Consider the following 72,089-nt stretch of genomic DNA (forward strand, 5'->3'; position numbering starts at 1 on the left):
AAGACTTTTATCATGAAGGGGTGCTAGACATTGTCAAAGGCTTTTTCAGCATCTAGTGAAATGATCATGTGGTTTTTCATTTCAGTTTGTTTATAGATGGATTGCATTGACATATTTTCATATGTTGAATCATCACTGCATCTCTGGAAAGAAGCCCACTTGATCATGAGATTCTATTTCTCTCTCACTCTAGTCTCTCTCTCTCTCTCTCTCTCTCTCTCTCTCTCTCTCTCTCCCTGTTTTTCTCTCTTTCTCTCTCTAGATATATATCCATCTCACCTCTAGTTATACAAGTTATATTGAAACAAGAACTTTGCTTTGAACATTACTCTGCTTTGTTATGGGTCTGGGGTCATCCACCAATTCACCAGTCTGACTCAAGTTTTAATTTTAGTAACATAGAGGGTTTTCACCAGAGAGTTCTCTAGGTAAGGCCTCAGCTATTGTTAGTCCAAGTATTTTAAAGGCAAAATCCACAACATTATAATTTTGGGGAAGCAAGTTAATACATATCCTGTCTAAGGGCAGAGAAAGCTTGATTTTATAACAGATGTCTAGCAGATGCCTCAGCCATCCAAAGCAAGCAAGAGAATGTTTCAAACAAAAGCTGAACTTAGCTTTTAGCATGTTAATCTTGTAACCTATTACCTTGTAAGAAAAGCTGAGGCAGTGAAAGATTTTGCAACAATCAGCAGTTTTTAAGAATAGCCCAACTGCAGCAAAAAGTCATCCATCTTGGCTAAGTTAGCTGACAGGATACATTCAAGATAAGAGCAACCTCCTCGTGGCTTACAGGCTAAAAACAATTTTGTTTTTACAAGTCTTTTCAACACAGTAAATTATAATATTCACCATCACACTTTTAGCATTATTCACACTGACACACCCAATAAATGTTGAAAGATTCCATTGGTGTGTGCATGCTGAGAAGCAGAGCCTAAAGCCAAATTTCCTCAGCCAGTGTTTCAGAATTTAAAATATTCAACATTTATGCTATAAAGTACTTCGCATTATTTCAGAAAACTTGTTATAATACAGTTTTTTCACAAAGCAAAATTATTATCATCCATAAAAGAATTCTATTGACCAAAGTATCCCTCCACAGTCCTCCTCAGAGGGATCTTCAGTAGTCAACAGGTCCAGCTGATTTGAAGAAGATGGCAGCTGTTTTTCTAGGGGCTTGCCTTCTACAACACTGAACATGTAGACATTTCTGCTCTTTTATGAAGACTGCAGAGTATTTGAGCTTAACAGTTTTCAAATATATTTTAAATCTGATTTGTGCTACTTATTTCTACATGTCTGGCCAGGACTAGACATAGAATGCTGGCTTCAAGTTACTGTAGGTGACAGTTTACTTATTACATTACAACTCCAACTTGCAAAGACATAGAATCGGGGTACAGAGAGTCTAGTGTTACAAGATAGGGGTTTCCTGTGTTACTCCTTCACCTGCTTTAACAGGGTGACTTTGGTGGCTTTCAATGTAGCGTTCTCTTCTTACAGATACTACCACAATTCTCCTTCCCCAGTTTCATGGCTTTGTAACTGTGTACCCTGGGAACATCTCTTTTATCCTTTGGAAAGCTCAGGATAACTTCTGGTCATCTTTTTCCTCTCAGAGAACTGAAACCATTGGGCACAAAAAGGAATTTCTGCAGTTTCCTCTTCAGGCTTCTGCACCATGGAGCATGCATTCACTTATTTGTCATTGCAGCAATAGGATAAATATAATCTAATATTTAGTAGATTTCAATAGCAGCAATATCACAAACCATATATATGTGTGTGTATCAGATAAATTAAACAAATATTTGTCATAGTGTGGGCATATAGCATAGAAAAATCACTTTACATGTGATATATAAAATGAACTTATCCCAAATGATGTTACAAGCTAAGAATAAAACATGTAAATGCAAATGCCTTAACAAAATTAGAACACTGCTACAGAGTCATCCTCAGCCAGGTATTCTTCAGAAAAAAGTTAAGAAACTGTCAACACTAGAAACTATTGTCATCTCCAAGGGGATTAAAAAATAATTTCATCTAGAGTCAGATGTGAGTGACCATAGCCCAGGAACACAGACATGAGTTACCCCGAATTCCATGTTCCGACATGGTAACAATTTCATAACCTTTTATGATAACAGAACAAAGAAAATGATATTCAAAACACTTTTCAAAGACATTAGTGGAAACAGCGGGTAGGCAGGTTAAAAAAAGGGGGGAACCTCAACTCCAGTCCTCTGATGCTCTCTTATCTATATTCATAGATTTCTACTGGGTATAGACTAAGGTTCTGCCTCTACATTCCCAAGGATTTACTTATAATCAGAGAGATGTTAGGTCACATACAGAGTTGGGTAATAATCCGCTATAAATTGACAGAAGATGGTCCATGGTAATTTGGCTCCGCACTTGCAAAATTACAGGCTTGTGGTCATGGCTTCTTTCCATACCATTCACTAAACAAAACCATGAGCCAAGACAATGCAAAAAAATAAGAAGGTTCATTTAGAGAGACTAGATGCCAGTCAAAAAAAATCACATTTCATCTTCTGATTCTTCTTGCTGTTCATGATTTTTCAGAAGTTGAGTTTCTGACGTACAGAGCTTGCTAAGTCTCCACTTAACCAACCTGAGTAGAAAGAAAACGATCTCTGGTTAGATGAAATCTAAAATTAAACCTTAAGGCAATGTAACTCTATAGTAAAAACAACTTCAGATTATTTGTATACCTGGAGACACAACTCTAAAAGGAAAATAATTTCTATTTAGCTTTGAGCTATTGAAAATTTATGTAGATTAAAGTAAGGTATAAGTAAACAGATAAAATATGGGTTTTCAAATTTATAACATCAGAACATAATTTTGATTATTTCTAAAACAACTTCAACACAGTAAATTATAATATTCAGCATCACACTTTTAGCATTATTCACACTGACACACCCAATAAATGTTGAAAGATTCCATTGGTGTGTGCATGCTGAGAAGCATACCTTAAAGCCAAATTTCCTCAGCCAGTGTTTCAGAATTTAAAATATTCAACATTTATGCTATAAAGTACTTGGCATTATTTCAGAAAACTTGTTATAAATAGGAAAATCTATAATCTGTGCAAGCCCAAATGAATCTGACATCAGTGGAGTTCCCACATTAGGACCACAACAGTCTGTATATTACAAAAAGATGGCTTTTTCTCCAAAGAATGTACATGGAGCCATTTACTTCCATATAGCTGATGGCCCAAGTTAACTTAAACCCCATGACAAGTCTGGGCTGGATTTCAGCTCTTCCTTGTAACTTCAAAGAAGTGCTTTTGTAAGCAGGGCACTGGCTATTAAACTATAAGTGATACTCATATACACAATAAATTAAGATGTTGATAGAGGTGGCAAGCTCCTTTCCAGTAGATGGCCAACTCTCTAATCCATGGGCACATGAAGCAATAATTAGACTCAGTGGTAATTTTTTTAAAAAAAGAAGAAGAAGAAGAGGACATGGAATTGGGAGAGGGATGTGTCTGAAGAGGTTTTGGAAGAATTAGAAGTGGAAAAATGGGGGTGGCGATGATCAAGATGTATTATATATTCATATGAAATTCGCAAAGAATCAATCTGTTTTTAAACTACACAGAAGTACTCTCCAACCTATGCCTGTTGGAATACTTTGAAACAAACTCAAATGGAGATTTAGAAGAAGTGGTGATTGCAATGACCAACTCTAGAAGGTCTAAAGCTTCTTAGTGACCAAAGCTGAGCAAGTTCTCCACTTCTATGATGTGAGAAATATTTATGTGAAGCATACACAGTTTTTTCCTATATATGATTACCATAAGAACATTGTATACTGCGACCATGTAAGTAGAACATAATTTCCATAAATTATGAGATATATGCAAACAAATTTAGTAAATGAAATTACCAAAATCATTCTCATTTTATGAGAAACTTCTCTAATGACCTGCATTTTTATTTTAACTTTCTGCCTTCCATCTTTTGGTGAAGTTTGGGCCTGTCTCAAAAGATTCCCATCAGGAAGACAGACAGGAAGAAGATCCTTTAGCGGATGAATGTACTTTTCACTTAAATATTTAAGATGAAAGACTTCCTATTTTCTCTCCTTCTACAAGACAAAGACTTGGTAGGCCTTTTACCATCAGAGGGGACTGTTCTGGGGGCCTTTCAAATCTCCTACCAGGGAGGGAGGTGCAGGTGAATGTACTGCAGGATGATGCATGTGTCAGAGGGACATCACAGACAGCTATTCTAAGTATGAACCACCATATACTGTTTTGCTGGCAGTTTCTGTGTTTCCAGATAATTTTATACTATACTACTTTGTCTTGTGGGGCAGTAGTAGAAGAAATTAATTCATGAAAAGGATTTGAACTTTAAGATTAACTCAGTTGAGTCTTAATGATCATATCTGATGAATGAAAGTCATTAACTTACCAGGTAATAAGAGCATAATTAATTCCAATGATGGCATAGGTCAATGCATAATACAAGCAAAAGCATATGGTGAGAAACATAATGTTGCTATGATCAGACAGGTCCCATGCATGGTCTCTGTTTTTGGGATACAGGACAAAAGCCATCTGTGTTTCAAAAAAAAAAAGCACATAGAATAACCAGACACATTATCAAAAACATATATTCAGAGTACTTGATAACGAGATGATTGCCAGTGTCAGAGATAGCAAACATAAATCATATTTTCTACCTATTTTAATAACATAGACAATATTTACCTAGTTGTCTTTCTAAACTATCTCAAAAGAGTGATAACCCCTAAATGTACCATTGTTATTAATACCCTCACTTGTCCCAGGCTCAAGGAACATCTCAGAAGAGAAGGCAGAAGAAATATAAGAGCCAGAGGATAGGGAGGAATGCTATGAAATGCTGTCATCTGATTATGACATGGTTGTCCCACTCATAAACTCACAAAAGATATGGTTGTTTGTCCAAAACTAGCCACAAAATCAAGCCAAGCAAAATTCTGGTATATATGGAGGAAGTGCTTTCCAGGCCCTAACATTTACTGAGGAGTTGATAGTTGTGAGAGAAGAATCATTCTCTTTAGAGGGTGTGGCCACCAGTAGGTTCCCCACATTGCAGTGGATGATCCCATGCCTGTGCATTTATGGGAAGCACTAATTTGACTCAGTAAGTTTTCAAAAAAGAGAAAATGTGAAGTTGGGAGAGAGATGGGCAGGGGAGGGATTCGGGGACTAAGAGGGATGAAATAGTATAATGATATGAATATATGATGAATTATATGATCACAATTCATTGTGTACATAAATGAAATTCTCGTGAATGAAGAAAGTTGTTTTTAATATGTAAATGATCAATACACAAATGGAAGATGAACGACATCATTGGAGAAAGGTAAATCAAAATGGCAGTGGGCTATAACTTGCTACTCACTAGAAGGGCAATCATCATAGTAAATTAAAAAATAGCAAATATTGGTGAGAGTGCAGAGGAACTGGAATCCTTAAGCCTATAAAATGAAACTGGTGAAAAAGATTGAGTTTCTCAGAAAGTAGAATTTCAAATTGCCATATGACTAGCATTCTACTCCTAGGAATGCCTCCAAGTATTCAAAAATGTGTGCATAAATGTTCATAACAGCATTATGACTACCCAAATATGAAAAAGAAATGAAATATTAATATATGTGATAACATGGATAAAACTTGAAGATATTATGTTGAGTGACAATGAGCAGAAACAATAGGCCATGTATTGTCCTATTCTCTTTCATGTAAAACATTCATAATAGATGGGGTTAGAAAACAAATTAGTAGTTGGCAGATCCTGGCACCAAAGAGAAGGAGAATAACTTAGTTGGGTGCAGGGTTTTCTGTGGTGATATTGTGTTCCCCAAAATATTGTGCACCCTAATAAACTTATCTGGGGTCAGAGAACAGAACAGCCACTAGATATAGAGGCCAGAAAATGGTGGCACACCTGCCTTTAATCCTAGCATTCCAGAGGCAGAGATCCCTCTGGATCTCTGTGAGTTCAAAGCATCACTGGAAACAGCTAGGCGTGGTAAAAGAGCCTTTAATCCCAGGAAGTGATGGTGGGAAGCAGAAAAGTATTTAAGGCGTGAGGATGAGGAACTAGATCCTGGTTAAGCTTTTAGGCTTTTGAGTAGCCATTCAGCTGAGATCGATTTGGATGAGGACAGAAGCTTCCAGTCTGAGGAAACAGGATCAGCTGAGGAATTGGCGAGATGAGGTGGCTGTGGCTTGTTCTGCTTCTCTGATCTTCCAGCATTCACCCCAGTACCTGGCTCTGGGTTGTTTTTATTAATAAGAACTTTTAAGATTCCTGCTGCAGTTTTCTTTGCATGGATGATAATGTTTGAGAGGTCATTAGAGGTAGTAATTCATGACATTATGAATAGAATAAATACTGCTGAATTTTATCCTGTAAAGTTGTGTGTTCTGTGAACTTTATCCCAATAAAATGATAGATGAGAGACCGATTGAATAATTTCAGGTCTCTAGAGTAAAATGAAATATAGGTATTTGGATAATTATACAAATGATATGGTAAGTTGGTCATGTATCCATTGCAGTGCCTACAAGTTCCTTCCAATGGCCTTTTCAGAATTCATTATCATCTTTAATCTGTTATCTTCATTTCCCAAATAATGAATTTTTTTACAGAAAAAAAAATAGGCACTTAGCTTATATTGAGTATAGCCTTAATTTCATTTCTTCCTTAAATTTCAAATAGTCTGAGTTAATCTGTAGAGACTGAGATTTTTTGCTTTAATCAGTTGTCCCATGTATAGATTCCCTGTGGTTGGAATGAGAACTACAACTTTTGTCATCTCATATATCTGATCAAGTGATATACACCATGTGCTATGCAGTTTATCCTCATTTATGCATGAGCTCTTTGCAATAATCTTTAGTCTTAAAAAAATAACTTCAATGGGGAGGTTTAATTATCTCTCCTAATATAAAGGGAAGTCTGGAGTTCAGAAACTTTCATAATTTTGACAATGATCAAAAACTTGTGAATGACAAAGGCAGTATTCCTCAGTGGGAGTGCCTGCCTTCTGTCTCTACTGCACACTCTCCATCAGTATCCATCCTCTCTATATTGGTCAATATGGAAACATGGTGGACTGAACCACCAGGTCAGTCTGAGGCATCTCAGCAGTTTGAACAATCACAGCTAAGAAGGAAGTTGGTCCCATGAAGACATGTTACTATATTACCCCTAAAACACATATTTCCTACTGTGTTGACATGATACTTGAAATACTTGAAATCGCCTCACTACCCAAATACCTGCTTTTGGTGACTAAAAATCACTAGAACACCCTAAGCAACATACTGCTTCAATCCCAGATATTGTTTAAATCTTTAAGTGCATATCAAAGTACAATTTATTAGACATCATAAAATATGTAATCATTGATTGAAATTCCACTTTCAACATAATATTGATGTTTGAGAGTTGATATCATCAAATGGAAAGAGGCTGAGTGTTGAGATCAAACAAATCCAGGCTTAGATCCTTGTTCAAGTTTTTTGTTGTTTATTTTTGGTCCTTTGTGAAACAACGTAAGCCCTAAAGCAGTAGTTCTCAACCTGTGGGTTACAACCCCTTTGGGGTCAAATGACCTTTGCACAGGGGTCACCTAAGACCATCCTGCATATCAGATATTTACATTATCATTTATAACAGCAGCAAAATTGCACTTATGAGGTCACAATGCAAATAATTTTATGGTTGGGAGTCACCACAGCCTGAGGAACTGTATTAAAGGATCATAGCATTAAGAAGGTTGAGAACCACTGCTGTAGATGAACTCGAACAGTAACACAGCATGAGGACTTGCATTAAAGTATTGCAGCATTAGGAAGATTGGGAACCACTGTCCTAGAGCCAGTAAGTGATCTTTGGTAGAGATAAGAGGCTGCTTGACTTTCCCATTAGTCTGATGGCCAAAGTCTGAGTCTAGTACAGATTTCATTCAAAACAGAAAAATGCATGTCACTGCTTTCATCTTCAGCATTTAACAGTTTTCCAGGCCCCACATCTATCAGTGGAATTGGCAAAGGGATAGGGTGAATGCTGTGGATATCACTCTATATAAATAAAACACTGATGGCCAGTGACCAGGCAGGAAGTAGGTTGCCAGGCAGGAAGTAGGTGGGACAAGGAGAGAGGAGAATTCTGGGAAGCGGAAGGCTGAGGAGGGAGACACTGCAGCCACCGCCAGGAGAAGCAGCATGTAAAGATGCCAGTAAGCCACCAGCCACGTGGCAAGGTATAGATTTATAAAAATGGGTTAAGAAGCCTGCCACGGCCATACAGTTTGTATGCAATATAAGTCTCTGTGTTTACTTGGTTGGGTCTGAATGGCTGTGGGACTGGCGGGTGACAAAGATTTGTCCTGACTGTGGGCAAGGCAGGAAAACTCTAGCTACAGGTGAAGATGTTGGTTTTGGTAGGGGGCATATGTGTTGTTTCTACCCTATGTCAAGCATATTCATCTCTTGGTCTGTACTCATCCAGGATTCCTGTTTGAATTCCCATAATGTCCTGTATGTTGTGGCATTATTTCCACTAATATGGATTCCTGCCTGTTAAGCTAAGTTTATATGGAAATACTTAGCAGAGAATTGCCTAGTTCCATTATTGTGTGAGCCTTGCAAAATAGTTTAATCTTCTAGAGTCTTCTAATTGATAAGTTAGAGATGATAATACCTAACTGTTACATTATCATAAACAAAGTGAAATACAGTGTTCATAGAAATCCAATAAAAGATAAACATGGCATACACCTATAATCACAACACTAAGGATGCTGAAGCCTTGAATTCTAGGATGTTGAGTTCAAGGCCAACCTAGGATAACTAGTTAGACACTTTCTCAAAAGTATTTTTTTTTCAGTACAATGGCAACTATACACTTATTTCTCAATAAATAAAAGGTTCCTCCCTTGCTTACTTTCCATATGTTTCTGGAGCTTACTACTGATTAGGCTATAAGCCATCTTATCAAGAACTGATGATGACTAATATCAATTCAGAGTTTCTACATAGTGGATAACCAGCTGTGATAACAGTCACATTCTAGTTCCTGCTCAGCTGCTCTACCAGTATTCCCACTAGGAAGCCTGAGGTCAATTAAAGACTTTACCTCTTAAAGACCAACAGTTTCACTATAGACAGCATGTCACAGGAACGTCTCTGGACTCATAAGAAACTACCTCATCAACAAAGGAGAGAAGCCATGGGTAGAAACAAAATAGAGCCGGAGGCTTCAACTCACCTGATAGAACCACATCCCCTGTAGCATGGTGAGGCTTGACCTCAGGAGCTCCAGAACTACATTGTTCTTTGTGAGGAATTCTATGAAGGCAACCAGACCCGCCAAAAATACATCAAAGCTCAACAGTTGGTGCCCAAAGGTGTCCACCACTGACCGGCCATGTGTGTGATTGTAGAAAATGAAAGCTAATAGGGTAGGAAAAAAAAGTTTGTTTGTTTTTTTAAAATAAAAAACAAAGATAACGAACTCATCAGTTCTCTCTCCCACCTTCTTTCCCTCTGGAGCCACAGAATTTTATACACCTATACAACTGATTAAAGGATGAGGTCCCACTGGGTCTCACGGAGTGCAGCTTTGCAGCTTTTGTCCGTTATCACCGCCTATTTAGAATGGAATCATTGAAATTCAACCTTCCTTTTCTTTCTCCAACCTTCATTGTCTCCTCTAACATGACATTTTCAACTAACTGTATTTAAAGGCATTATGATGCAGGCTGGTGAATAATAAACATGACAGGGCAGGGAGCTACAATTCACATGAATATGCAGGTGAATAAGCTGAAGCCAAAGCCTTGCCTTAAGGAATTCAGTGCCCTGAAATAAGTAAACACACCCATAATTCACACCTTGAGAAATGCACCAGTGCTATCTTCCAGAACTGATAATGACTAATATCAATTCAGAGTTTCTACATAATAGATAACCAGATGTGATAACAGTCATATTCTGTTATCTATATAGGAAACATATATAATAACTATAATGTTTCATTACATAAACATTTTCCAGTTTCACCTTAATAGTTTTCACTAAACTAAAAGAGCAGGATGCTCATTAAAGATATAAGAACCAGGCTATTAGTTGTTGCAAATGTTTTCTTTTTTTTCTGGCCCTTGCCCTTAAAAAGCAACCATCAAGCGCTCCTTTCTTTACATGGGAGTGAAGAACAGGTGCCCTTAACCACTTGTAGCTCTCAGAGCTCCATAATTAATCTACTTTTTCACGTGTATAATAAATGAAGAAGAATCATTAAAGACCTTTTTCTCACCCACCTCAGTAATCTTGGAGAAAACAAATGAACAAAACATATGATTTATTTTTCATTAATTTCTCAAAATTGGGATTTCTACTTCTAATGTGATTGAAATTTGCAGACTCAACTTTCCACATCGTGGCAAAGTTTCACTGTATCAGTGATTTAAAAGCTGGTTGTCAAGAGGCAGAATCTGTTCTGCTGTTAACAGCTAGCTATCCCAGCTGAGCACTCAGACTTCCATTACTCTGTGTTTAATTTTCGTTATTAAAAGTATAAAGAAGATAATTGCTAAGAAAACAAAGAAAGAAGGTGATTCTTCAAGACAGATGTGAAACATGAATAAATCACATTAAATTGTTGTATCTGCCCAGTCTTGAGAATGAGTCAGAGAAGAACCATCCTTGGCATCCTACAGAGAATAGCCAGGTGCCTCAGTATGCCCCAGATACTTTGCCCTGTCAACCAGGACTGCACTAAAAAAACAAAGATACTTTATTTTACAGGGCTACCCAGATGCTTATTTTGAGACAAATACAGAGAGAAAAAGAAAAGAAAACTCTACTCCACTCTACTTACCTTCCACAAAGAAGGCACTTGATAACGTTAACTTGACCAAAGAGACTGGAAGTGAACTAATGATGAAACATAAGATCTTGGTCCCACCTAGTATTGCAAAGAAGACATACATGGAAAGATGATGCCAGTGCAGAATTAGGGTCAACTTGGATTCTTTATCTGAGAACTGATGTATCTTCGAAAGTGCAATGTATAGACCAATTATTCCTGCAGAGAAGCATAACACCGTTGAGTAACACTCTACATGATTTTACCTAGCACACACATGCAGGAAGATATGACCTTTGCTTATTTCAATCTACTATGTCCTCTTACAACATTACTTCCTCTTTGGGTGGTTCCCTAACAGTTTTGTAGTGACACCTTAGACTTTCTTAGAGGTTCAAATGCTAGTTGAGATATCCAATTTTATAGTCACAACCAATGCTGATCATTTTGGTTCAAGTTTCTATTCCAACCTAATGTCCAAGGCTTATGAGAGTGTCCTCTAGAGGCTGACTCTTCATTTCCTAGCTACCAGACCTTTGGATAGCCACTAGGTAAAGGACTGGCCTTGGCTCCTGGGTTCAAAACAAAAAAATTCTTACGATTCAGCTTCCTCCAGCTAAGGATAAGCAAGAATCCCCAATGGATGCAGCATGTGGTATAGTCAGTTTAACAAGCACTTGAACTTTCATAGAGAGGTTGGCTTACTTACTAACATATAGAAGTTTGCAGAAAGATTCTTCTCTTTGGAAACAATTAATGTGAGTCCTATCAAAAACCTCTTTCCATGAATAAAGCACAAAAAAACTTAATGGAAAAGCAGAAAGCTTTATCTTTTATAAGAGGCTACAGTGAAACTAAAAACAGACCATTTTAATGGAATTCTCTAAAGCAATGGAAAGGCTTCATAAATTACTTGGCCAAACTGCTTTCTTTAATTCAGGAAATTAGAAAAAAAAGAAAGGATGAGATCATGAAGCAAGGCCTTCCTCAGCCCTGACCCTCCTCCATAACCTCCTTGCAATGAGTTATTGAAACTTTCCAACAATCACTTGATTATTTTGCATCACCTGCAAATGGTTTCTAATAGGGTTTATCCTTTCAAGGATCAGAAAAAAATTGATATGAAATTATTTCAGAAGATCCAACCAATTCCACAAAGGACATTCATCATGATTGAGTAGGTAAATTAAATACTACAATTAATTTATTAAGAAGTAGGCCTTCATATAAACCCAAAATACCATATTGCTAACAAATTATATCATATGGAAATTGTAATTAAAATATTTAATAAATATTTGAATAAAATATTCAGCTCTAGATTTTGTAAAAAAAAAAAAAAAAAGGAAGAAAAAAAGAAAAAAACTTGTCTATGCATATAAAAATACCAAATTGAGAAAATACAACACAATAAATCAACTCACCTATTGATGCCATGCCAATAATCACAATTCCCTCCAAAAGTTCTGCTCGAAAGAAGAATTCTTTGGTAATAAGGGAGGAAGACCTCTTTTGCTGTTTACAAACATGCTTCAGAATACTCTTTGTACTCCACCAAAGAGCCATGATAAGGAAAAGTGTTCCAGCAAGGAAATGACCTGGGAAATCCCCCGGGACCTACAAAGAAAAGAAAATACAGATGATAGATATTTCATTTCTGGAGCATCACCAAATCATTTCTCATCCCCAAAGAGCAGACTAGCTAGCTTCTGATGGTTTTAGCACATAGATCATATTATAGTATCAGCTATGCCGATAAAATTAAAATTTTATCTTGACACTTCATAGTGCACATTGTGTGAGATGTTTTAAATGCCATCTCTAGCCTAACCTTCACAGCATACCCATGAATAAGGGATTAATATTCCATTTTCAATTGAGGTATGTGTTTACAGGAGTTAAATGACTTCCCCAGATCTCACAACTATTAAGCAAAATTTTGTTGGTTTTTAACACAAACCTCAAAATGGTTTCTTAAGAAGACAGTATGCAGTTCATTAACCACTTGTTTTTTTAAATATAGAAGAAAGTAATATGAAACCCTGACCTGATTGTTTAAGAGTTTGAAATGATGTGAAATTGCCTATGATTTTTTTCAACATACGTGATTTCAAAGTATCAAAGATCAAATGTGTGAGAGAGATTGTTAGCATTCATTTAACATTTGTGTGTTTTTCCACACACCTTCTCACCTCTCATGCAGGTGGATGGAAACCATTGTTTAGTTCTAGCTAGCTGAATTGGCACATATCACTTCTAGGTTGAGTCACTGAAGTTTACATGATTCCCCCAGCTCTCTCTTCTGCATTGGCAACTCTGGCATGCCCTGACTGCAACACAGGAGATTGTCAACATAGTACTTCAGATTTCCAAAGAAATAACCTTTCGTTGGTCAATGCTATAGGAAAGATGGTCTTGTACAGTGTGATTTTCTTTTTATTTTGTGTGCAGCCCTTTGTTCAACTATATTGTGCCATCAATGGAACAATGATGACACAATCTAGAATCATTCTATGGGCCTAATACTAGGCTAGAGCTAAGCACAATTATGAAAGAGGATTTCAGGATATCCTCTGATCAGAAAACTAGGATTCCCCAGTTCAGGGCAGACCTTGTGGATTATTCCTCTGTGATTTAAAGGAAGCTCTGGAAGAAACTGTAAAGCTGACACAAATACTGTGAAGTATCATATCTACAAGTGCCATGGTCCACGGCATATTATAGCAAATCGCAATTAATAATTCAGACATCGACCCATCAGATGAATAACTCTTTGATGGAGGAACCTCATCAAGCAAGGCTTTTGAGGCCATAGAATCTGAAAACTGGTTGTTTCTGTCTATAATTTTTTCATGTGTTATTCTAAACATTGGTAGTGTATTTTCTTCATTAATATACTGGGTACATTTATCTGTGGATGGTCAGGAAGAATATTTCTTTTCAAGTTCCATAATTTTGATGAATAGAAATAATACAAGGATATTTGTTATGGCTCAGTCTGACATAGGAAAGCAATATTTTTTTTAAGATTTATTTATTTATTATGTATACAGTGTTCTGTCTGCATGTATCCCTGCAAGCCAGAAGAGGGTGCCAGATCTCATTACAGATGGTTGTAAACCACCATGTGGTTGCTGGTATTGAACTCAGGACCTCTGAAGAGAAGCCAGTGCCCTTAACCACTGAGCCATCTCTCCAGACCCTTAAACTTTTTTTTCTTTTTCTTTTTTTTTTTTTTTTTTTTTTTTTTTTTTTTTTTTTTTTGGTTTTTCAAGACAGGGTTTTTCTGTGTAGCTTTGTGCCTTTCCTGGAATTCACTCTGTAACTCAGGCTGGCCTCGAACTCAAAAAGATCCACCTGCCTCTGCCTCCCCAGTGCTGGGATTAAAGGTGTGTTCCACCACCGCCCCTAAAAGCAATATTTTTATTCAATTAATTGACTTAAGACCTCAGAGAAAATTCAGAGTAGACTAGTTGCCCCTACAAATGACCCTCAAAAACAGCTTTCTATTGTAATATGCCACGGACCATGGCATCTTGTTCTTTCTTTTTTACTTCATCTTGAAAATTCTCTCTTCTTTTTTTTCTTTGTCTTTACACAGTTATATACATTCCCAGCAGAAAGCTCTTTTTGAGGGTCACATTACATTTCTGGAGTAAACAATAAGTAGCAGAATCATTCTGATAACACACATAAAATCATACAGTTTCTCTCAGATTTGGAATGTTATGCTGACTGGGTAGCCAGCATGACTGAGAACGGCTGTCAGCCAAGCTCCCTGGTAAGTAGATGGAAGGCACATAGCACTTGAGTGCTCCGCACCTTCTCAGAGGACAACGACCTTGAAAGCATCCTAGGACATAAACATAAAGTTAGTTGGCTGAACCTTGAGTCTTGCATCATAAAACTGAGATTAGAAGTTTGGAATCCACAAGGATGACCCCACCTGGGAGTGCTGGCAGTGGTCTAGAGGGTGCCTGGACTGTTCTACTCTGGTGACTGGTCTAGTGAATACCCTAACTGTCATCATAGAGCCTTTGTCCAATGACTGATGGAAGCAGATGCAGAGATCCATGGCCAGGCACCAGGCTGAGCTCCAGCTCATCTCCAATCGATGAGAGAGATGAGGGATTCTGCAGGCAGGAGATGTCGAGATCATGATGGGAAGACATGCAGAGATGACCGGCCACACTGGTGGAAGCCCATGAACTGTATGTAGACTAGTGGCTGTGGAGCCCCCATGGGACTGGACTAAGCCCTCTGGATATGAAAGACAGTTGTTTGTCTCAAACTGTTTGGGGGGCACCCAGACAGGGGGATCAGGATCCATCACTGGTCTATGGGCAGGCTTTTGGGAGTCTAGTGCTGGTGGTGTGATGCCTTGTGCAGCCTTGGTGCAGTGGGGAGGGGCTTGGACCTGCCTAGGCTCAGTGTGCCTGTCTTTGCTGACTCCCCATGGGATACCTTGATTTGGGGGATGTGGGGATGTGGGGTGGCTTGGGAGAAAGGGCTGGGGGTGGGAGGAGGGAGGAGATGGGATCTGTGGGTGGTATGTAGAATGAGTAGAAAATTTCTTAAAAAAGAAAAATGAAAAAAAATTAAAAAGAAAAAGAAAAAAGTTTATGCAGAGAGTCAGTTGCTGAGAGAATCTGTGCAGGGAGTTATGTCTTTAATGTTATCAGCCAGACTTCTGCAAGTGAAGAACTGGCACTAAAGTTGCTTCATGCCTGACCTTGGTTCAACAACCAGACACCTGGGAATCTGTCCTTGTGTGATTCATTTTCAGGGGCAACTGATCTACTTTGAATTTGCTGAGGTCTTAAGTCGCTAATTAAGTAAAAAGCTATCTTTATAACTGAAAATGCTGTTATTTTCCTATGTTAGCCTGAGCTATGAAAAATATCATCACACTATTTCTATTCATCAAAATTATACAGTTTAAGAAGAAATCATCTGCCTGACTATCCACAGATAAATATGCCCAATATACCATGGCAAAAATATACTACCAATCCAGGCTGAGTTGTAATAGTACATGAAAAAATCACAGACAGAAACAACCAGTTTTCAGATTCTATGGCCTCCTAAGCCTTGCTTGATGAGGTTCTTCCATCAGAGACTTACTCATCTGATGGGTTGACATCTGAATTATTAATTGCCATCTGCTGTAATATGCCATGGACCATAGCATCCAAAAAAGACTTCAGTCTACCCTTAAAACATCCAAATCATCTAAGAGCCAGATTCAGTATATCTCACGGCAGTAAGCATAGGTTCTTGTCCGAACTCTATGGAATGGTCTGGGCCCCATCTTTTGGCTTCTCTGAGCACTAGGTCTTAATAAATAAAAAGAGAAGTTATCCCCTGATAATATAAGTAAAAATTGGCATCACCTCTTTGCCCATTAATTTGACAGTTAATAGAATAGTTGAGAGTCCACTCACTTCATAGTACAGCAATTCTGTTTGTAGCACATGCCCTAGAAATTATACAGGTCCACTTCTCTTGTGTGTATGTGAAAAAGTGGCATCGCTACGCTACATCAAGTGTGGAAAATAAAACCATAACTAACCTTAATTTAGCTCACCCATAGATAAATTAATAAATAATATGCTATAACATAGATACAATGTGATTATGGTTAAAGTATTTTTAGACAAATAAATGGCCCCTTCTAAGTTTGGCAGTTGTGAATATAACTGATATTAACACTCATGTACAAGTTATAGTATAACTATAATTTCTTAATTTATTTCAGTAAATAATTACATCTGGAAGTATACAGTGATTCTTAATTTTAAGTGTTTTATATTTTTAGTTTATTATTTGAGATTTTCATTTATGCATCTAATGCATTTTGATCATATTCACTTCCCAACTCCCCTCCAAAACCTCCCAGACACTTCTATATCCCCTTGACAACTTCATGTTCCTTTTTTTAAATAGCTCATTGAGTCCAGTTGACAAAGCCCATAAATGCGTGGGCCATCCACTAGAGCGCGGCCAACTCACCAAGGCAGCTCAGCTAAAGAAAACTGGCTCTTTTACCTAGCAGCATTAACTGTCAATAACTCTACAGGTAGGGTGGGGCTCATGTGCTTCCCTACCCTCGTGCAGAGATTTTTTTTTTAATTATTAAGGTGGAAGGAAAATTCAAGTTTCAAAATAATGCTATAGCTTGGTGTAATTTACATACCATTAAAACACCTGAAATATAATATGATTCCTTTATAATGGTTTTCCTACCAAAGCAACCTACATATTCAGTGCAATCACCATGAAAATTCTTCCCAGAAATCAAAAAGATAAAAATGGAAATATACAGGTGGTGGTAGTGTATGCCTTTAATCCCAGCACTTAGGAGGCAGAGCCAGGCGGATCTCTGTGAGTTCGAGGCCAGCCTGATCTACAGAGCGAGATCCAGGACAGGCACCAAAACTACACAGAGAAACCCTGTCTTGAACCAAAAAAAAAAAAAAAAAAGAAAGAAAGAAAGGAATGGAAATATAAGAGTCTAAGCTAAAACAATTCTGAATAACAAAAACAAAAAAATAACTGGAGGTATTACCATCCCCAATTTCAAGTCATAGCATAAAATTATAGTAATAAAAACAGCATGGTACTTGCTGGCATCACAAAAAGAGGTTCATTAATCAATTGGATATAGTCAAGGACCTAAATATAAACCCACACTCCTATTGCCACTTGATTTTTGACAAAGAAGACAACAATATACATTTGAGAAAACATCTTTAATAAATGGTACTGGCCACACTAGATATCTGCTTGTAGGAAAATGAAAATAGATCCATATCTATCCCTTCACAAAATTCAACTCCAAATGGATAAAGGACCTCCACATAAGACCTGATGCCTTGACTCCCATACAAGAGAAAGCAGGGAATAGGCTTGAACTCACTGGTATAAGAAATGATTTTCTGAACAGGACCCCATAAGACAATAAGTTAGACCCTATAAAATTAAAAAGTTTCTGTACAGCAAAGGACACCATCACTCAAGTGAAGAGACAGCACACAGAATGGAAAATAATCTTTACCAGCTTTACATCTGATAGAGACTTAGTATCTAGAATACATAAAGAATTCAAAAAATTTAAAAACAAAGAAACAAATATCCCAATTTAAAACTGTAACATAGAACTAAACAGAGAGTTCTCAAAAGAAGAACTACAAATGTCTGAGAAATATTTTTTAAATGTTCATTATCCTTAAACAGCAATGCAACACAAACTGAAACTTCCTTGAGACATTCATAAAAATAAAATATTTTACAATTGTCAATACAGGGTGAAAAATAACAAAAATGGAAGAAACACTCTAGTTTAGACTCTTAGATTCTACATTACTGTAGCAGGCAGAAGAACTGTGTTGTCTGGTCTTAAAGGCCAGCTGCTCCTTTAGGATCCCTTGAAGAGCTCACTAAAAACAACCAATATCATTGCCTACTAGCCCATACCCTGCCCATGCAACATCTAAACTCCAGGCCTAGCCAAATTGCATATACTGTCCTGAGCTTCCTGAACCCTCACATGCCTTCACCCTCCCCAATTCCCAGACCTACCTCAGGTCACATGACCTGTGAACCAGCTCAGTATAAGTCCCACCCTCAACTTTCCAACCCTCCAGGCTTGAACTCAGTCACATATCCTGTGCACCATCCCAGTCCAGTGAGTCCCAGACACTAACATACCTGACAAATACTCAACGTCCAGACCTAGCCCAGGATACACTTTTGTGTGTGTGCCTGCCCAACCTGGTGAATCCCTGGAACCAAACCTATCCAGAATATCCCCAACCCAAAGGCCTAGCCTAAGTTACACAGCCTGTACGCTGGCCTACCCTGCTGAGTGTCAAACATGCTGGCCCACCCAAGTCATCCTCACACCACTAGGTAAAGTTTGTACATTTGTCCCATTTGTATGCCTTCTGGCTTACCACTGAATTGGAATCACCCCCATCCCTCCAATCCAAAGTAAACAAAGTATCTGAAGAATTGACCTACCAACTCCTCATACTTATCTGAAATTAACTCAGCTTGGTCAATAAGATAAGCAAACTTCCACTCAATAGAGGCATCCTAGAATCTCAAATCAGACATACAACCAATGAAAGAAGTCTACATGTCCGAGTCTCATCACAAAAACACAAACAGTATGAAAGGCCAAAGCACTATGTCTCACCATCAAATCCACCATCCTATACAAATATTTTCCAGTGAGAATTAACTAGGTGAAACCTAGTGTAGTCATATCTTTTTTCTGAAAATACCTTTTACTTCCAAGTAGACCGAACTTCTACCAGACCTGACAATTAACTTAATAAACTGCTTTGAGATCATTTAAAGCTATTCACTCCAGCTTTGATCCTACTGTGTTCCCAGCCTGCTTATGTTCAACCTAGTTTGAAGGAAACAATGCAATAAATTTTCCTATGCTTTGCACTTCCCATGTAATCAGCTTTTAGAACCTACACTAAAAACATAGCTCTAGGGTGGTGGCAGTGCAACCTTCAATCCCAGCAGTCAGGAGGCAGAGACAGGAAGATCTCTCTGAGTTTGAGGCCAGCGTGATCTACAAAGTGAGAGCCAGGGCTGTTACACAGAGAAACTCTGTCTTGAAAAAAAAAACAGAAAAAGCATAACTCTGTCGTGGATATTTGTTTCATCTATGACCTAGCCCCTAGGGTATGGCCTCTTGGCTAGCTTAAGACCTGCAAAGCACATACTCAGGGCCCTTTCTCTCGTATCTTCTTGGATCTGGTGGCATGATGCAAGGCAGGACCGGTCCTCAGCCTTCCAGGACTCTGTGACGGATTAGCCTTATTCTGCATTAGTGTGTTGTTTACTCCATATAATTTCTTAATAAATAGATTCATTATTCAGTAATCCGTGGATTTCCTGCCATATAACTGTAATTTCAAACTATGTTCTCTCCCATGCCATGACCCAGAAGAGAGAGAGAGAGAGAGAGAGAGAGAGAGAGAGAGAGAGAGAGAGAGAGAGAGAGAGAGAGAGAGAATTGTGGTAACCAGGTGCTGAAAACAGCCAACAGAATGAAAGCAACCTCAAACAACGAATATCTAATAACAAACACACTTAGAAAGAGATCATGAGAACACTCCCATTCTCAGCAGCATCAAAGACAATAACATATCTGGGAATAAGCCTAACCAAGAAGGCGAAGGACCTCTACAAGAAAAACTTTAAATCTCTGAAGAAAGAAATTAAGGAATATACCAGAAGATAGAAAGACTCCCCAATGCTCAGGGATTGGTAGAACTAATATTGTGAAAATGGCCAATGTACAAAAAGCAACTTATAGATTCAACCACAACCCAAATCAAAATCACCATGATGTTGTTTACAGAAACACAAAAAAAGTCTTAAAATTCGCATAGAACCACAAGATATCTCAGAGAGTCAAACCAATCCTGAACAGAAATAACAATACTCTAGAGATTACTTGATCAGGTTTCAAGTTATATTACAGTTACAGTAGGAATAACATGATACTGGCAAAAGCAACAGACAACAGAACAAAATAGAAGACCCAGATAGGAGTACATATATCTATAGCAATCAGATATTTAACAAAGATGCCAAAACAAAGACTGGAACAAGATAACATCAAATGGTGCTGGGGAAACTGTAATATAATGAGATTAGTCCTGAAATCTATCATCATGCACAGTAATTAACTCCAAATGGATCAAAGACCTCACTATGAAACCTGCAATGCTAAAACTCATAGAAGAAAACATAGGCAATGCCTTACAAGATGTGGGTATAGGGAAGAGCTTTCTGAATAGGTCTCCATTTGTCAAAGAATTAAAGTCAGCAATTGGCAGGTGGGAGTTCATAAAACTAAAAAACTTTGTACAGCAAACGAAACAGTCAACCAAATGAAAAGGAAGCCCACGGAATAGGAGAGAATCTTTGCCAGCTATATATCTGACAGGGGATTAATATCCAGAATATACTAAGAAACAAAAAAAAGTTAAAACAAATGACCCAACCTATCTAAACATAGAGTTCTCAAAAGAAAAAGTGTCCAACAAAAGTCTTTAAAAGTGTCCAGCATCCCCTGCAACTGAGAAAGTGTAAATGAAAACTCTGTATATCATCTTACCCTAGTCAGCATGGATAAGGTCAAGAAAACAACTGACAACAGATGCTGGAAGGGATGTGAGAAAGAAGAACCTACATCCACTGTTGGTGGAATTACGAACTGCCACAGCCACTCTGGAACTCCATGTATTGAATTCTCAAATGGCTAAAAGTCAAGCTACCATATGACCCAGCTATACCACCCCTTGGCCTGTGCCCAAAGGACTCAACATCCTCCTCCACAGATATTTGCTCAACTATGTTTGATGGTACTCTATTCACAATAGCTGGGGAGTGGAAACAACCTAAACATCATTCAGCTGATGCCTGGATAATGAAAATGTGCTACATCTATACAATGGAATAGCATTAAGCTGTAGAAAATGATATAATGATATTTGCAGGTAAGTGGACCTAGAAGATATTATACTGATGGAAGTAACCCAGACCCAGAATTGCAAATGCCATGTGTTCTCTTTTATTTGCAGATCCTCACTACGAATCTTGATACATGAGTATGCCAACTGGAGTAATCACAGAAACGTGGAAATTAAAAAGAACCAATGAGGGGAATAAGGGACTCTAAAGAGATGGATAGTGGAACATGGTTGCTATGAAGAGGGAAATGGAAAAAAGGGGCAGAATTTTCTGGGGATGGAGGAGGAAAAATAGTACTGAGGAAGGAGAGAGGGACAAGGAACACTAAGGATGACTGAAACATCCACAGGGGAACATAAAACTTTCTGTTGACTTAAAGAAATATAAATATTTATGTACACATGCATAAATAATTTAAGTGAAGTTATGCCACTTGAGGTGATAGTGTGCTCCAGAACACATAGACTATCTAAAAATATCTCCAGTACCAGGCTTGGGAAACTCCCCCACTGAGTTGTTGGTCAGGAGAGCCCAAGAGATTCTCTCAGAACAACATAGGCTACTGTCAGTGCCCTTGGTTGCCTCCAAGAACTTGAAAGTAAGACCCCATTGCTGAAGACACCACACACTTCAGACACGGGACTTAAGAGGACTAGAACTGTAACTGATCTGAAAGCCTCCTCCCCAAAGACTAATTCACATAGTATCCCAAGGTGCCATGCAAGCTGCCAAGGGAGAAACACACTCCATAGTCCTACCCACCTGTAAAACCTACAAACCAAAACAATGACAAGCATGGCAAAATATCCCCAAAAGTATAGAAGTAGTGTGAATATCTTAGAATAGCCAAAAGCCATCTAATTGGACATAATACCCACTAAATAGGAATACATTTGTGTATAGTACTGTAAACCTAGGCAAGTACTGGGGACTGATGAGATCACAGACTCCAGAAGAGAACCTACTGCTTCCACCTTACTAAACCAGTTCAATTCCCACCTGCATTTTAAATAACTATCCTTACATCAACAGATAAGTGTAGCATCACCCCTCATTGAAGAAGCTTCTTTTCGTAGCAGATGGAGATAACAACAGAAAGCAACAACTGATTGAAATGCAGAGAACTGTCCTTGGGAGCCCCCCCCCCCAACTGATGCACATACAGCACAATTCCTACACCTAAGGCTCATGGAAGGAACATTGTGGAAAATTGTAAGAGCTGAAATGTCCCAAGAGCCAGAGGATCAGGAGGTTTGCTATTTGAAAGTGTTTTCTGTGTATGGCACAGTAGGTATACCCTGAAAATCTTAACAATGTGGTCACCTAAAGAACACCAGCACAGTGACAACACCAGTTGACATGCCAATGGAGATGAGGGAAATCTCATAAGGTCCATCCCACCCCAGATGAAGAGCTACAGGAAATAAATGGCTGCCAAGAGAGGAAGAATCACTCTTCTCCAGGGAGGAGCCACCTGATGGGTTATCCAATCCCAAGTGTGTAGGGGGCACAGAGGTCTCTGTGCTCACAGACATGCACCAGGGGAACCCAGAATGTTAAGCCCACATGGTTGTTCCTTCAAGGGAAGGAATACAAAACCTGCTTTCCACCCAGGCTGGAGCTGAAGTACCTTCTAGCCTGGTGACCCCTGTATAACCTGAGTAGCTGGAGAGACTTCTGGCACCATACCCTCCTCTAGACCCTTCTGGTAAGCTTATTTTTCTCCATCAATCTTTAGAACCTACCTTTATAGATAGTGTTACATGTACTTTACAAAGACTTCAGATGTAGTCACATCTGATCTGTGTTTGGCTTACAAACACAAAGATTAGGCATGCTTTGTTGTACGTGCAGGATTGAGTTCATCATCACAAGAATAGTTTTCACCAGATTGTGCTGTGTATAAATATGTCTAAAATAAGCCACTTGGGGTCAGACTCCCAATGTTTGAACCAACACTGGGTACCAAGTCATGTGGTGCTGAATCCCCTTTTTATCCCCCTTGGTCATCACTCTACTGCCTGTGAAGGTCACAAAGACCCCCGCACAAGTGGTCAGACCGAAACACATACACGAATGAGTGACACTAAACATCATTCAGAAGGTTGAATTTATATATACATATGCATTAATATATATATAATAACAAAGAAGTGGTATTGAATTTTAGAGGCAGTAGAGCAGACATAGGAAGAGTTAGAGAAGAGGAAGGGAGAGATGATGTAAGTATAGTACTCATGTATGAAATTCTCAGCCAAAACAGTTAATGGTTAGCATTAATACACACACACACACACACACACACACACACACACACACACACACACACACACACACCAAGACCACAATCCTCAGAGATTCTGCCTCAATTAGTCTAGACAGGCACAAACATGACCACCACCAAATCCTTCCAAAGAATCTGTTAAGGTGCTGTCTAGAATAATGTTTATATGCTAGGGTCATCTCTTCCTCAGTTACAGAGCTAAGGATAAGCAGGCATAATAGACCTTCTTGTACCACAGCAGGGACTGCCTAACATCCGAGGTTGTTTCTGCTTCAAACCCAAAGCTCTCCAGGAGGTTGCCTCATTCATTCCCAGGCAGAGATTGAGGTGGTTTCTGTGTCTAGGGTACACCTGGAGGACCTGAGAGACACTGAGGGCAACCTACTCTTCTGAGCCTCATTGAGATAGGGTGCAGCATGTTTTCCCCAGTGTGAACAGGGGAGAGGGAAGCATTGTGAGCAAAGTTCTAATTCTAGAGTCCACCAATCAGAGGAATGGTAAGAAACTGGAAAGGCTGGAACTGCCAATGGAAAGTTCTGATGTATTGTGCAGTTTAATAATGATCAAAGTTTAATTCTTAGAGCACTGGCTCTCAGCCTAAGAAAACTATATTTTGAGCCATGCACAAAATATCCAGAAAGTCGTACAAGTATCTTCACCCATAGCCTAGTAAATCAATTTCTAGGAGTGAAACCCAGGACTGACTAACTTACTCACTCTTCCTCCCTCCCTCCCTTTCTTCCTTCCTTTCTTTCTTCTCCCAGTCCAAGTCCCCCAGTACTAACACTCTTGTGTCTTTTTCTTCGGACAGTTTCATATAGCCCAGGCTTTCCTCAAACTTGCTGCGTAGCCAATATTGGCCTTGAACTCTCAATCCTCCTTCCACTTTCCAATAGCTTAGATTATAGGTATGCATCTACATTACCTATATTACACCTCTTTTTTAAGTTTACTTGGTTTTGCCAGCTGCCTCATTAAATGAGGGAAACAAGATGACTAGATAGCAATTGTCTTGGTTTGTTTTCTATTGGTGTGATAAACACCACAGCCCAAAGCAAGGTGAGGAGAAAAGCATTTATTTAGATCATCCATCCTGATCATATCCCATCATTGAGGGAAGTTAGGGCAGGAACTCAAAACAGAAATCAAAGCAGGGCCCATGGAGGAACATTGCTTCCTGGCTTGCTTCTCAAAGCTTGCGCGCGGCTCACTGTTTTTATAACTCAGGGCGACTTGCCCAGGAGTGGCACCATTCCAGGTGGGCTGGGCCCTGCCACAATAATCATTCATTAAGAAAATGCCACACAGACCTTCTTACAGGCCAATCTGATAGAGGTTGTTTCTCATTTGAGGTTCCCTCTCCCCACATGACTATAGACTGTGGTAACTTGACAGAAAACTCACCAGCACACAAGGCTCTTATTGCCAACAGGTTTTACATGTACTAATTAATTTCATCCTTATAATTATTGTCCTTACCTTAAAGATAATGACGCAGGCCTGCATATCCTAGCTTTCACCACACATCTCACAAGTGTGTTGCTACAAAACTAAGTGACAACCTAACTGTGTGTCCAAAATGGACGGAGGAAGGAAATTGATATTTTTGAGCACCTACCACTCAATTCCATAAGGTTACAATTTTCTCTCCATTTTTACATTTGACATGAGAAATTCAGATAGACTAAGCAACCTGCTCAGGTCAACTAACTTATTGCCAGCAAGGCAGAGATGTGTCTGTCTTTAGATCCTCATAATCTCTCCCTTCATTTTACCCTTTCCCACGCTATAATTGTAATAATTATAGTGGATACTTATTGAATTTATCGGACACATCACTGAGCTTATTCTATAAAATATCTAAAGAAAAATTCAATACGAGGTTTTGTGTCATAACGACAAAACATCTAGTTGTTTAGATGGTGAGGACTCAATGCCCCATGAGGCTGGGGGATCCATAGAAACAGTTCATAAAACATCCTCAGATAACTGAGAAGTAGAGTAAAATTGGCGGTACCTGTAGTACCTAGCTTAGAGATTGTTTTTAGGAGGTGTTTATTTGTTTGTGGGGGGAATATTATTTCTTCTTTGGCTGGAGTATATGTGAGGAGGTCTTACTGCTATTCCATATGTAGTTCTGGAGTCTCCATTTACCTGGTCTCATATGACCCAAGTATAAAACCACAGAAGGGCAGCTCAGGCAGGAGGCTCTAAAAGCCATTCCCTGAAGCACATCTTTCTCTCTGAGAGGTCGAGGCTTGATCTATATACATGCACCACTAAATACCCTGACTAGGTCCACTCCTTGACAGACTATGAAGAACATGGACCAGAAAAATAGCTCTTTGGAACAGGAACAAAACATAGAGGCATTTCTCAAATCTAGGGCATGTATAGATCTTTCATTTAAAAAAAAATTTTAGACCTCTTATGCAAGCTGAAATTATCTAACGTTTTTAAATAGTGGGGCTACTTTATCTGGACAAGTAAAAAAATAAAAATTCACAAATTAAATATAAAGATGACTTTAAAATCAATATAAACACTAACGCAACTCAGATATATGAGAAGGTTTTCTTGAGGATAAGGAATGCTAGAATAAATGATCTTTTAAGACTGCAGGCTCTCATATAAGCCTGAGGAGAGAATCAAAATAAGAAAAAAAATCAGAAAAACTAGACTTTATTAGCATGTCTAGGAGAAAGCAACACCCTTACCCCCATCCTCAAGCTGCTCCCAGCAGGCCAGGCAGCAACCTGCAAAACACCCACATCAGAAGCAAACCTGCCCAGTAGACCTCAGTATGAGGACCATGAGAATCTAAAACAGAGACATTGCTGAAGCCCACCTCCACACCCCATAGTCTGGGAGAAACAAGGGATCTGACTACAGAACTTTTGGGAGTAGCCCACCAACATATGGTTTAACTTGAGGTCAACACCCTGAGAGGGATCCATACCTAACACTTCCTGGATGGCCAGGAACTGGAGACTGGATAGCCCTGACACACCTGGCCAAAAAAATATTTAAAAAATCAAGGAAATGATTTCTAATGATATCTGCTATATTCATAGATCAGTGCCTTGTCTGGTCATCATCCCAGAGGCTTCTTCTGGTAGCAGATAGGAGCCTGTGCAGAAACCCACAGTCAGACATTATATGGAGAGAGAGTCTCAGCTGAAGACTTCTATCCAGTCCCTCTCCTAGGAGACAGGGGAACCCCAAGAAAGAGGTGGAGAAGAGATTGTAGAAGTCAGAGGGGTGAGGACACCAGGAGAACATGGCCCTCAGAATCAGCTAAACAAGCAGGGTTCACATGAGCTCACAGAGGCTGAAGCTGCAAGCACTGGGCCTGCATGGGTCTGCACCAGGTCTTCTGCATGTATGTTATGGCTGTTAACTTAGTGGTTCTGTGGGACTTCTAACAGTGGGAGCCGATGTGTCTCTGACTCTTTTGCCTGCTCTTGGGACCCTTTTCCTCCTACTGGGTTGCCTTGTCTAGCCTCAATAGGAGGGCTTTTATTCAAACCAAAATCCACTGAATTGTTACCTGGTACATTATGCTATTTTCTCTAATTAACCTTGTTAATTAAAGCAGCACAATTTGCACCTATCATGGTGCTAAATACAAATGCCAATTGTAGCACAGATTACTGGTTGAACTCCAAGAACATAAGAATCCCATCAAAATGAACTAGATATCATCTAAATGAACTAGATATGCCTATAATATTCCTTAATCATTGTTTAAGTACTAATACAGAGGTTTTCATCATAATTAAAACCCTGTAGATATCTGCCACCCATAATATAAGACCATATCAGCAGACTCCCTGGAAATTATCAACTTCAATTTGGGAAACACTGAGATAAAAAAACAATTAGGAAGGAGTGTGTCCAGACTGCTAATGAGAGAAAATTTCTCTTATAGGAATATTTCAACTAATAAATATGAGACAAAATGGTAGAATGTAGAACTTAACAAATCCTTAATTTGCGACAATGTTAATCAACAGTTATCAGGCTATAAGAGAGATATAATCAAACAAAATGTGGACAAAGTATTCTTCCAGGAAGGAACTTAATCTCAGACCCAACCTGTCTAGATAACTATGAGTTTATAGGAATTAGAGAGACTGAGAATACTATTGAATAAAACAAAAATCATTCAATTTTTTTATTTTACGGAGATAACCATACATATTTTGTTTAAATTTTTTAAAATAATCTGTTTTCTATTGTTATGATGAAATAAAGAGAAGCAGTTACTCAGCCCTTTATGGACTGCTGGCTTTTGGGTATGGCATATTCTCACTTACGGTTACCCAACAGATAACTGAACAAGATTTGGCCCATCCATGGAAGGGGTAGGATATCACAGGTCCCTTCTCTCCCCAAGGATACATAGACAGTTAACAGTTGGTAGGAATCATTTTCTTGATTTTTTTTGGGGGGGGCAGGCCTGATAGGGCTATCCAGTCTCTAGTTCCTGGCCATCCAGGAAGTGTTAGATATGGCTCCCTCTCAGGGTGTGGACCTCAAGTTAAAACACATGTTGGTGGGCCACTCCCAAAAGTTCATGATCCCAAAGTTATTATGGGGAGAAGGAAAGATGTTTTCTCTGTTGGTATAGCCACTCATAAGTTGCCAATCCTCCTGTAAGTAACTCCAATTAAACTCTTTGGTTCACAGGCTACACAGGTAAACTTGTTTCTATAATCTTTTTGGTGCCCTATATGAAGTAAATAGATGTCTGTTTAGGTCTCCTCAGAAAGAGTTCACACAAGCTCACATGTTTTTAAGGTGAAGATAGTATCAGTCAGTCCCATTTATTCAGACTCTAGTGAGGTCCATGAGGGGCTTGTTACATATGGCTCACAGGTAAAGTGAAGTGTGTGTAGGAGGGAAAGATTAAGAGGGAGACAATCCTTTTATAATAACACATCTCTCAGAAAGTGCTGGAATTCCATGATGTTACATCAAACTCTGCAGAGAGCAGTACCCACAATGATCAAACATCTTTGCACTAAGCCCATAACTTCTCAACACTGGGTACTAGGTTTTTAATACTTCAACACTTAGGGCTCAAAATTCATTCAAACCATAGTAACACCTGTTGTAGAATATTATCTTAAGGTGTGTTACTTTTGTTTATGCTGCATTTGTTTAGCTCTGTGAAGCTGTGTTACTTTGCCTGTCTAAAACACCTGGTGGTCAAATAAAGAACTGAATGGTCAATAGCAAGGTAGGAGAAAGGATAGACAGGACTGGTAGGCAGAGAGAATATATAGAAGGAAAAATCTGGGGAAAGGAGGAAGTAGCCAGAAAAGGAAGAGGACATCAGGAGCCAGCCACCCAGCTACACAGCCAGCGACAGAGTAAGAAACAAAGTAAACTTACAGAAGTAAGAAAAGGTAAAAGCCCAAAGGCAAAAGACAGATGGGATAATTTAAGTTAAGAGATGCTGGATAGAAACAAGCCAAGCTAAGGTCAGGCATTTATAAGTAATAACAAGCCTCCATGTGTGATTTATTTGGGAGCTGGGTGGCAGGCCCCCAAAAGAGCAAAAACAACCAACAATAAACACCTAACCTACTAACATAACAACTCAGTAGCACAGTGCACTACAGAGAAAACTTTGAGATCACATGGATTTTGCATTCTATCACATCAGATAGTATCACAATGTATATTGATATTTGGAAAATTCAAAGTAATGTACCTATAGAATGTAAGTATGTCACTTCATACAATCCAAGAGTCAAAAAATTTCAAGTGCAGCCATCATAACTTCAGAATTATTTGTAGACATTTGTGGATATTGCAGAGGGCTTGGTTGTGTTTCACCAACACAGACTTAAACAAAAATTATCGTGGGGAGAAAGAAGTGGATGAGAGGATAGGTAACATTAGTGTTGAGTTAGTTAGTGGACCACCTATATTATTTGCTGTATTTTTAAATTTGCTTAAAATTTTCTTTTGAAAGAAAAATAAAAAGATGGAAAAATTAAGAGGTCTTTTTTTCTGCATAAGGCCTGACAACAGAGCAAAGTATCAGTAACCAAGGTCATCACAAGATAAAAAGCTTTAACCCCAAGGCTAACAAGGGAGCAGTTAAGGCTGCTAATGCTGATCTTGGAAGTAACTCTTCTCTTGACCTTGAACTTCCAGTCTTACTAGGACTATATTACCTCCCCTTCCACTGCCCTTAGCATTTACACACACCACACTGAAACAATCTCTTTCATGGTCCAACTCTTCTCTCTCCAACTAGAATTCCTTAATCATCAATGCTCCCAGTCTGCATGTAAACTGTACTGCATGATTTGAATAAAATCTTTAATTTTTCAGTTAGACTACAAAATCCTAGGATATCTTGTTTATATATTGAACACATGGAAAAATTACTCCAATGCCATCTTTCCTTTGAAATCAAGGTTACACACACACACAAAAAAAAAAAAACTGTGTAGAAAACTAAAGTAAAAAAGAGACAGATGTGTGGGTGCATGCCTCAATTTCAGATGTGAAAAGATAAACAGCTCCATGAAAAATGGCTGACCCAAGTACAGGAAAACAAAGGCCATAAGGACTGACCAAACATCTTTTCCACCCCCTGATACAACACTTAAAGTCATTATTTCAGCCCCACCAAATCCCCATCTGTGATTCTTTTCCTACTGTATAAAAGGTCAAATACATAAATTCATGACAAAAAACTTCAAGGTCCATGCAAATGAACAAAGGGAATCAAAAGGAATCAGTAACCATTTTTAGTCTGCTGTTATACAAGCTGTCCTCTGTGTAAAGATTATGTCCTTAATTATGTCACCAGCCTGCGACAGCATCCCAGCCTAAAAAGCAGTGTGCCCTCTGTGCGTTCTCTCTTTCCACTCTCCCTCCTTCCATCTGTTCTCCCCCCTCTACGCAGTCTCTCTCTCTCTCTCTCTCTCTCTCTCTCTCTCTCTCTCTCTCTCTCTCTCTCTCTCTCTTCAATAAAGCTCTAGAAAGGTAACTATGGCTCGTGACTCTTCTGTGACCTGCAGCATCCATTGGCATGGTCACCATGCGGCCAGCCATGAGTGCCACTGCTTAACCAACACTCTGGGCATTTCCAGCCTGGCTACATGTCTACAAGGAAAAGCAAGGGTCTCCAAAGAATACCTAATATAGAGATCTGCAAAGTTCTCAGAAATGGGCCTGCTGTGGGCTGCTAGTATATGAAATAAAGATTCAGCTGTATATGATAAAGCTAAACCTAGAAGAGTCAAGGAATTCTTCTAGAAGAAAATCAAATATCAGGGAATATTTGATGTCATTTGGCTTTTAATATATCAGCTGTTTCCTGCTATCAATTTCTTGTGTGCCCATAATTCCTAGGCCATAACGGCAAACAGTATAAGCTTCTCAGACCTACTGCTGATCTGAACTAGGTAACACCCCTACAGAGACAATGCCTGTCTCCTAGACTTAGGAGACAGACAGATAGTAGATACATAGCTTTGTTTCTTGTGCGAATGAAGCTCAGACCATCCCTTTCCTTCAGGCTTAGTGACATTCCAGAGCTGTTGACTCAGGACAAAAGGGTTTTTTGTACAACCAGGTGCAAGTGAAGGCTGGGGCAGAATTCCTGGCCTGAGCAGAGTTGTGTGGTTGGAGAAGGGAGTACAGGGCAGAGTTTTTGGATGAGTAGGGATTGGGTGAGATTTGGAGAAGAGGACGGAAAGACAGAGGACAGAGGAATGGAGGATGAGGATGAGGTCGAGAGCATAAGAGCTTAGTTATTTACTAGAGCTATGAGAGGACAGAAAAAGAAGGGACAGAGAGAAACTGAGTGTCAGAATGAAACTGAAGCTGTGTAGATAGAATTTTGTCTTAGAGAAATAAAGTGGACAGACAAAAGAGCCCTGTGTACTTAGATTCCTTTCCCTCAGAAACCCCATGCCAGCCATAGTGTCTTCCCCAGGACCCTGGGAGGAATCTTCTCAGGGCAGGCCCCTGGCAAGATTCCAATATGTGCCAGAATAAATGTGGCATCTGCACATGAATTTATGTCACTACCTGAAGCTGGAGTGAGCTGAAGAACAACAGGGCTATAAGAGTGAGTATAGGAAATCTGGTGACATTTTGTGCTTCATGTAAGCAATTAATAATTAGGGTAATTGTGGTCCATATACATTATGCATTATTTGACATTAAAATTTCATGATTCATTCTATGTTTTATCTGGCAACCCACAAAAGGATTTCCGTGGGGCGATGTCCATTTCAACACTTTTGGGTGTAGACAAGAAACCTGTATGCGATTTTAACACTTCCGCCTCTGTGAAGATTTAACTCTACGGAGAACCTTATGAGGGATGACGAGGAATATGAGAAGAGCTGAGATGTAACTAGATGAATCTATGTCCTCAGCTTCAATCCCTTTTTACTATACTTCACTGACAAATGAGTATATTAATAAACAATAGACATTTAATTAAGAATGACAAAAGGCAAGTGTTATGCCATCAGTTCCACGACTTAATGATGGATCAGAGAACTACCTGAGCAATAAAAATGGATGACCCACAAAGAGCTCCAAGATTTTCAAATTACTCCCCATGTCTACAGTACACACCCTAAGGGACCAGAGAGCCTACACAGAATGGTATCTAGAAGTTCCATCCAGCTCCACTATTCAGTGTCTGTATCCAGTATTTCTAGACAATAGCCCCACTGTTCAAAAATTGGGCCACAGCCCAATAATAATTAAGAAAATGGCTAACTGAGATTAGGGATGCAGAAGAAAGCCAGAGGTCCCTGGATGCACATCTATTAATCAATATACAGGGTGTGTGATGCTTATTTCAACAAAGGTTAAGGACTAAGAACCCACTGTGGATTGCGCACTTACAAAATGTTTTATGTGCAATGTCATATCTGTCCAACATGAAAGGATACAAATTTCTATTTGCCTCCTGCTATTCAGAGATGATGAAACAATAAATTCTGAGGAAAGTTCCCACGGCTCATTTAATGGCAGAGTGGAGGCTTGAGTCTGGTCTGATGACTCCAGAGCCTAAGCTCTTTTCCATATGTTCTCACACATTCCACAGAGACAGAGCAGTCAGCTTTCCGGGACAAGGATGACTATCATGCCCGGGCAGTGCAGAATAAAGGCAGAAATATGCCAACGTGGCTAGAGGTTGGGGTTGAAAGTCTCCTGCATCTCTGCTAAGGATCTTGGCTGCAGGGTGTGCTTCTCTACAAACTAATGAAAGAAAAGGCAAAAAGAAGGAAATGAAAGAGGTGTATCATCTCCCATGGAGCTGCTCCTCAGCCAGGAAGGTGCTAAGAAAAGCTTCAGAGCAGAGAAGCTATGTGGTCCAAATGGTATTTCATCAAGATTAACCTGTCAGCCATGCCCAGAGTACACACACGGCAGGGAGAAAGAGCCTGCAGACAAAGATGCAATCAGGAGGCTATTACAAATGCTCGTTTCTCAGTCTGAGTCAGAACAGCATGATGGGAACAGAAAATAAAGTGACAAACATGAACGGCACTTAATACCAAGCTTAAAAGAAGAACAGCCCCGCCCTAGGAACCTGTGTGGTCAAGGCTGTGGTCTTTGATGGCTCTGAAAGGGGAAAAAAGAAAAGGGTACGTGCACTGCCAGGGCAGGTCAGTGACCCTCCCTGATCTCCAAGGTATTTGCCTCACCTGCCTGTTTCTTCACCAGAACACACGCTCCAAGGAGTCAGGAGCCTTTCATAGGTCTGTCAGTCCCACAGGGTTTCTCATTGTTGACCAAGGGTTTGGTGCTGGGTGAATCAGTAGGCGGTATCTGGCAGCCTGTCTCCACTTTCCTGGATACTCCACATGGGAAGAGGCTACTCCACATGGGAAGAGGCTACTCCACATGGGAAGAGGCTACTCCACATGGGAAGAGGCTACTCCACATGGGAAGAGGCTGCTCCACATGGGAAGAGGCTACTCCACATGGGAAGAGGATACTCCACATGGGAAGAGGCTACTCCACATGGAAAGATGATACTCCACATGGGAAGAGGATACTCCACATGGGAAGAGGATACTCCACATGGGAAGAGGCTGCTCCACATGGGAAGAGGATACTCCACATGGGAAGAGGATACTCCACATGGGAAGAGGATACTCCACATGGGAAGAGGATACTCCACATGGGAAGAGGATACTCCACATGGGAAGAGGATACTCCACATGGGAAGAGGCTGCTCCACATGGGAAGAGGATACTCCACATGGGAAGAGGCTCTCTCAAGGCTCTGCACTAGTGTGACTGCCTCAAGAGGCCTTCTTTCTGAGATGTTTTAAATTACGTTGTTCTATTTCATATCCATAGAAACTTATCTTCACAGTATATGTTATAATATGGAATTTTATGCTTCTTTAACTTCTGTTTTTTTTTTAAACCTGTCTCTGAAAGACTGCTAAGCTCACCTATTTTCACTGTGGAATTCCCAGCAGCCAGACCCACAGTACCCAGCAGAAGCAAAATTCTCGGTAACCCAGCTAGCAAGATGGCTCGGTGAGCACAGGCGTTTGCAGCCAAGCCTCGTCACCTCACGGCCATCCTAGGAACTAACATGGTAGAAAGAGAAGGTCCCAGAAGTTGTCCTCTGACTGCTACACACATGTACCATGCACATTAAGGTGTGCATGTGCACACACACACACACACACACACACACACACACACACAAACACAAACACATACACACATACACACACATGAAATAAATAAAATAAAAATTAAATTCCCCAGTCACCACATTTCTAAAAGTAAAGGCTTTCTTTTATGAACTGTGAAGTTAAGTTTAACAATTTTGTAACCAAATATATTCAAATATTATTATAGAATAGTTTTTATTCCTTTCTTTTGTTTTCATTTATTCAACATTTCCAAACTACTATGAAAAATATGACCACAGAGTAGCAAATTAAAAACAAAAATTCTCATTCATAAAAACATCACTGCAAATTAAAAAAAAAAAAAAAAAAAAAAAAAAAAAAAAAAAAAAAAAAAACCTCACCAGACAGAGACTGAAAACCACCTCAGAACTCACCGAACTCTGGCTTTCTATAGAAAAATTCTCCACAGACTCAAAAGTGTCCTACCATTCTGATTTTAGGAAGAAATTCCATGGGAATAATGGTTTGGGGATGAGGCAGTGTTATTTCACACTGGGAACCCATCTCAGATGAGATGTCACATTTCAAATGTTCACTTAGTAGGTACGGGGGATTGGGGGGTTGCTGACAGCTCTTACAGGGGGTTCTGGTATGCCTTACATATTTACCAAAGACTTGAATAAGAGGAAAGGGGGAGCAGAGAAGCTAGCACCTTTTAAACACATACGGTTCTGTTCCCTCACAAGAGTTATTCCATCTCATTCTCACATCTCACAAGGGAAGGAGACATGAGACCCACCCTCATCAGTAGACGTGTGTGTAGCTGTCCAGAAGCTTACACGTGATCACATTATCCTTGGAGTAAAAGAAAGATTCAGAGTGCAGTCTCCCTTCTCATCTCCTACAATCACAGCAGCCATCCACAAGCCAGCTCAACACAACTACAAATCACATTCTCTGTGCTATTTTCTCCTTTGCTTCAGTCGGGCACAGCCCATAAGCAGTCTAGGAAGAGACCTCTGGTTCCAAGAGTCATCAGTGCAGCCATCCACGTCTCCAGTGCCAAGGGGGGGGGGGGACTAGAACAAAAGGGCGGACAAACCCAAGATAACCAGCTTTCATTGCGCTCCGCCGTGTGACAGGCGCTCCATTTCCAGCCATTGTGTGAAGCGTTGGGTATCATTACGACGTTGTCAACCAACCAAGTGTGTCTCAGTGGAGTCTGTGCTTCTTTTCTCCCCATCCCTGCTCTCGTCTGGAGCTTGGCCTTCTCTTCTCTCTGTGTTCACGTGACCCGTGTCCTTTTGCCATCGCCCCTCTGCTCGCTCCTCTTTGGTCACTCTCCTTGGCTCTTTTATAGCTTTTTAGGCGTTAACCACATGGATAACCACTTATGGATGGACACATACACCTTACACAGTTACAAGATCTGCAGATAAGTGTGAACGTAACAGTTTTTTACTCTGAGCCAAATTTTTCCTCGTCCCCCCCCCCCCACACACACACAGTGCTGAGGAGTACACCAAAGGGCTTTATGTATATCAAGCGAGCATTCTATCAACTGAGCTATATCCCCAGCATGACAAGCACTCTTCCCCAACATTATCTCCTAAAACCCTTACCACCCCAAGAAACTAATGTCATTATTATACCCGTTTTCTAAAACAGAACTGACTTTCAGAGAACTTAGATTGTTTGTACGACATCTCAAATACACAGTCCAGTCTAGAATCAAATACAAATCTGTAATCCCAGCACTTGGAAGGGAGAGAGACAGTAGGGTCAGGAGTACAAGGCTAGCCTCACCACACAGTGATCTTAAGGCTAGCCTGAGCTACATGAGACCCACCTCAGGAAGGGAGGTGGTAGGCCACAGGAAACACATTATCAAACCAAAAGTTACTCTAGAAATAAAAAACTAACCTTTAGGTGTTTGAGGTCAGTTCTTGCTTCGGAGTCGTTCATCTTGCTTAGTGTCAATAGATCGAGCACTTTAGAACTGACCCAACAGAGAAAAGAAAGAGCCGGCTACAACTGCAGCTTTGTTCCTTACTTAAAGCTGAAATTTTCTAGAATAAAGAAGAAAACAATAAGCTGAAGCTTGATACCTCACCGACAGTTTTGCACAGCCATGCATCTGTATACACAGACGTGCCAAAGGCAACTAGCATACAATATTAAAACTTACCAATCGTCTACCTTAACCCAATATTAAAATTCACCACAATTTTATACTTGCCCAAGTCCTCAAGACTCATATTTGCTGAAGATGTGCTATGCTGTTGCTCACAATCCTGCCAGATGCTGCTCACAGCTCAAGAGGAGTCTGTTTAACCAACATCAGCCTTGCAACAGCCCAGAAAAATGACATGCCCTCCTCCTACTCACCTTTCTCCCTGGAGGTTTGATTCACTTCCTGGGGCCTCCACCCAACCTATAAAAAGTCCAGGCTCACAAATTAATATTATTAAACATAAGCTTCTTATTGTCTACTCATTGAGCAAGGGCTCCGATGACCTCACTGTGCTGTACAGTTGAGGAAGCACTGTGTAGTTACTAACATCAGGGGCTTTTTCCATAATTGTGTGGTAAATTTATTTGTTTATCTTCACTCTCACTAACCCCAACACCTGATCTGTCATTATTGTGCCTTTGTTTAATCTGCTAACTCTGCTGACCAGGGAATAAGACTCCCGTGGGGAGTTGGTCCACCCATAATCTTGCTTCTCCTGGCTAAGTCAACCTGCTACCCGAGCATCCACATTTACTCCGACACCATCAGCAGAGTAGGAAAATACTGAAGAATACCTCCCTCATCTGAGCTGTGTCTATAAGGATTAATCTTAGGAAGCCAATGAGACTACCTGTTTGTCCTTCCTTCAGAAATAAGCCCCGCTGGAGGGGGCATTGTGGCAGAGGCCTTTAATCTTGGCACTCTGTGGGTGGGGGACAGAGGCGGGTCTTTGTGAGTTCACTTGAGGTCACTCTGGTCTGTCTTGTGAGTGCCATCCCAACCCCAGGCTATAGAGTGAGACCCTGTCTCAACAAAACGAAGCGAAACAAAAGCAAACAGACAGGAAAGCCCAAATGGAGTGAATGTGGAGTACATGAATGAAATTTAAGGGTGTGCTGTCATGGTACCTGAAACCAAAACAGTCCAAGGATATTAGAAAACGATTTCTTTTCAGGGCTTCGCTGTAGCTCAGTAGAAGAACATATATACAGCATGTACAGGGCCCTTCATTCAAAGTCCAGCTCCGGGAGAAGGAAGATCATTAGAAAATAGTTTCTCAAACAATTATGGTTTTCTACATCAGTGATCTCAGCACTCACGAGGGTGTGTATGTGTGTTGAGGTGACTATTACAAGTTCAAAGTCAGACTAGACGACACAGTGAGTTTGAAGTCAGCTTAGGCTACTTAGAGACATCAAGTTTCAAACAGCCAAAATAAATGAAAGAAGGAAGAGAGAGGAAGGGAGGAAGAACAGAGGGGCGCAGGGGGAGAGGCAGTTAGGGGAAGAGATGGGGCTGGAAGGGGAGATGAAGGAAGGGAGAAAGGGAGACAAGGAATGTCTTCTTTTCTAAAGACATCTGTAACACACATTGTCAAGACCTTAGTCATCCCTTAAACTTGAAGATCTGGATCAGTATGAAGGCATTCTAGAAGAGGAAAAATGATCTCCCTAAACTTTCTGTCGAGTCATAAATACCTTGGAAGCAGAGGATAATTTGCAGCAGTTGGTTCTTCTACCACATGGGTCCCAGGTCTGGCAGCAAGTGCCTTTACCCACGAAGCCTCCTCTCTGACTCCTTTCTTCTTGAGTAGCCTCCCTCTTCATATTGTTCAGGGGCTCAGTGGAACTAATTAGGAGACCTTACCCTAACACTGCCCCCAGCACCTCAGTCAATGTCCCCTTAACTTTTCCATCAAACATCTCATCTGCCACATCGATTTTTAAGGAGTAGTTAATGGCGGCGTGTAGATTAAAAGGGGAGGTAAACCCAAAGGGAAGGACAAAGGACAAAAAGGATGTTCCTTTAAACCAGGTGAAACAAAAATGGATGACACGAAAGATATGCTTCCTGTGGTCACCAGCATTAGGATACCGGGGTGAGATGCTCAGGGAGGGAGGGAGGGAGGGAGGGAGGCAAGAAACGTCTTCTTTTCAAGGAACAGTGCTGATACATGCTGTGAAGACCTGGGCCATTCTTGTCATGCTGAGCTCCAGCTCACTAAACAAGTCCACAGGCTCATCGCTTCTCCAGTTGTACTTAGAACACCAGGGCAGCGGCATGAGGACTCATCTCATCCTCATTTCTGTCTAATGACCACAGGACTGGCTCCCATAAATTGCTTCTAAAGTAGTACACACAGCAATAGTAAAGAATGCCAGCTTATTATGCTCAAATATTCCTTGAACCGTGGGGAAGAGAGGAATACAAAAAAACTCTTAGCTTTAGTTTGAAGATAGTGTAGATGAGAATAGCTATAAATGTCATTTGTTAACTAAGGAGAGGAACTGGTAGTATCTTAGTGAAGGAAAGATAGCATGCTTCCAGCATGTAGACTTTGGTAAAAACTCATTGGAATATTCCATCCCCCAGTCTGGAAATACGTCCCATCAGTTAGCACCGTAAGTGACTGGTGAACCCCCGGATTGAATACTGGGAGGTCTAATGAGGCTCAGTCCTCATCTGACAGTCAGTCCTATTTTCCATAACACAGGAGACCAAGCTCACGGCATAGGAGTGGGCACCACAACCTTCTTTTCTCTTAAGAATTAAATTCAGCCAGGCGGGGTAGTGGCACACCCTTTAATCCCAGCACTTGGGAGACAAAGGCAGGTGGATCTTTGTGAGTTCAAGGCTAGCCTGGTCTAGGAGCTAGTTCCAGGACAGCCAGGGCTACACAGACAAACCCTGTCTCAGAAAAAAAAAAAAAAGCAAAACAAACAAACAAAAATAATTGAATTCAATTCATGCCATAGTTATGATGCCTCAAAATATTCCCCCTGGCCACCGGGGGTGGTGGTGGCACACACCTTTAATCCCAGCACTCAGGAGGCAGAGGCAGGCGGATCTCTGTGAGTATGAGGCCAGCCCACAGAACAAGATCCAGGACACACCCCAAAACTACACAGAGAAACCCTGTCTCAAAACACACAAAAAACAAAACAAAACAAAATCCCTCTGTTAACCTCATTTCATTCCTCACTTTTCAAAAACTCCTCCTTTAAAAAAGCATTATAAAAAAAGGGAGAGCTCTATTAATTTTCGGGGAACTGAAGAAGAATGCTTACAGTATTACATAAATTCTGTTTTTATGTCAAATATGAGATCCACTAATACAAGGAGAGGAAATACCCCATGAAAGCTTCTTCAGAGTAATGTGAAATTTCTGTGCCAATAAGGACCCTCAGGGGCACTGACAGAGGACCCTGAAAGGTGTTGGAACCTGGCCTGAGAATGTAGGAAACAGGAGATCATAGAGAGGTAAAAGATAAAACTGCGACTAAGACACTGGAATGCACTTGACTGGGCTGTAACAGTTTCATGTTGTTGGGCTAATGATCTTCTAGTAGGAAAGGTGTATCTCATGTGAAAATCAGTACAAAAACATCCACTTTATCATGTCACAGAAGTGATTTCACAATCTCCTCACACCACCCTTTACACATTGCCATCATGTAATCAAATAGCTACAGATATAAAGTCAGTATCAATATAAAGTAAAACCACAGCTCTTCCCACGTTAGCCTCACCTGCATTTCAGGGCATTTCTCTCCCAAAACCATCATCTTGACCTTGTCTCAACCTTCCTGGTGGGCTAATGAACCAAGAAATAGCCAGACCTACAGAGACAGTCCTGAGCTCCTGAGACACAAGTGTCAATTTCTCACCTGCATTTCTTTCATTTATTTGTGAAATACTATTTTTATTTCAGAATTGCATACAATATATTTTGACCAGATACATATCCCCAACTACTTCAAGACCCACCCCTCCACCCCAGCTTCACTAACCACTCAACCTTATCTTCTTCTTCTTCTTCTTCTTCTTCTTCTTCTTCTTCTTCTTCTTCTTCTTCTTCTTCTCCTTCTTCTTCTTCTTCTTCTTCTTCTTCTTCTTCTTCTTCTTCTTCTTCTTCTTCTTCTTGCCCAATAGGTCCAATTTCTGTTGCTGAGATTCTCCCAGGTGTGAATCCTGCCCCAGAGCATGTGTTATCTACCAGGGATCACACCCTTAAAGAAAACTGACACTTCCCATCCTGGCAGCCATCAAATGTCAACAAGTCACCTGCATTTCTCAACCTCCTCTGTGTCTTCCTCACTGGAAAATTCAGAACTGAACCCTCTCCAGTTTGTGTTGGCACCAGAAAAGTATCATTTTATCTGCTATGTGGGTTTTGGTGGCTGCTGTTATCATTATGAAATGCTATAAGCTAGCCTGATCTTGGAACTTAAAATGATGACCAGGATGATGCTAATTAATATCTACCTCACATTCCTCCATTTAGTCACTCAACCTATAGTAGTCACACCTGAGAATAGGGTAAAGTATTCCAGGACCACTGATAGACAACGTTCTTTCTAGGTTAAAAAAAAAAATAAATTGTTTGAAGCAGCCCTTCTCCACATGAAATACCAAACTGAAATTTCTCCAAAGACTTTAGTTCCAGCCATTTCTCCCAAAGAAAGCAAAATAAGTAATGGTACTGATACCCTGCAATGATTTTACATACAATCCTTAACATAAATTGATACAGGCAAAATTTTTAAAGAAGCTAATGTTTTTTTTCCCATGACCAGGAGCTTGATAAACTGCATGAAGAAAACCAATGCACAGGCAGGATGGGAAAGAACCCCTGGATGCTTAGTACCAGCCAATCTGATGGAAACTTACGCTGGAAATAAGTGCCTAAGAGATGCAGAACATGAAGTATCAGAGTTGGGGGGGGGGGCGGGAGGGGGAAAGATAAACATACCTAGGGAGCACATTAAAAACTGTCAGAATCACAGAAGAGACAGCCAGGCTCCAAGGGCAGAGCTCGGGAGCTCGGGAGTGGACTGCAGGAGCCATTGTCCATGCACAGTCCCACATAGCCTCTGACCTCACCTCCAGCCTCTGGCGATAAACATCGGGACCTTCAGACTCTACAGGTGGACGTGGCTCTCTTCACTCTCAGCACATGGCTCTCGTCACTCTTAGCACGTACTACATGGGGATTCAAAGGCTTCCGGCTCTGTACCTTGGCATATCCAGTTCTTCAACCTGTCTGAGATCTTGTCTCTCTGGTGTGGCCCTTACCGCCCTCTAAGACCTTTTTTATTTTGAGTCATTCATTAGCCTCAGAAAGTTAGTACCTTTACTATCCCTTATTCTGAATTCCACTAGCAAACATCAAGTCACTGGATAATATTGTAGTTTGGCTCAGCTTCTTATAATATGGAGTGACCAAACATAAAAAAAAAAAAAATGCTTAAATAGTAATGGATATCAATGGCCACCTAAGAAACCAAAGAAGTATCAGCACAGATGGTTTATTATGAACAAAATATTATACTGGAGGTGTTATTAAGAATGCATGTGGAAATATTTCTCCAGAACAGCTGGGGTAATATACTTCCATTTTATTTTTTATCCAGTTTTTATTAGTTCTTTGATGTAGCTGGAGTTTTCTCTCTGGGTCCCGCCAATGCCCGGAAGTCCGACAGCCCACTTATAAAATAAACATACAGACGCTTATATTATCTAAACTGTTTGGCCTAATGGCTCAGGCTTCTTGTTAGCTGTTCTTATATCTTAAATTAACCCATTTCTATTAGTCTATAAGTTGCCACATGGCTTGTGGCTTACCGGTACCTTACATCTTGCTTGTCATGGCAGTGATTGGCAGCATCTCTCTGCCTCAGCCTTCCACCTCCCAGAATTCTTCTCCTCCTTGTCCTGCCTACCCTATCCTTCCTGCCTGGCTACTGGCCAATCAGAGTTTTATTTATTTACAACATTCAGGACATCCCACAGCACTTTGAGGCTTCATGAAATGTGTTTTGAGCATATTCATCCCTCTCCGGGAACTCTTCCCAGGCCCACACTCTGTACTTACCCAATTTTGTGCCTTCTTTCTTTTCTTTATATACCATTCAAGACCAACTTGTGATGCCCAATGTTCTTGGGTGTGTAGTCTCCCATGTTCGGCATACTGGGGGATACCCTCTTGGAGAAAACTATCTTTTCTTCTCCCAACACCTAGCAACTGCCAAATAGCTCTATGGTTAGGGGTGGAATTGTGCACCCGACTCCCCTCTCCATGCTGTCCGGTTTAGACTCATGCAGCCTAGTGCAAAGTGTCACAGCCACTGTGAGTTCATACGTGCGGCTTCCCTGGTCTGTCTAGAAGACACTGTTTACACGTAGTCATCCACTGCCTTTCATCCTTACCTCTTTCTTGCAATGATCCCTGGACCTTGGAAGTTGTGGGGATGGAGCATATATGTTCACTTTAGAGTTGAGCTTTCTGTGGTCTCTTATTCTCTGCACCTTGACCAGTTGTGGGTCTCTGCATTAATCACCATCCACTGCAAACAAAAGGGTCTCATGTGAGATGCATTGATCTATGATACAATGATGTCACTAGCAGTCAGTTTAGCAGTGTGCATTTAAGCAGCATAGTAAATATAACCGCTATACTATTTTGAGAAGCCAGACATTGTGGATTGTTTTCTGCTTGAGTACTGGTTTTCTTTATTACTACAAGTGTTATGATTATATATATATAAATGCATACATACACACACATATAAAACACTCTCTTGCCTTTTTTTGGGGGGGAGGGGGGGAGTTTGACCATATAGCTCCAGCTGACACTCAAGTTCTGACCCTAGTGCATCAGTCTCCCAAGTACTTGGATTACAAATTTTCTCCACCTAGCCTCTTACGAATAGTTTAGAACACTGTTCTAAAATGATATTAAGTTACTTTGTAACAGCTTAACCCTTTACAAAATTGTGCAAAGGCAAAAATAAACAAATAAAAAGGGGAAGAGGAAAAGATTGCCCGATAATGAGAAAAACATGTAAACAAAATTAGATAAACGTTATGAAGGAAATAAAATTTAAAAATATGATTTTTGTGAATTATGGGGAACATTTTGAAAAGTGCACAGTCTGGTGTTAATTATTCTGGATTACTAGATATGTTGCTGTAACCAAATTATTAACACTGAGTAATTTATAAAGATAGAAACTTTTTATAGTTTGGAGGGTGGGAAGTCTGATAATTCTGGGAAGTCAACAGCATCTGCCCAACGTGAAGGATGTCCTGCTACATGATAATCAATAAGGCATGGGATAGAGGCAGCTCAGATCCCTTACTCTTCTGATAAATCACCAAGTGCCATCTTTGAGGCCCTTCCCTCATGACCTCCTTAATTCTCATGACTTCCTGAAGGTTCTGCCTCCATATACATCAATATATGGAGCTGGTGGTTAAAACTGGACACATGAACTCTGGGGGACATATTCAAATCATAGCCGGTCTCCAATCTGCTTCTAGTAGCTTCCTCAAATACTCATGCTGATCAGTATGATGATGAATCTTCAAGCGGTCCCCGTACAGGTACCTGAGCTCTCTTTTTTGTGTGAAGTTTCCTTGTTTCTGATACTTTGTCCCTGTTGTTGAAAACATTACAAACTTGATTTACAGAATACAGAGAAATCAGTCTGGGACTGAGCTCTGAGCGTTTGCTCCTCTGAACAGCATTCATATTGCCTTAGGTGTTGAGTGGGCCATTAAGGGGAAAAAAAAGCATCATAGACAGTCTTACTTAGGATTTCTATTGCATCCATGAAACACCATGACCAAAAAGCAAGTTGAGGAGGAAAGGGTTTATTTGGCTTACACTTCAGCATTGCTGTTCATCACTGAAGGAAGTCAGGAGAGGAATTCAAACAGGGCAGGATCCTGAAGGCAGGAGCTGATGCAGAGGTCATGGAAGAGTGCTGCTTCCTGGCTTGCTTCCCCTGACCTACTCAGCCCACCAACAGCCCAGTCATAGTACCACCCACCATGGGCTGGGCCCTTCCCCATTGATCACGATTGAGAAAATGCCCTACAGCTGGATCTCATGGAGGCATTTCGTCAAGTGAGGCTCCTTCCTCTCTGATGACTCTAACGTGTGTCAAGTTGACACACAAAACCAGCTAGTACAGCTATTAACCAGCTGTGGGACCTGCATAACAATACTGACATACCAGTCAAGTTGTGCCCCGTGGTGCAATTGTGGAATGACTGTTTGGGTGGTAACCAACCACTTTCTGATTGGGTTTGATGTGTACTCCGCAGGAGGAGATACATGCCTGGTACTGCAAGACTGGTCAAATGCCTATGGCTTAGGGGCTCACAGGCTCTAAGCAGGAGTCTACTACTGATGCTTTGCCAAACAGACATGTTGCCAAGCTGCCTTCATACTATTCACGTTCATGCCCTTAAACTTCTGGTGCTCTCGGCTTTGGACAGAGAAGCTTCCTTCTGTAAGGGCAGCAGCTAATGAAGAGATTCTTAACTGATTAAAGTCCTGAGAATAAGGGACTGTTTGGTGGTCTCCCTAGATAAGACACCTATATTACCCCTGCTAATGTCCACAGAAAATCACAGGAGAGAGGGCTGAAAATCTGTAGGAGCTGGAGGTTGAGGGTGACTGTTTTGGAACACATCCTGATATCGCATGGCCACAGCAATCATAAATACACAGCTGCTTCAGATACCTACACAGATCTGCACAAGATTGGGACCTTCAACATTCCACCAGAGATGAAGAAATGTGTTTATGAGGTCCCACCTCCAGCTGAGGAGCTCATGGCAATTAACAGTTGCCAAAGAAAGGAGCGTTATTTTCTTAAGTGTTGTAACCACTGGTAATTCGCCTGTGATCTGGTGCTACGGGATGCAGGAAAATATAAGAACTCCGCTGGTTATGGCAAAGTCACTACCTGAAGGGACCAAGGAATTCCTTCAGAGGGAGCCAAATTCCAAGGAGCTTTTGGTGTTACTTGGCTTGTTATACCTCAGCTGTCTTCTGTTATGAAAATCATGTGTGGCTTCATAGTTTTCCCAGTTGATTTTTTCCTAAGAAGGGCTAACAGTGTGGACTGATCACTCTCTGGACATACACATTCAAGGTATTTGGAGAACAGCCTCAGGAAAGGCTTCCGTCCCCCCAGCTCATCTGTTTCTCCCCTTTCAGCACTGAAATCAGATAGCTCCCTTAGCCACTTTCAAGAACTAGCAGAAATAACAGTCCACATGCTAGTCTTCTGATTTAAGGTAAATTCCACAAGGAGACACCACCTAGGTCAGGTGGACCTTAAGTAATAGCTTTACACAATTTAGCTCAGACCCTCCTTTCTTACAGCCTTACTAACTTTATAGACCCCTAACTTCTTACCTAACCACTCCTAGGAATATAGATTGAGCACATAAATTTCTTTTGTGATATACTAACTGATATTAGCTCTCAGCTGACCTGCTCCCTTAACCACTTCATATTCAGGTTGTAAAAGAAAGTCTGACAATCACTACCTGAGGAAACTCTTACCTGCCTTAATGACCTAGCAGGAATTCAGACCTGGTGACTGGCTGGAGGGGAGGATTGTGATTGTTTGGTTATATAACTGAAAAGCTAGAGACGGAATGGTGAATTAAAGTGCATGGAATTAAAGCGAATGGACTAATGAGCTTGGTGTGCTGAGATTCTATTTTCCCGAAAATAGTCCTCACCATTAGTAGTTTCTCTCCTGAGCCCCTGGGATGTATAATATTAAGGCTGGTCCCTCTAATATTATACAAGACTCTGGTAACAACTCCCTACCCATGTTCATACCAACAATTTTAATTAAACACAGTGGATCAGAACAAAAGCCAATAGCGTAAAAGGGGAATTAGTTGGGAAGAGGAAAAAAAAGGGATTCAAAGGGAGTGGGAGGGGAATAAGAGAAGATTTTGCAGGGTAAATATAAACAGTGCACTGTGTACATATATGTATGTACACACATATATAGGATATTGTCAAAAAAGTGTGTGTGTGTATTGTTGTATGAATGTGAAATGTTCAGATGTGGATGTGTGCACACTTGTGTAGGTGGACGTCACCAGAGGGTGACATTGAGTTTCTTTCTATACCACTTGTCACCATATGTTGTATGATATTTTGTTTGTGTTCTGACACACAAAGCTTGCCTGGAGATCAGAGGGTGGAGCTAGCCACACTAGACCATGGGGGCACACACCTTTACACCCAGCACTTGGGAGGAGAAAGCAGAAAGATCAGGAGATCAAGGTCACCCTGAGCTACCTGAGATTGAAGCAGTCTAAAAGAGAAACAGAGCCAGGCAGTGGTGTCACACGCCTTTAATCCCAGCACTAGGGAGGTGGAGACAGGAATATAAGGTGGGTGGAGACAGGATCTCAGCCCCCATTTAGTCTGAGGATTCGTAGAGACAGGGGCGCCCATTCTGTCTGAGATTTCAATTTCGAAGAGTTATGAAGTCTCTGGTGGCTGCTGCTCTGCTTCTCTGATCTGTCAGCTTTCACCATATCTGACTCCAGGATTTTATTTAGTAAGACTAACTAGGATCATGCGTCAACCTTCTTTGTGGTATATATTATATGTATGTGGCATTTGCAAAGCTTCTTTCTGCAGTCCATGGCCATGAACTCAGATGTCCATACCTGGTCTAGTGCAGAGAGTAGGTGGATTCAGAACACTCTGTCTTCTGTGCCACACCCTCCCAAGGCTCAGGGACCATTGCAGAAGAGGAAGAAGAAAGAATGTAAGTGTCATAGGTGATGCATGACTTACATGGAAACTGTTCCTGGCACGATAGGACAATTGCATAAGTGAACTCATAGAAGTCGTGACAGCCTGCACACGACTTACGCAAGCTCAAGCCAGACAAAAATCCCGGGACAGAGGGGGCCAAAGTGAGCATAAAGTCCCGCCTCTAGCTGAGGAGCTATTGGTAATGGATAGCCGCTGGGAATAGAAGAATCATATAAAGTTTTCTTTATAGGGGGGTGGCCCCTAGTGGGTCTAGCATGCTCCAGTAGATGCCCACACACCAACAGTATAGAAGCAGCATGAACTGGACTTGATGGCTTTGAAAAAGTTTTGATGAGGACACAAAGTTGGACGGTAGGAAACAGGGTTAGGATGAATCCAAGAGAAGTGCAGGGGAAGGGGATTAAAGCGTGGGTTATGAAATCTTCAAATAATTAATAAAAGGAACTAAAGGTACAAAGTTAGATTTTCAGTCATTTGCTTTGCCAGTCAAAATTTCCCGTCATACCAAACGTCAGTCACCTGCACTGTATTTTAAGCTTTGTCTTTTGGTGTCCAAAGGCCAGGTTGTCATCATCCTGCATATGTTCCTTTAAATGCACTAGAAGGCCACACATATTGCTGAATGTTTACTTTGCTTAATAAACGTATGAGAGTTTCCCATAGGAGATGTTAACAGTGCTGCTCTTTGTATTTGAAAGTGTTAGTGGCAATTTTTCCTGTAGGGAAACACAGAGATTTAGGCCCAGCATCTGGCCAGCACTTAGCTCAAGTCTGCCCCCTGGAGTTCAGTCACTAGAGTGTTTTGACTCCAATGCTGAGCTGTCTTGCTAAACCTTCCTGCAAGATTGTCATTTTACATTCTGGATGCTTCTGCATTATGTGGGAGTATATCAAATACTTCTTCTGTGAGGAACTAAAGTTTTCAACTTATGAAGGAAATGTTAACAGTAAGTACAATTTCTCGGGCTGGAGAGAGGGCTCAGCTGCTGAAGGCTGAGCTCACAACCAAAAGTAAATAAAAATGTCTCATTCTAAGAGTAATTAATATAGGATGATGGCTTGCATAAAATAGGCAGGATTGGACAAAGCTCTTGGGCTCTGGCTCTTTATTTCCACCCTTGTATAATTTAGTGAACCAGGGAGTTTATTGGTCTGCAACTGCGTGTTTGTCAAAATGGAAGCACTTATAAATACACGTTCAGTGAATAAGCAACGACCAGGACCCAAGAAAGCAAATAGGTTGCTTTGTTTTGTGAGTGACTTTTGTAGATCAACTGAAGCATGACTGAGGGGTTACTTACAGGTAGATGAATGGCTGAAAGGCAGCTGTATCAACAAAAGGCCCGCCCTGACACAAGTGTTAACGTACAGAGGCTGAAAGACCCTAACCCTTCAGGCTTACACCCCCAAGCCCCAGGAAATGAGAAACTAAAAATCTAGTTCCAAGGGCAACCTGACTCAATCATTATTCAACCACCCCTGCCACAATGTAACAATGTAAAGAGATCTCTGTTAAGAGATGCGCTCAACTGTGACTGGGATAGTTGCAAGTGTTCCAGGAAGGATCACGGTGACCTTTGTGTAAACTCCACTCCCGCCCTGATACCCCCCTTGAGGTCTCGGGAAGAATGTACATGCGGATGTGACTGTACCCACTCTGTGATCAGACTATGATCTTGTGAAACGAAATTGTATGGGAATTGTAATCTTATGGCTTTTGTGGGTTTTTCCTTTAAAAGCCCCCATGTGGCTGCAGTAAGATGTGACTCTTGCTCTCAGGACAAGAGTAGCCCATCTGCACAGTCGCTTCAATAAAAACCTCGTGCTGTTGCATCAACTGGACTGGAGTCTGGGTTCTTGGGGCGCCCACTTGAGACCCTAGATTTTGGGGTCTAACAAGGCTACATCTCAGGAGCTCTCTGTAAGACTTGCAGTGACCAGCTTCTCTCTCTCTTTCTCTCTCTCTCTCTCTCTCTCTCTCTCTGTCTCTCTCGCTCTTTCTCCCTCCCTCTCATTCTCCCAACTGTTACTGCATACATAATCTTAGACAGGCCTTGTTAATGTTGTAACTTTCAGGAAATTTGTGAACTTCATAAGTTTCATTCATTTCCTGGGACTTGCTAGTTTTACTTATACCCTAAGTCTGAGTCACCTTCTTTTCCTCTCCAAAAAGGAATGTTTTCATTTAGAGGAAATGGCTGTATAACACCATTTATACCAAAATAATACCTAGGATAATTAAATTATAATACATTTATGTCTAATAAAATATACGAAATAAAATGTAAGCAATAGAGAGTCTTGGAAGTTAATCAGGAGATAGCTTGGAGCTGTCTAGTAGAAATACTGTGTAAGATACACGTTAAGATTCATTTTATAAACTGGGCGGTGGTGGCACACACCTTTAATCCCAGCACTCGGGAAGCAGAGGCAGGCAGATCTTTGTGAGTTTGAGGCCAGCCTGGTCTACAGAGCGAGATACAGGAAAGGTGCAAAGCTACACAGAGAAACCCTGTCTCAAAAAACAAACAAAAAAGATTCATTTTATAGTAGCCACATTTTTAAAGGAGAATAAGGTAGACTATTTTAATAAAATAATTGATTTCAGGAAATGTATCTAAAACAGCATTGCTTCTTTTTTGTTATGTAATCTAGGCTGACCTGGAATCACGATGGATTCTAGATTGGCCTCAGATATTTGGCAATCCTCATGCCTCAGTCTCCCTTGTGCTGAGATCACAAGTGTGAGCCACCATATCTGACTTTTATTGCTCCTTCTGTCAGAAACAGAATGAGATTATACTGAGTAAGTTCAAGTGTCATTTAAAGGCACTTTAATGACTTTAAAGACATTAATGGTTAACTAGACAGAGAATGGAAGAAATTCAAGCAGCTTCAAACCAAACAAGTATGTATGTGAGCAACGGCTAAGTGTTGCTACCATCCACTGAGGAAGGCAACTTTTACTACAAAATATATTGGCAGAAGGATAAATAGAAGGCAGACAGGGCAACAGATACTAGGTTCCCTTTCCCAAGATGAGTTTCAAATAGACTGAACCCACAACAGAGTTGAGTGACTGAGTTGAGATATAAGGATCTGGCATGAGCTTGTAGGAAGGCATGATGCAGTCATCTGAGGCTCCAGATAACACAAGCAGGCAGAGAGAAAAGGGAAGTCTCCTTGTGGGAGCCCAGCTGGGAAATCAGCTCCCACATTTTATAACAGAGTACTCTTGAGGAGTGAGGATAAGAGATTTAGATAGAAGAATAGAGGGGACAGAAACAGATAGAAACATAGGATAGCCTTGGGAGGGCCTGGATCATTATCTACCAGCCCCTCCTGTTTCTTCTAAAGGGCTATTTATAGGAATGCCAAGGGGTGGAGCAAAAGACCTCCCCCTAGCTCAGCCAAGTGTAGACCCTTCCAATCACCTAGTAACCATGCACATGGTCAAGCAATCCTCTAATGCAGCTCTGCAGGGCAAAGCAAGCTCAGAACTCACTAGAAAACATTTGTTGGCCTCCAAACCGCCTGTTAACCCTTCTCGGGCTGGGATATCCTGCTCTTTCAACCTTTGGCCTTGGGTCTTGTTTGGACTTGGCCCCCTGCCTGCAGACTCTCGTGTCTTCAGCCTTGGAAATTTACACTAGTAATTGCCCTGGTTCCAAAGCCTTTGGACTTGGCCTAAGCCACAATACTGATTTCCCTGGTTCTCCACCTTGCAGATGACATGGGCTTCTAGGTTTGTGACCATGTACCCCAGCTTCCTTAGTAAATCCCCTCTCTCATGTTTACATCCTTTTGATTCTTTCAGGAGAACCCTGACTATTGTAAGGCTCATTTCTGTGTAAGAAAGATTATTTTAGTATTGCCTAAGACATTTAGGATAACACATAGCATATCAGTTATCAGTTCTTACTAAGTATAGCTATGAAACATATTTAGATAATTACTTCAAAAAGGAAGATAGCCTAAAGGGGCACATCGCAAGATCAATGATAGACAGATTCACAGAGCTGATGCAGAAAAACATTTGCCGAAGATGTGGAGGTAGCTCCCTAAAAATCTTTTTTTAAAAAAACATTTTCAGAAAGTCTATTTAAATACCTTTTGCCTTTTTATTCCCATAGAGGGGTTGATAAAGCAGATTATACTCTCAAGTATGATGCTAGGAGCAATTAGAACGTGACGCTAGTCATCCTGAGATCCAGTCATCCCAACCGCCTACTCCAGTCACTTCGCATCTGCCGATGCCTTTTTACAGCTACCATCCCATCCAACTGCTGACAGGACAGGAACTGGGGCATAAAACAACTGGTGGCACCCATCATCCAGATGTAGAACATGATACTGGTCCTGCCCTTACTCAGCCAGGCGAGCCGTTCATATTTCCCAGCGTTCTTCCTTGATGGCGTTTCTTCTTCTCCGTACATTCTTGTGGGGCCTCATTTCCATGCTCAGGTGCTCATTCTCATTCCTTCCCTTTCTGTTCTCAGATCTCTGAAAGGAGATGGTCAGACGAGGGTAGAAATGTACCAAAGGCTGAATATGCTCCCATGGTTCTCCTAGCAACCCGACGACAAAGCCCAGGCCCTGTAATAGACTTCCACATTGTAGTGATAATTCCCATAACTCCATTTACTGTATGGTAATGGCTTCATTCACAGAGTGAAGAAAATACATGGTCTTGAACATCACAGTCATTCTAGGACAGATGCTCAGTCTTCACGTGACTGTGACTCTCAGTGTCTCATATGACAATAGGTGTGACTTCACAGGATAAGTCAATAACTACTATCTTGTTGATTGAGAGATAACACTTGGAATGATTCTTATTTCTTTGATATTGTTCCCACTAATAATAAATACAAAATTATTAAATATTATTGTCAGGCATATGTGAATAATGAAATGGAAGAATGAGATCCAATCTGGCAGGTATTTCCAAGCATATTGCTTGGAGTGGGAATGGGAAAGCCACAGGTATTCACTGACTTTTTGATCACAGACTGTTTTCCTACAATCAGGATACAAAGCCTTAAACAGACTTTATGTTCTAGATATTCAACCTGGTAGGTTCATGATGGAGTCAAACAGGGGATAGAAAACACTATGCCTGTGTTGCAAATGTACAAAGTGTTGTTATTCCCTAAACAATACAATCCAAAAAATGATTTATATATCATTTGCATTGTATTAGATAGTTTAAGTAATATAGAGAAAGTCATAGACAAATACCATACCATTTTATATAATGCAATTGACAGCCTGTGGATTTTGATACAATAAGGTGGTTACCAGGATCAGTAACTTAGGGATACTGAATATGTATATTTTAATATGGTTATAATTCCCACTTTTTATGTAGCTAGTTTTACTAAAATAAATATATTATACAGGAAAGGTTTAGAAAAATTTGTACATAGTGCACATTTCATGTATTTATTTACTTTTTTTAAGTTTTTTTTTTAATTTTACTTACCAATCCCAGTTCACCCTTCCTCCCCTTCTCTCGCCCCTCCCACCTCCCCCCACCCCACCCCCATCCACTCCTCAAAGAGGGTAAGGCCTCCCTTGGGAGATCAACAAAGTCTGCCATACTAAGTTGAGGCAGGACCAAGCCCCTCCCCACTGTGTCAAGGCTGAGCAAGGTATCCCACCCTAGGGAGTGTGTTCCAAAAAGCCATTTCATGTACCCAGGATAAGTCCTGGTCCCACTGTCAGGGGCTCCCCAAACAGGTCTAGGCACATTACTGTCAGCCACATTCAGAGGGCCTAGTTCAGTCCCATGCATGTTCCCCAGCTGACAGAGGAACTCCATGAGCTCCTACTAGCTTCGGTCAGCTGTCTCTGTGGTCTTCTTCATCATGATCTTGACCTCACTTGCTCCTGTGATCCCTCCTCTTTCTATTCAACTGAAATCCAGGAGCTCAGTCCAGTGCTTGGCTGTGGGTCTCTCCATCTGCTTCCATCAGTCACCGGATGTAGGTTCTATGATGACAATTAAGGTAGTCACTAATCTGATTATAGGGGAAGGTAAGCCCAGGCACCCTCTCCATTATCGCTAGGAGTCTTAGCTGGTGTCATTCTTGTGGATTCCTGGGGATTTCCCTAGCACCAGGTTTCTCCCTTAACCCCCAATGGTTCCCTCTACCAAGATATCTCTTTCATTGCTCTTCTTCTCCATCCCTCCCTCCACTTGGCCATCTCAGTCCATCCTGTTCCCTTATGTCTTGCCCATCCCTTCCCTTATACCCTGCTTCCTAGTTTACCCAGGAGACCTTAACTATTTTCCCTTCCTGGGGCCCTCCATGTGTGTCCCTCTTTAGGGTCCTCCTTTTTACCTAGCTTCTCTGGGGTTGTGAATTGTAGCCTGGTCATCCTTTGCTTTGCATCCAGTATCCATTTAAGAGTGAGTACATACCATGTTTGTCTTCCTAGGTCTGGGTAACCTTACTCAGGATGATTCTTTCTAGTTTCATCCATTTGCCTACAAATTTCATGATGTCATTGATTTTTACTGCTGAGTAGTACCCCATTGTGTAAATGTACCACATTTTTCTTATCCATTCTTTGGTTGAGGGGCATCTAGGTTGTTTCCAGGTTCTGGCTATTATGAATAATGCTGCTATGAACATGGTTGAGCAAGTGACCTTGTGGTAAGATTGAGCATTCCTTGGGTATATGATATTGCTGGGTCTTGAGGTAGGTTGATTCCCAATTCCCTGATAAACCGCCATGCCATACTTATTTCCAGAGTGGCTTTATAAGTTTGCACTCCCACCAGCAGTGGAGGAGTGTTTCCCTTTCTCCACATCCTCTCCAACATAAGCTGTCTTCAGTGTTTTTTATCTTAACCATTCTGACAGGTGTAAGATGGTATCTCAGAGTTGTTTTGATTGCATTTCCCTGATGACTAAGGATGTTGAGCAATTCCTTAAATGTCTTTTGGCCATTTGGGATTCTTCTGTTGAGGATTCTCTGTTTAGTTCTGTATCCCATTTTTTAATTGGATCATTTGGTATTCTGATGTCTAGTTTCTTGAGTACATAGTCTACATTTTAAATTTTTATATTAATGTAAATTTTATAAGATAGCCTGTAAATGTTGATGCAAATAAAATGTTTAATTGTAAATTATTTATCTTAATAAACTAGGTTTCATTTTCAAAGCACTAATCTCTCTAATTTTGAATGCAGATGCTAAAATTGTGTTTCTCAAGCTTGGGGAAGACAAGGACTTTGGGGTTACTTTCATGAATATTTCTGTTACACACCACAGGGACTCAAGTGTGCTCTCAAAGCACAGTTTCTACCCAAAAGACTAAGAATTCCTACATTTTTAATTCCAGTGACCCCTTCAGCCACCTACCCACTAAACATTTTCTGTGATGCCTCCTGTAAGTATAGTTTTGGAATTTCTATTCGTCACAAGAATGCCTGCTAAGGCAGCAGACAGGTTATACAATTCTGGAAAGTACATGAAAAAAGGGACATGGGGTTTTAAAATTATGGTATCCATGCTGAAGAGATGGTTTACATCCTACTCTTCCAGAGAACTCAAGTTTGGTTTCTAGCCTATGACAGGTAACTCATAACTACCTATAACTCTAATTCCAAGAAATCCAACACCCTCTTCTGGCCTTGTGTGTGCTCACAAACATGGGGCACACCCACATATACATATACACAAGAATAAAAATTAAGAATAAATCTTTCAAGCAACTTATAAACAGACTGGATAAAATTAAGCAAAGAAATGGTGTGCCTATAAAAACTTAACTAAACAGACTTATATTTAAGTGAAATGGTATCTTCTTCGTCAATAAGAGCATCCCTCTACAATGAGACCACAGAGTTATTGGTAAAAATATTAAACAGAACATATCAAGTCTATTTTTTTTTTGTTTTTGTTTTTGTTTTTCGAGACAGGGTTTCTCTGTGTAGCTTTGCGCCTTTCCTGGAGCTCACTTGGTAGCCCAGGCTGGCCTCGAACTCACAGAGATCCGCCTGGCTCTGCCTCCCGAGTGCTGGGATTAAAGGCGTGCGCCACCAACGCCCGGCTAAGTCTATTTTTTTGTTTCTCCATACTAGCACAGTAAAATTGAGGTCTCCAACCCTTAAATTGATATGTCAAAATTAACTCCAATATAATCCTTTTCATTTAGTGAGATAATAACATCCTGTGATGAGCCCCATGCTTTCCTGCCCGGGAGCAGTATTGCTTCTGTCTCTGCTTCTCACATTCATAGGAGGGGTGGTGGGAGCGGTCCCTGGGTCATCAGGATAATGTGATTCCAGAGGTTTAATCTTAGGTACCGACTGGCACAGAGACAAGGGATGTCAGCACCAAGACTGACAGTGGAGAGGTGTTACGGGGTCTGAGGTCTAAGGTCTGAACTTAATTCTTTCTCTAACCCTCAAACAGTAATTCTTCCCCCCGCCCCCAGGGTTTCTTTTTTTTTTTTTCCTTTTTTTTTTTAGATTTATTTATTTATTACGTATACAGAGGAGGGCGCCAGCCGGGCGTTGGTGGCGCACGCCTTTAATCCCAGCACTCGGGAGGCAGAGCCAGGAGGATCTCTGTGAGTTCGAGGCCAGCCTGGGCTACCAAGTAAGCTCCAGGAAAGGCGCAAAGCTACACAGAGAAACCCTGTCTCGAAAAACCAAAAAAAAAAAAAAAAAAAAAATTACAAAAAAAAAAAATTACAGAGGAGGGCGCCAGATCTCATTACAGATGGTTGTGAGCCACCATGTGGTTGCTGGGAATTGAACTCAGGACCTCTGGAAGAGCAGTCGGTGCTCTTAACCTCTGAGCCATCTCTCCAGCCCCCAAACAGTAATTCTTTATCTAGACTCACATTGATTTGAGTTAGAAGAGGTACTTTACATGCAATTTTTGTCTTCCTGGTTTATTCAAAATGTTTTTCCTGTTATGTGAAAACCAGGTACCAGAGGTCTCTCCTGGCTTCTTTAGCTCTTAAGAAGGTAGTTTTGATGCACGAATAGCTGTATGGTGAAATCCTTGAGCTGAAAAAGAAGCAGACTTAAAAGGACAGTAGAAGGCATCCACAGCAGAACAGATCAAACACAAGGAAAATTTGGAGACTTTAAAGATGGGCTATTTGAAAACACACAATCAGAAGAGTAAAATAAAGACTAAAGTGTCTTGGGAAAGTTTATGGGAACTCTAGGGCATATTAAGAAAGCAGATGTTCAGCTGGGCAGTAGTGGTGCACGCCTTTAATCCCAGAACTTGGGAGACAGAGGCAGGTAAATCTCTGTGAGTTCGAGGCCAGCCTGGCCTACAGAGTGAGTTCCAGGAAAAGTGCCAAAGCTACACAGAGAAACCCTGTCTTGAAAAACAGAAAGAAAGAAAGAAAGAAAGAAAGAAAGAAAGAAAGAAAGAAAGAAAGGAAGGAAGGAAGGAAGGAAGGAAGGAAGGAAGGAAGGAAGGAAGGAAGGAAGGAAGAAAGGAAGAGAGAAAGAAAGAAAGGAAGGAAGGAAGGAAGGAAGGAAGGAAGGAAGGAAGGAAGGAAGGAAGGAAGGAAGGAAGAAAAGAAAGCAGATGTTCAAGTGTTTCAAAGGAGACCATCAAATGCCAAAGTGGCAGAAAATTTGTTAAAAGGAATAATAACAAGGTTTCCTAAACATCTGTATGTTTAGGAAAACATACAAATATTCATGTATAACAAGACCAAAAGTTACAAATCAGGGCCTACTCAAAGCTAGTCTTCAGTAAGACATGTTCGATTCAAGCAAATCTGCCCCCTGGCATATTATAATTAAACCTCCAAAGGCTAAATGGTGTTGGAGAGATAGCTTAGCAGTTAAAATTGCTTGCTGCTCTTGCAGAGGACCTGGGATTGTTTGCCAGCATCCACACAGTGACTCACATCTGTCCATAACTCCAATTCCAGGGGATCTGACACCATCTTCTAGGCTCTTAAGGCACCAGGCATACACATGGTGAACATACACATATGTAAGCAAACACACACATGAAATGAAGTTGAAAAGAAACCTGTCAAGTTAAGATGATAAGAAAAACAGTACATAAGGGTGTTTTAATATTCACCAGACTTCTCAGCAGAAACCTTACAGGCCAGTAGGGAATGGCATGAGATCCCCATAAAGGAAAAAATTAAAAAGCTGTCAACCAAGAATAATGTACCTTCAAAGCATCTCTTTTATATAAAGATAGACACTCACAGATAAATAAAAGCTGAGAGAATTAATCGCCATCAGACATGTTCTACAAAAATAGAAAGTTCTTTGAGCTGAAAGAAACAAACACTAACGAAAAGAAGAAAACATTGAAAGGTCTAGAACTTTCTAGTAACGAGACAAGAGTTAGCTTCTGTTGAGCATGACACAGCCAAGTGGACCTGTTAGGACATGAACAATAGATCTAAGAAGCAAGGCCAGTGTCAACAAGGCCATTGTCAATAGACCAGCTAGCTAGCTTTCATGAGACATATGTTGGCTATTAATGGTCTTTTATATATAATTGTTTCGAATGTAGATGGCTTTTACAAAAGCCCCCACTTTTTCCAGGAAAGAGACTCAAGACCACCCTAAGGACAAAGAGTTAACTATGAACAAACGCAGCCACTTATAAAGAACAAGCTGGCCACTAGAGGTGGGAACAAAGAGACCTTGGTAAGTTCACTGCACTTGAGATACATGCAAGGTAGGAGGATAGAATATGCAGGCCAGTGACTAACATCGGGCAGACAATCAAGGTCAATAACTAACAAAATGGGAGATGGGGATGGACAGAGTGGAGCTTGGTGTAGACTAGGTTTGAGTTTAATCTGATTTGTGGCCCTTGACCTTCGTATACCTGAGGAAGGAGGACTCCGAGTTTGATACCAGGCTGAGCTATGCAGAGAATCAAAGTCAGCCTGAACTATATAAAGATTCTTTGACTCAAATAATAAAAAGGAAAATCAGGAGGGAATGAGAGAGAGGGAGGGAGGGAGAGATGGTTTTATTAATTTCCTTTTTTCTGTTTTTTAATCTATTTCTTGTTCGTGTTCCATTATTATCATTTTGAAAGAGATTATTATAACCAAATGATATACTTTTTATTTTATGGATAGAAATGCTTCCAAATTCTAAAATGGAAACTAAAGCCAACTGAGATCTTTAATTTTTTTGACTGTGACGGGTCTTGTTTATTCTTCAGAACACTAACCCAGGAGCTGCTGTCCATACCCAGATGTACAGTCAGCAGACTACACCTCTCAGGCATTCCCTTTCTTTCAGTCAAGTTACATTATCTTTACTGCAATCACAGCAGTGGTTTCCTAACACTACCTTCCCAGAAGCAAACCCCCAGCATCCACTCCACCTCCCAGATCCATTTGTTTTGTGATTCCCACAGCAGGCACGATAGTTAAAATGATAACAAGCTCATGCCTGTTGCCTTTGCATTTCGCATGTCTCCCACTCAGTGACAGCCTCGATTTATGTGCTAGTTAGATTTATGTCTACTTGATATGAGCTAGAATCATTTGGGAAGAGGGAACCTCAATTGAGGTTGGATTGGCCTGTGGACAAGTGTGTGGGACATGTTCTTGATTGATAATTGATGTGGAAAGACCCAGAGCTTACGACGTGGAATGCCACCTTGGATGCTATACACAAGCTAAGTAGGCCATGAGAAGCAAGCCAATAAGCACATTCCTCCATGACGTCTACATCAGTTGCTGTCTTGAATTGCTGCCCTAACTTCCCTGAATGGTGTTCTATAAGTTACAAAATCAAATAAACCTCTTTATTCCCAGGATGCTTTTGGTCATGGGTGTTTTATCACAGCAGTTGAAACCCAAAAAGACACAGTTCTTGGTTAGTGCCTGCAGCTCACGTCTCCTGCCCAGGCACGGAGACGGGAGGCCTTCCTACTTCACCCTCATTAGCCGCCACCACCTTTCCCCTGCAATGGCTGCAAAAATTACTGATACCAAGATGAGCTCCTTCTTGCCAAGCTCAAACATTGCAAGCCAGAGAACGTACAAGGAACGTGAGTTCCTGCTCTGCCTGTCTCAATAAGAACTGTCTCAAAGAGAAAGAACATGAAGTTGGATGGGAAGGGAGGTGGGAGGGTCTGGGAGGGGTTGAAGGAAAGGAAAAAACATGTATTGTGTGAAATATATATTGTTCAAAATACCTTGTGTGAAAAAAATAAATAAAAAGTTAAAAGCATAAAGCCCTCACACAGAGACACACATTTTGTTCAATTCAGAAAAAATGTTTGACCAGCAAGGGCACTTCTGCTAAGGAGCAACAGTCAACCTCTACCTGTACTCTCTAAAACCAACAAACTTGGTACTAAGCAAAGCAGGCTATGTGAACTTCTTCCTTTTTATTAATAAAGTCTTTCCTTTCCTTCCTTCCTGCATACCTCTGGCTTGCTATGATAGGCATTCTACATTGCAATCTTTTTACTCAAATTTTCTCTGTCATTTTTGTATGTGGAGTTTTTCCTGTCCCAACTGCCTGGTCCCAAATAAACACACACAGGCTTATAGCAATTACAAATGCTTGGCCAATAGCTCAGGCTTACTACTAACTAGCTCTTACATTTAAATTAACCCATTTCTATTAATCTATGTATTGCCATGTGACTTGTGGCTTTACCTGTCCTCTAGCACATCTTGCTTCCAGAATGGCTGGCTCCCATCTGCCTGACTCCACCTTCCTTTCCTCCTCCCTTCCCCCTCCACCACCACATTTTCAGTTTTTCAGTTTGGCTTTCCGACCTAGCCTTTTTCTGCCTTTCTATAGGCCAGTCAGCTTTTTTATTAACCAACAAGAGTAATACATATTCACAGCGCACAGAAGGATTATTCCACAGCACATTTCTTTGCAGCTTAGGCAGGGCTGGTCATTCATTACTCTCAACAGAACCTGCATCTCTCCCAAAGCCTTTGCCTCCCACTCTAATTGCTGCTGTAGGTGTTGTCTACATATAACAGATGTTATCCCAGGACCTTGCATTACTCACTTGTAACATTGTATATCTGCAATCAAGGATGTGGATAATTGTGCCCAGCATCTCCCTATGTCACTAGAATATGAATGCAAGCACATCAAAGGCTACATTTCATTGACAAGTATCCAGACAGTCCATGAGTTCTCTAATGTAATGCATGGATGCATACAGTACGAAAGAAGGGGAAATTCTAAATGGTAAAATTGCTTGTGCTATTCACACCACCAATGGCTCCAGACTGGCTTTTCATCCTGTACCATCCCAAGAAGCTACATGCCACCTCTGACACAGCAGGAGGGTGCTGCCTGCATCCCTGGGCTGTATAGCCAGGAAGTGCTATCCTGGCCACGGCAAGTACATCAGATCAGAATAATGCTCACCATCAAGCTGCTGGAAAACCTGGAGCTGCCCATCAGCAGCCAGCCTTCCCTGTCAGTCTTCATGGTCATCGGCTGCTCCATAGCTATAGGCTTTCTCTTCAAACGCAGAGACTAAGTTCTCCTAAATGGCAGAGGATTGGGACCAGAAAATGAGACCCTACAGCATTTGTCCAACTACACTACACACACACACACACACACACACACACACACACACACACACACACACACACACCCCAGGCCTGGGAAAGCATTCAGGGGTCATCATCTTGACCCTGGATCCCCTCATCCTCTTTGGAGGGTGCTCTTTGAAGGTCATCTGTACTCTACCATCCTGGGATAGTGGATTGATGTTCCGGCAACAGAACTCATTAAAGCCAGCATCACCTTCACCCTGCCTGCCACCTGGCACTCCAGTGACTGTGCCCTACACAACTGTTTCAAGCAGGTGGTGCTCACAGCCTCAATTTCCCACACAGCCGGATGTGTTCCTTGACACCATACAGCCACCCACTGTATTCTAGACACATATAGCAATGCCAGGCTCTGGGAAAGGATCTTCACAACCTCCAGAGATGCCAACACAAAATGTGCTCGTGAACCACCAAGATGGCTTAGTGGGTAAAAGTGCTTGTCCTTCAAGCCTGGCAACCTGAGTTCATTCCCTGGAATTCAAGGTGAAAAGAGAACAATTCGAGAAAGTTAACCTCTGACCTCCAAATGCACATCATGGCAGGAGCCCCTGTACTTCACACATGCATGTGCATACACACACATACAACACACAAAGACACACATACACACACATGTACATAGACATCCACACACATGCGAACACAAACATACACACACACACACACACACACGCACTCTGAATCATAACATGGCAGGAGCATGTGGTAATATTTTGTGTATGCTCTAACAAATAAAGCTTGTCTGAAGATCAGAGGACAGAGCCAGCCACAGAGTTAGACATAGAGGCCAGACAGTGGTGGCACACACCTTTAATCCCAGTACTAGGTTGAGACAGGAAGTGATATGGCTGGGCAGAGAAAGGCATATAAGGCAGGAGGAGACAGGACTCGGAGGCATTCAGTCTGAGGATTCATGGAGACAGGATCTTCCCCTTTTGGCTGAGGAGTTGGCGAGGTGAGAAGTGGCTGTGGCTTGTTTCCTCTGATCTTTCAGTGTTCACCCCGATATCTGGCTCTAGGTTTTTATCATAAGACCAACTGGACTGATTAGGAACAGATAAGGCCCCATCTCCGGACTTAGCAGACCAGGTCACTAGTCCCTAGGCCCCAGAGGCACATTCTGTGCCCCTCCTCCAAGCCATTGGAGCCCCAGGAATCAGCCAGCTGCCCCTTCCCCAGCCTCCTTGCCAAGAAAACAGCCCCCTGTGACACCAGTGAAAACTGGAGACATAAGCCCACCCTGCACCGATTGGGAAGAGGTGCTCCCTGAGGCAGAGCCCACTGGCACCCATTGGACTAAGATCTGCTCCCTGAGACACAGAATCCATCAGCACAGATTGGACCAAGAGCCCGGATTAGACCAAGAGCTCCCATTAGACCAAGAGTATCAATCGCACCAAAAGAGGCTCCCTCAGACACAGACAGAACTTGCACGTAGTGGGGGAAGGGATGGGTAGATGCCAGTGCAAAAATGCAGTCAACAACATAAAGACCAATATGGCACCAACAGAACCCAGCGGTGCTACATCAGCAAGACCTGAATATCCCAAAGCAGAAGAAATAGACCTTAAAAATGACTTTAAGAAGATAGAGTCCTTTAAAGGGGAAGTGAAAACTGCCCTTAAAGAATTCGAAGAAAGGACAAACAAAAAATTGGAAGAAATCAATAAATCCCTTAAAGAAAGCCAAAAAAAAAAAAAAGCAATTAAACAGGTGAACAAAAAAGTCCAAGATTTGAAAACTGAAATAGAAGCAATAAAGAAGACACAAACTGAGGGAAGGCTGGAAATGGAAAATCTGAGTAAATGAACAGGAACTACAGATGCAAGCATAACCAACAGAATGAAAGAGATGGAAGAGAGAATCTCTGGGGTTGAAGATATAATAAAGGAAATAGATTCATCAGTCAAAGAAAACACTAAAGCCAAAAAAGTTATAACACAAAACATCCAGGAAATTTGGGACACCATGAAAAGACCAAACCTAAGAATAAATGGGATAGAAGATGGAGAAGAATACCAACTCAAAGGCACAGAAAATATATTCAACAAAATCATGGGAGAAAACTTTCCCAGCCTAAAGAAGGAAATGCCTATAAAGATACAAGAATGTTACAGAACACCAAATAGACTGGATCCTAAATATACAGAATAAAGAAAAATATTAAGAGCTGCAAAGGAAAAAGGCCAAGTAACATATAAAGGCAGACCTATCAGAATAACACCAGACTTCTCAAAGGAGACTCTGAAAGCCAGAAGGCCCTAGACAGATGTTATGCAGACACTAAGAGACCATGGATACCAACCCAGAGTATTATATCCAGCAAAACTCTCAATCACCATAGATGGAGTAAACAAAATATTCCATGATAAAACCAGGTTTAAAAAAATACCTATCCATAAATACAGCCCTACAGAAAGCACTAGAAGGAAAAATCCAACCTAAGGGAGTTAGATACACCCATGAAAATACAGACAATAGATAATCCCACACCAACAAATACCAAAGAAGAGAAACACACAACACTGCCAATAAAAAATAACAGGAATCAACAATTGCTGGTCATTAATATCCATTAATATCAATGGTTTCAATTTGCCTATAAAAAGGAAAGGGATACCATGATAAATGAAGACCCCATGGGAATAGGGAGAAGCAGAGTGCTAGGGAGGTTCCCAGGAGTCCACAAGGATGACCCCACCATAGACTACTGGCAATGGTCAAGAGAGTGCCTGAGCTGGCCTACCCTGACGATTGGATGACTGAATACCCTAACTGTCATCATAGAACCCTCATCCAGTGGCTGATGGAAGCAGATGTAGAGATCCACAGCCGAGTCCCAGGCAGAGCTTCAGGAGTCCAAATGATGAGAGAGAGGAGGGAGTCTATGAGCAAGGGATATTGAGACCATGACTGAGAAAAGTACAAAGACAAGTAGCCAAACTAGTGGAAATGCATGAACTGTGGACCAATACCTGTGGAGACCCCATGGTATTGGACTATGCCCTCTGGATAAGGAAGACAGTTGTTTAGCTTGAACTGTTTAGGGGGTCCCCAGGCAGTGGGATCGGGACCTGTCCCTAGTGCATGAGCAGGCTTTTTGGAGCCTAGTGCCTATGGTAAGACACTTTGCAGAACCTTGGTGCAGGGAGAAGAGGCTTAGACCTGCCTCAACTGAATCTACCAGGCTAGGCTGACTCCCCCATGGGAGACCTTGCCTTGGAGGAGGTGGGAATGGGGGTGGGTTGGGGGAGAAAGCTGGGGGGTGGGAGGAGGGAGGACAGGGGAATCTGTGGTTGGTATGTAAAATGAATAGAAAAATCTCTTAATTAAAAAAAACAAGAAAAAAATATCCCTCATGAAAGCTGATTTACATTAAAGACTTAAAGATATTAAATTCTAAAAAAAAAAGAAAGTTTTGACTGAAGATTAATACAGATAGGAATAACCCTCCTGTCTATATCAATGTATCAATTCAATGAACAAGGTTGAAGATGGTTTCCTTCATCTGAATTAACAGTTCAGTCATGTCCTTACAGTTAAAGTGGTATTATGGTTTCTAGCTGAAGAATAAACCTCAATAAAAAAATTTTTTTAAAAGACCAGTTGGATTTGTGCTACAGAGTACCTGTACTTCACACACACACATAGACGCACACAGAGACACATACACACACACAAAGACTACACATGCACACACATAAACAAACACATGTACATGCACACACACATAAATAAACACTCAGACACACACACATGTGCACATATATACACATGCATGCACTTATACATACACAAACATGCATGCACACAAATATACACAGATGTACATATATGCATATATGCACATGCACACACATATGCACAGAAACTTACACACACAATAGAAATAAGTAAAATAATTTCTTTAAATGGGCTCAAGACTACAATCCTTTCCAGTGTTATAATGTGGGCAATCAGAAAAGTCCTACACATTTTCAATCCCTAACTCACCATTATTGTTCCAGATGAAAACCATTCATTAATAAATTTGCATATCATGTCCACTAATTAGTTCTTCTTCATGACGGTGATAATAATATTTTGATATGCTATTATCAAAGAAAAACCCAGAAAATTGCATCAGAGCAATCCTGAATTTTGTCCTGAGAAAATAGCTTTGGCCGAAGCCTAATCCCACAACTCTCAGTCCCATTTTCCGGGACTGAGAACCATATTCATTGCCTGCAGAGCCAACCAGGGCCTTGTCACTGTGTAAATACTTAATCTTGAAATGCTGGGTTATTCTAGTCAAGGCATTTCAAGTGCCCGTGACTGATCTGCACATATGTATAAAAACTTACCTAGACATCGGTCCAATGGTGCAAGTGCTTCGCTCTGGATACACCCTGAACCCGTCACCTCACAGGGCTTTAGGGTGAGTGGGGGCTGTGGACATAGTGTTCTTCCGAGTGGTGCTGGGGGACATTGTAAGATAGCTGTCCACTCAGGGGCATTTGTGTGTGCATGCGTGTGCGCACGCGCGCCATATGAAGCCTTAGAAGATGGCTAACTTGATTTTTAGTTTTCTCTTTAAAGACTTTCAGTCTCTCGGTGATAAGATTGAGGAAAGAGCCATTTAGTTTGGCCTTTAGAAACATGTCACTGGGACCACCAGATTTCAGATTAAGCCACTATATTGTTAATAAAGTCCCAGCAAAGGGACTGGAGAGATCACTTGGCCGTTATGAGTGCAAACTGCTCTTACAAGGACCTAGTTTAGTAGTTTAGTCCTAAAACCTGCGTTGGCAGTTCACAGACTCCTCTGATGCCAGCTCCAGGGGATCTGTTGTTCTCTTCTGCCCTCTTCAGGCTCTGCTCTCAAATGCACACACCTCCCCACCACCATACAGACATACATGTAAAATCAATAAAAATAAAACCTTTTCTTAATCCTAATGAAGTGGGGTTACAAGATGAGACCTGTAGCAGGCAGAGTGACGTAAGAGGGGAAAGATGAGCACGAGTCGCTTTCCCTGCACGGCTGAGTCCAGAATGTTGCTGTCAGTCAGCTTGGTTTGAATCACAGACAATGGCTGGAATCCATAGCCAACAGGAGAAACACTGTAGGCCTGAGGAGAGGATGAGCCAAACATGCTCAAACAGTGTGATTTATGCTGAGCTCACACACACACATTAGACAGTGTTCACTATGAGGTGAAAGACAGATCCCAAGAGCCCCGGGCAATGGGGTCAAGGAACTAAGGAGACTGAACACCTGCTGCTATTTTGGTGAAAAGTAATTGTGAATTTTACATTGGTGAAATTTGCTGTTTGGTATTAGAACACATTCTTAACAAGTATGACTGTGCTATACATCATTTTAATGCACATTTCTCGCTTTGTGTTTGGGCTATATCTATTGGCTATATATTTACTATTTACCGTATTTATTTTATACTGTGCTAATAATATTAGACAAAAAGAAAATCTGAGCTATTTTCTTCTTTGAGTTCGAAATGGGCTGCAAAACATTAGTGACAACTCTCAGCATCAACAATACATGTGGCCCAGCAACTGCTAACAGGTATATACTTCGGAGATGGATCAAGTTCTGCAAAGGAGACAGGAGCCTTGAAGATGGGGATCATAGCTGCTGGCTGTGGGAAGTTGATAACGACCAGTTGAGAGCAATCATCAAAGATAATCTTTTACAACTACATGAGAAGTCGCCAAAGAACTCAACATGGACCATCTGAAGGTTGTTAGCATTTAAAATACAGTGAAAAGATTTTTTTAAAAAAAGGTCAGTAAGTGTGTCTCATGAGCTGACCAAACATTTTTTAAATGACCATTCCAAGCTTTTTCTCCTGTTCTGTGAAACAATAAAGAGTCATTTGTCAATTGAATTGTGATGTGTGACAAAAGTGGATTGTAATGGATATAACCAGCAGCATCCAGCTCGGTGGTTAGGTTGGGGAAAGGTCCAAGGCACATCCTAAGATCAAGCTTGCACCCAGAAAAGTCATGGTCACGGTTGGCAGTATTCTGCCAGCCTGAACCATCACGCATCCCAATGAAGCTGTGATGTCTGAGAAGTATGCCCAGCAAATAGCAATGAAAATTGCAATACCTGTAGCCAGCATCAGTCAACAGGAAGGGCTGACTTCTTCCCCTGACCAAACTCTACACAGCCAGTGCTTCAGAAGGTGAACAAGTCAGACTACAGAGTTTTGTCTTATCTCCATGTCCACCCATCCGCTAGCAAACTGACTATGACTTCTTCAAGCATCTGGACAACTGTTTCCAGGGAAATCACTTCCACAACCAATAGGATGCAGAATGGTTTCAAGAGCTCATTGAGTTCCAAAGCATGGATTTCTACATTGCATGAATAAACTTATTTCTTATTGGCAAAAAAAAAAAAAAAAAAAAGGTGTTCGTTGAGGGCTGAAGAGAAGGCTCAACAGTTAAGGGCAGTTGTTGCTCTTACAGGGGACCTGGGTTTGATTCCTAGCACCCTCATGGTGGTTCACAACCACCTTTAACTCCAGTTCCAAGAGTTAAAGTTCCGGTGCCCTCTTCTAACCTCCATGGGCACCAACATGCACATGATTTATATACATACATAGAGGCAAAATACTCATACTCACACATAAAATGGATAAATCTAAATAAATCTAAATTTTAAAACTCTTTAAAATGTGTTGATTATAGTGATCCCTATTTTGGTTGATAAAGATGTTTGAGTCCAGTTATGGTTTAAAGTTCATAGTTCAAAACAGAAATTCCTTTTCACAAACCTAAGATTTGGGTGGGTACACAAGGCCCAGTCCTCAGATGTTCCTTTCTAGTAGATCCCAATATTAAAATGCCACAGACCAGTCAGTTGGCCACTCAGGGGTGACCTCTTCCACAAAGCCTCACCATCACCACCTCAGGTAGCAGTACTGGCTCATCCTCACACTTCTTAGACTGGAGGTCCGGTCAGAGGTCGGCAACCTACTATGAACGTGGGTGTTCCAAAGGCTGTTGGTCTCTTTCCTTTTTATTTCCACTATAAGATATGCCTTGAGTGGAATTGGTTTTGATTCCTTTTCTAAGTTTTTCTCATCACAGAACCTGCCATTTCTGTTGCATTTTCCTCAGCAGTGAGAAGTACTCAGTTTCCTGGTATTTCAGCATACTGTGGGCACTGTGAGGTGCTGGGGCAGCCCGCCCATCTCCTGTCTCCTTGCTGCATGGCCACCACTGGCTGTTCTGTGATGGCATTTCCTCTCTCACCCATTTCCCACGTTGGAAGTATTTGTATATGCATTTTACAGAATAAAACATCTGGTTTTCAAAAATGGTTTGTGCATATTCAAAAATCTTGCCTTTTGGTTTAATCTATGCATAGTTTCTTTTTTCCTTTATATTTTGTGACAGGGTTTCACTGTCCTAGGCTGGCCTCAAACTCCTGCACTCAAGCAATCTTCCTATATCAGCCTTCCAAGGACCACCAAACTGATGAAAAGTTCTTTGATGATACCAGCACTGTAGGAGTATAGGGAGACAGGAGCCACCATCCTTGACTGGTGGGACTATAAATACGTGCGGCATTCCTAAAAGGTCTGGCGGTAGATGTCAACAAGCTTAAAATCCCCGCCTGCTTCAGTCTGTCCACTGGACTTTGTCATGAGCAGAGCTGTAGTCCCCAAAGGGGACTTCCTGTAATGAAGACCCAAGAGCACCAAATGTGAGTGTGTTTAGCAGTAAGGTCTTAACAGACGTTAAGTGAAAATGAGGCATTTAGAGGGGAGGTTTACCTGAAATGTACCGATGTTTTATAAGAAGAGGAAATTTGCATGACAGAGAAACAGATGATACCTGCTCCAGTGGAAAGACCATCTGAAGACAACAAGCAGCATCCTCCAAAATAGGGAGAGTGCAGAACTGAAGGATTTCCGGGCTACAAAACTTTTTTTGCTTGTTTGTTTTGTTTTGTTTTGTTTTTCGAGACAGGGATTCTCTGTGTCGCTTTGTGGCTTTTCTGGAACTCACTCTGTAGCCCAGGTTGACCTTGTACTCATAGAGATTCTCCTGCCTCTGCCTTTCGGGTGCTGGGATTAATGGCGTGCGTCACCACCACCCGCCCGGCCGGGCTGCAGAACTTTAGGATGCTAATTTCCATTGCTTCAGCAACCCGTTCTGTGGTAGTTATGGCAACCCTAGCTAGCTGATTCATGCAGACAGATATCCTTATCAACAAGAAAACAATGGTTGAAGATTTGTAAAACTGCTACACTCCCTGAGGGAATCCAGTTGCTGTTGGTCAGCCATGGTACTGGGTCCTGTGGACAAGAGGGGAGCAAAGCAGGCTCAGGTCTGCTTTCTCAGCACTGCCGTTTTCACAGGAGACCCATGTGTACTAGGGTTCTGTGAAGAATTGATGCTTGAGTTCCAATCTGAGGGCACTCAGTAGGGGATGCTGGCTCCCTTTGGAGCAGACGCCCTGCCATAGAAGGTACTTGCCGGCAGGAAAGGAGGGCCTGGTGTGCTAGAGTGGGGAGGATCTAAGAGAGGGGAGGGGGCCTGGGATGGGGAGACACAGGGATCTCCAGAAGAGCCATACCACAGATTGACAGTGTTAAAGCAAACCAAATCATCTAAGGTTTTCTTTGTGCTATAGTAATAATTTCTCGCTTCTCCATTTTAAAATAATCTACCCAGTTCTCTACAGTGACCTAGTATCAAGGGTGGGAGTGGGGGATAACTTAAGTATTGAGATTGGGAGTAAAATAGAGATGTTTATATACATGTGCTCTTCCATCAAGAACCCTGAAAATACATGCCAAGAGTTTTGGACACAGTATAAAGCATATACTTAAGATCACCTTATATCACTGATTTTTCCATTTTTGTGCTTTGGTGTGTGATTTTTATGGAAAATGGGCATAAAAGATAGCTCTAATTGGTGACAAGGAGACACTTCCTTCTTAAAAAATATTTGCTTGCTAGTAAGACATGTTGGAATTTTTATTCTCTCCAAATATATGGCTCCAAAAGATCATTTGACCATATCCTAAGTAGCTTTAAACAACTTTATCCCTCTTTCCTTCACACTGTGAAAGGACCCCAGTACTCAGGTCAGGATCTTCCCACCCTCTGAGTTTCCCCTGGCCACTGGAATCCCTGTATACAGTAGATAGTGGCCACTGCTATTGGCTCAGTAACTACGTAGTTGCACTGGTTTCCAAACAGAAGAGAATCCACACAAAACAAGAGTACTTACACTACAGAATAGCGCTCACACTACAGCAAAGTGCACACACACACACACACACACACACACACACACACACACACACACACACCAGGAGAGAGAGTACTTATATCACAGAACAGTGCTCACACTACAGCAAAGTACACACCTATGTCACAGAATAGTGCTCACACTACAGCAAACTACACACACACACACACACACCAGAAGAGTACTTATGTCACAGAAGAGTGCTGCTTGCACCGTGTATGCCCAACACCTTCCAGTTAAAGCCCTGTGCACTCCCTGGTTCCATGTCACAGGTTCTCAGGGACACGGTATTCAGTGTCCACGCTGCTTGGTGGACATGACATGCCTATGGCATCTATGAACTCACAGCAGCTGTGACCGTCCAACCAATATTTTTCCAAGACTATGCCATCAACATTCCATTACGTATAAGGAAGGCCCCACCCCCTCCCTGTGAACCGACTGGTAGTTAATGGTTGCCAGGGAGGAAGGAATCATTTTCCTCAGTGGTTGCACCATTGAGGAGTTATCCATTCTCCAATAAATATTAATAATAAATAAATAACCCCCTCTCCATGCTCATGCAATCTTAAATAAACTAAATGGATCACACAACGAAAACATGAAAGAAAGAAGGGGTTTGTGGGGGGGAAAGGAAGTTCAGTAGGAATAGAAAGAGGATAAGGGAAAATAATAGGAGATAGAAGTTATCAAAATACAACAAAATTGCCAAAGGATTTTCTAAAATAGAAATCCATTTCTTGGCATGGAACCATCCTTGATGCTGTCACAAATGCGTGCACATGTATGTATGTGGTTGTACATTTGTCTAAACTACAAATTGTACAAAACCAAAAGTGAAGTCTAAGGTAAAATATTGACTAAAGGTAAAAACGAGGTGATAATGGAGGTTCACTGATGGTATCAGCTGGACCGCTCTGATGGGAGATGTTGATAATGGGAGAGCATGTGGAGCCTGTGTGTGGAGATATTACCAGTGGTTGGGGTCAAGGCCAAGTGTTTCCCAGATACTGGCTTCTTATCCAAGGAGATGAAAATAAATGCTCCTACAAATTTGCAAAAGAAGCAAAACCAGTTGCTTTATTCAGAGCGAAGCAATGCTTTGTACAGATCAGAGAGGGAGACACCATCAATATGGAGAGTGTGCCAGCCACATGAGTAAGAGTACTTAAGAACCCCAATTTTTATTTGAAGTTTCTTTTATGGAGTTCAAGACATAGAGATTGGTTACTAAGGGGCATTCTCTGTTTTGTTTGATAAATTAGGTCAAATCATTTTTCTACTGCACATGTCCCATAATGCATCTGACATAATTGTATGCATGCCTAGTGATACACAGGCATAAGATGTTAAAAAGAAGAGTCTTCCTAAAAGTTTACTAGATATCATAATTTTGTTTTATTACACAGGCATCTCAAAGCAGTTCTGGCCAAACTGATCCTTTTATTATTTATACTTGAGTACATTGGGAATGCATTCAAGTAGAAACTATCTAAATCTGATGTTTATTGGGAGCTAGGAGACTTAACTTATTGTTCAGAGTTAGCAGTGCTAACGCAGATAGAGGTTCCAGGGAGTTCTGAGATTGCTAAGTGCACTGTTTAGAGAGGAGTGTGTATATGCGTAGCATGTACAGGTGAAGAAATTGAACTGCCAAATGCTTTATTAAAAGAGGGGAGGGTATAACCAAAAACAAACAGGGTCTCAGGATACTGAACTGTCTCTTATTCTTCCTTGACTGGAATTGTGGCTAAGTGGGAAGTGTCTGTACCTTCTACTTCATACTGCCACAAATATAAAACTGATCTTTAAAAAGGAATCTGACAACTCTAGGAGACACCATGTCACAGCAAACACCCCATTCCTCCGGCTCTTACAGCCTTTCCTCCCGCTCTTACACAATGTTCTCCGAGCCTTAGGTACAGGAGTTGTTATAGATGTACCAGTTAGAACAGAGCTCCAAAACTCTGGATTTTGGTTGGTGTGGGTTTTTTTGTAATAGTCTCTGCCTATTGCAAATAAAAGTGCCCTTAATGCGGA

At 41.0% G+C, this 72,089-nt stretch overlaps 1 protein-coding gene and 1 pseudogene across 3 annotated transcripts; one reads left to right on the forward strand and one right to left on the reverse strand.

Annotated features, from left to right (window-relative positions):
• Positions 1 to 279: 279 nt before the first annotated feature.
• On the reverse strand, positions 280 to 42,933 carry LOC102927797 (transmembrane protein 45A-like). 3 transcript variants are annotated; one of them, XM_076549051.1, is made up of 7 exons: positions 42,801 to 42,933; positions 36,281 to 36,426; positions 12,344 to 12,536; positions 10,932 to 11,138; positions 9,321 to 9,505; positions 4,461 to 4,606; positions 281 to 2,641 (listed from the first exon to the last, which is right to left on the reverse strand). In XM_076549051.1, the coding sequence occupies exons 2-7, from the start codon at positions 36,320 to 36,322 to the stop codon at positions 2,548 to 2,550; spliced, it is 867 nt and encodes a 288-aa protein (XP_076405166.1). In that variant the 5' UTR covers positions 36,323 to 36,426; positions 42,801 to 42,933; the 3' UTR covers positions 281 to 2,547. The 3 variants fall into 3 exon arrangements, with proteins under 3 accessions (XP_015844688.2, XP_076405166.1, XP_076405167.1); XM_076549052.1 differs by lacking the exon at positions 42,801 to 42,933 and adding an exon at positions 36,746 to 37,139; XM_015989202.3 differs by lacking the exon at positions 36,281 to 36,426 and having other exon boundaries at positions 280 to 2,641.
• Positions 42,934 to 59,006: 16,073 nt separating this feature from the next.
• Positions 59,007 to 64,949, forward strand: LOC102928095 (transmembrane protein 248 pseudogene; annotated as a pseudogene).
• Positions 64,950 to 72,089: the final 7,140 nt, after the last annotated feature.

The sequence above is a fragment of the Peromyscus maniculatus genome, chromosome 12 (assembly GCF_049852395.1).
Source record: "Peromyscus maniculatus bairdii isolate BWxNUB_F1_BW_parent chromosome 12, HU_Pman_BW_mat_3.1, whole genome shotgun sequence".
Lineage (NCBI taxonomy): Eukaryota > Metazoa > Chordata > Mammalia > Rodentia > Cricetidae > Peromyscus > Peromyscus maniculatus.

What these genes read in the sequence shown, in the direction of transcription:
- LOC102927797 (XM_076549051.1), bottom strand. Translation starts at nt 36,322, where the DNA reads ATGAACGACTCCGAAGCAAGAACTGACCTCAAACACCTAAAG. An exon ending in TATTGGCATGGCATCAATAG is followed by an intron (nt 11,139 to 12,343) that starts GTGAGTTGATTT and finishes GCTTCTCTGCAG; the next exon opens with GAATAATTGGTCTATACATT. An exon ending in AGGGGATGTGGTTCTATCAG is followed by an intron (nt 4,607 to 9,320) that starts GTGAGTTGAAGC and finishes TTTGAAACACAG; the next exon opens with ATGGCTTTTGTCCTGTATCC.